Source organism: Cryptotermes secundus, unplaced genomic scaffold (genome assembly GCF_002891405.2).
Source record: "Cryptotermes secundus unplaced genomic scaffold, Csec_1.0 scaffold191, whole genome shotgun sequence".
NCBI classification, from domain to species: Eukaryota; Metazoa; Arthropoda; class Insecta; order Blattodea; family Kalotermitidae; genus Cryptotermes; species Cryptotermes secundus.
The window spans coordinates 1,155,816-1,223,613 of record NW_019718272.1 but is presented as its reverse complement, the minus strand read 5'-3'; the positions used below and the strand labels follow the sequence as shown (position 1 = coordinate 1,223,613).

Sequence of the window (67,798 nt, the reverse complement as noted above, 5' to 3'; positions counted from 1 at the left end):
ATTGCATAAAATATTGTATTTTTAATAGTTCCTGAAAATTTCATTTTTAAAAACCAATTTTTGTTGAAGTTGTTTAGAAAAAAGTAAGCACATGCATCTTAGCGACATAATGTTTAAAGGGCCTGCCAGGACAGGGGTGGGATTTAAATACCCTTCGTACCAGTCAAAGAGTTAAGATCCATTTTAATATTGTCCACCCACCTACGACTTTGTCTTCCCAGTGGGCTCTCTCCTTCTGCCTTTCCCACCAATATCCTATATGCATTCCTCTTCTCCCCCATTTGTGCTACATGCCCTGCCCACCTCATCCTCCATGACTTAATCATTCTAATTATACTTGGAGAAGAGTACAACTTATGAAGCTCCTCATTATGCATTTTTCAGCTCCTATACCATTTTTATTAATTATCCCGGTAGAGAGTAATGTCTTAATGAAAGTTGAGATACATTATGTAGAGTTAATAATGTTAATATGATATTCTTATGCTAGGTTAAATTATAAATAGTACAGTTATAGCCCAGAATTTTGTTCACAGGTTAGCAAAGGAATGTTACAGAAGTAGAAGTAGGTAAAACTATGTATTTGAGTATGTCACAAGAACAAAATTTACACTGAAGTAATAATAGGCAGTAAATATTTGTAAAAACTTAAAATTTTAAATATCTAGAAAAACAATAGGAAACACAGAGCAATTAAGAATAAATCTGAGATTTAATCAGTTCAGAAACCATTATTGGCTTTTATAATGCTAAAGGTCAAGACATGTTTAAAAAAGTAATTTTGTATTGCTGTGAAACTTTTTCTTCTACTGTTAAGGAAAATACTAAGATTATAAGTATCTGAAAACAAAATACTTAGAATGTATATGGACCTAAGAAGGATGAAGTAAGTGAACGGTTTGGAGTATTATGAAAGAAGAACTTCATGATTTATTCAGATCACCTGTTATTAGCATAATGAAAGAAGAGAGTAAATGGGCTGGGCATTTAACTGAGATGAGGAAGACAAGAAATAGACACATAAATTTGTTGGAGTTATATCTTTGAAAGCAGCCACTTGGAAAACACAGAAGTAGAGGGAGGATAATATTAAGATATATTCTACAGAAGTATATTATTAAAGTGGAAAGTAATGTGACTGAAGATTGTGTGCAGTGAGCCTTCAGATATTATTATAGGAAATTAATTTTAATGTTAGATTATGGTATATGGATCATTAGCTACCATATGAGAATGTTATAAGATGAATGGATATTTCTTGTTGTGTTTCAGATCATCCGATTTAATGATTATATTGAGGTAACTCAAGCCCATGAGTATGACCGTCGTGCTGATAAACCCTGGACAAGACTTACACCGAAGGACAAAGCAGCCATTCGTAAGGAGCTGAACGAGTTCAAGAGTTCAGAGATGGAGGTGCATGAAGACAGTCGGCACCTCACCAGGTTAGAAATGTTTGCAATATCAAGAACTATTATACAGCTCTCTGATTTAAAGGATTTGCTATGAGAAGAAAAGTGCCTAGACTGTTCTTCCATGTATTCTTCCACCTAAACTTCTCCCTTATATCCTACATATGTAATTTTATAGCCTCACTGTGGCAGAAATTACTGTGAAAGTTCTTTACATTTAGTAGTAAGGTGTATGTTCTCAAAATAATTGTTGGCCAAATAACTTTGTGTTTTAAACAATTGCTATAATAAAACATTTGTAGGATACATATAAATGTAATTGTACAGAGCTTTTATATTTCACAAAATTGTTCCTTCTCCTATTATTCATATTAAAATTCTGAACATCTTCCACAAGTAGTTACTGTAGGATTCTGACGATGGTGTATAACACACAGAGATATTGGGTTTTCGGACTTTATCCATCGTCCTGGTTTTTAAGATAACTAAGAAAAACACGACGTTTCGGAAACTGGATCTGTTTCCATCCTCAGGTGAGGGAAAACACCTATTCTGTTGGGTCCCTTAGAAAGAGCTAGCCTCAATCACTCAATCCAATGATTGAGGCTATNCATGCTCCACTTCCATTTCCCTATTTTTGACATTAGGATCTTTATAAACATCACAATTGCTTCCCAGCCTAACCCCCACCCCCAAAGAGTTCCATTTAATCTACACAGTTTTATTTATTTATTTAGTGGTGCTATAGCTCAGACTATATTTGTATAGCTTTGAATGGTAGGATGATTAGTGAATAATGAATTGGAATGGATGTCACAGGAAACAGTCATGGCCTAATTTGAAGTATTGTCCTGGCATTTGCCTGAATGGACTGATTTAAAAATCACACAAATCATGAGTCATGAGATCTGGTCTCCAGGCCTGGATTTTCTTCTGAGACCCTCCAAATATGAAGCAGGAGTGCTATGCACTCAAATGTGATCTACAGTGCACACAAAGTTGAGCATAAGTGTGGTGCATATAGCTCAGACTTCTGTCATTCTGTTCATTTAGGGCACTGTTTGAACTTCTGGGATTTATGTAGTAACAAGTGAGGTATGTTAGGGTGACAGTAAATAATGACCCATAAGCATTCCCTGTTTCAAGTATGCACATTCTTCTGTACCATACAGTTCAGGCCATTGATGATAATGCAATCCTAAGATCAATATGTGGTAGTTATACATTTTCTTCATTAGAAGTCTCTCATTCCCTCACTTTAGTAATGAATACTGTGTTTACAAATACAAATTTTGGAGTTGCCATCATGCACACAAATGTTTTTTGTTTTATTGATTCACTGATGATGGCCTGTCTGGGACAAAATATGATGTGAATTGATAAAATAAAAAATATTTGTTTGATATAAACAACCCCATTTTAATTAACAAATTTTCTATTTTTATGTTTTTTTTTTGAGGAAAGGTGTTGCTATGATTGTATACCAGCAAAAGAAGTCCATTGATATTGTAATGTGTCTTGAGTTTGAATCTTGTTGGTCACGTGTGTAAGTCCAGTCTCACTTCTGACACCAAATTGTCATGTGTTGGGTGTACAACACGACAAATAATTTCACGCTGTATTGGATATAGCGAATTTTATTTCACATTTGCTCTTACAATCTCACAGTTGACAATCTCTGACAATTACTGCCATTGACAGTATCACAAATACTCCGATGAAAGATAGACAGCTATTGACTGGTTAACTGACTCACTGTTGGCTAACTCATAACTGTAACTGCTGCCTTGAGAACTCACTTCGGCGACTGATACACTTAACTGACTCTGTAGGAAGTGTAGTGCTCTTATAAACCCTCAGCTGGACAATGGGAAAACAGTTACGTAATAGGAACCACTGTTGTCTGACGCCGTGTTTGCCGATAGCCTAGCAACACTGTAGGGAGTTGTTTACGGCTACATAGCAACTGCGGCATCCTGTGGTACGTCACTGCTGTTTACTCGCTTTGCCTAGCAACCAGCGTGCTGGGACTTGGCTCGCTTCGGCTCCGCTCAGCACATCACGGCTGGTGTTGAGGGAGGGGCGTCATCCATAGCACAACACGTCACAATATTAATATATTTCTAGCGCATTTGTGACTTTTATATTGATCTGTTTCACTTTTATATGTTAATTATGTTATACTAGTATGGCCACTTGCTATGCTGAGAGAAGAGAGTAACTAAGTATGTAAATGTTGATTGTTTCCAGATTTCATAGGCCATGACAATTGCAAAGCCTAGGGAAAGAGAAGTACTGGGCCATGGCTGGGCTGAGGCTGAACATGCGTGTAATGGTGGCGGGTGGGAGTGTTGCACTTCTGACTGTGGCAGTGATGCAGGAGTGCTTAAGCCTGCTGGGAATCAAAGGGTGTGGGTAGTGGTGTAGAGGGCTGGGTTCATGCTGCCAATGATACACCACCAAGTGTCTCAAGAAACTCGTCACAATCATGCATACTCAACTTTGCTGCAATTATGTACAGAAGTGTCTTTTTTTATTAAATCGAATCACCTCTGTTGAATACTTATTCTTTCATATAAATAGTGCAGATTTCTGTGTGTAAAAAAGCGGTAAAATTTAATATTTTCTGTGTACATAAAGCTGTTACAATGTGTCAGTACAGCCATTTTTTAAATGTGGCTGTAAATGAAGTAGTGCTTTTTTGGCACACCTATGACAGACTTTCTGTTCGTAACTTGAATCAGAAATTTATTTCTTAAGTCTTTTTCTACAAGAGAAATAAGAGTTAATGATGAAAGAAGGCACGTGTCGGACAAAACAAATTGAGGATGATGCTATCCAAATTGATTTGCCATTGAAGGTGGGAAAGCCATTGATGAACTATGGTTGTGCTATTTCTTCACACAGCTGTTAGGATTATACTGGCAACCCTCCTAATAGAAAGCCATTCTTATATCTTTTTAATTGATACATACAGTAATTATATTTTGTCATGTAAATAACTATTAAACTATACTGCAATTATGCAACTGTTGATAAAAAGCTAGGTACAGTAGACTTTACAACAGTTTTGGATGACAGACATAACTGTTCAAAGTTCAAAATGTAGAGAGACCTATACTCAAGATCTCCCAAATTCCAGAAGTTTGTATATAGTTAACTGAATTTATCAATATCAGTTAGTTGCATTCCCAGAAAAAAAAAAGAAATTTTTTATATAAAAGAAATCTATGTTGCCAAAACAAGTATTGTGTATTTTATGGGCAGTAAAATTTTTGTGAGTAATTTTTAGATCAGTTGAACGATACATACATAAATAAACTGTTTCGTTATTAATGCTATTGGTAATGACACTGTTATTACTATTAACTTCGCAATACAGTATTTGATTTTCAAACAATATGTGTAATTATTTAGTGAACCAGAACAAATCATCTTTTGCTGGAATTTCAGCTTAAAGTGCAGATCTGTTTTCATGATTAAATAAGTGAACTTTTTTCATCAGTTACGTTTATTTATATTAGAAGAGTGTTCTGTTCTATGCAAAAAATGAGTAACTGTTAAGCAATGCCCTAACCTCTTACTTTCCATCACTTTCACAAATATCATGCAGTTCTGAATATGAGAGAAAGAAATGAGGATGGTATATACAATGGAATCTCTGCCCTGATTAGCTCTGTCAGTAAACCATGATAGAAAATTCATCACAGATTGCCACGTAGATGTTCAGAAATAACATTTAAATGGTGGATCTGCTTTATGGGACACTCCCACATCCCTTATCACTTCCATTCCCACCTTGGAACTCATATATCACAGTAGGTCTCTAAAGTTGCCATAAACATACTTTCGACAGAATTTCTAGGTGTTCTTTGTGATGTTTTGTGTTTCCTCCTTTTTGTCACTGTACTTACTTGTATTAATTGGCTGGATATTTTCTAATTTAACAAATTATGATTATAGAATCTGTAACACTTCCCAACACATTATCAAAAATTGACTGTGCTCTCTTTGGCCATCATGGTAAAATCTGCTCATGCTTTATTTGATCTTCATATATCCTTTTCTCTTGCAAGCTAATAATCCAATTGAAGATTTTATATGAAGGTCAGCTGTGCTTACATTGTTATTACAGGTGCCTCTGATTTCAACTGGATCAGTGGTACACACAAACAAAAGGTTGAAATATGATTAAAGTATGCATACATAATTGCAAAATTGGTGATTCTGCCCAAAGAGATATGTGCAAACAGCTGGATAATTACTAGGATATGTAGGTAGGGGCAATAACACGAATGTGAAGTCAGTACTGCCAACATGATGACATTTAAAACATTCAGCTTTTTCCCCCCATGCTGGATGACAACTAATTAAATATTTATTGTCATGCCTGCATACTGGGATTTCACCTGTTGAGCTAGCCTTTGTACCATGAAAACAATTTTGAACAAAATACATTCAAAATGAAAATTCAAGAGAACAGTTGAAAAGCAAACAGTAATTGCTGAATAATCTGATTCTTTTGAGCTTTTATAAGCTGCACTTGAAAGCTTCTATGCATTTGAATGGCATCTGTAGGAGAAAATGACGATTATGTACATCATTACAGCAACTGGTTACTTGACCTTGACATACTGGCACGCAGTAAATTTTAACCCATCAGGTAACCAAATATGCAATTAGAGGTCAAGCTGAGAAACGTAAAGTTAAAGACTGATACAAAAAATACCAAGTAATAAACTTTCAAGTCATACAGAATATTTCCATTCCACTTCTAGGCCCCCATAATGTCAGTAATTCATTTCTTTATTAGGAAACTCCATTTTCAAAATATTTTAGAACAACAGAAACACTATTTCTTCAGTGATCATTTACATTAACTTAAGGAACTCAATGTGTTATCATTGCAGACTTCATATTGACTGTAAAAAACTCTCTTGTTGTGTGCAACAGTTTCAAATGTGAGCAAATATTAGTGTTTTCACATAAGTAAGTAAAAACAGAAGCACTAATTCGTTGTGTGAGTAGGTATTTAAAGAAAGCCTTAAAATTAGTAAATTTGAATGAACGTTCCACACTGACTTCACAATTTGTTGCTGTTTCCATGACTGCTATGGTATAGTGACATTTTCTGCCTAGTTGTCTGAATGTTTTCATGAATCAGAAAATGAATATTTTCAAAAACTCAAGTTTGTTTGATGTTCATTGTAATGAGTGTAGAAATCTTTGCATTTTCACAAAGCAGTCTATTGAATGAACGAAAGAAATCACTGCAACTTCAACCTTAGGCCACCTTTACCATGCAGTGTAGGTAAAGATTGTGTTTAGAACCTCCACATCCAAGTATTAGTGTCATACAATAAAAATTATTGAGGAATAATTATGCATAACTATTCATTGATTTTGTTAAAAGTACTGTGATGGGTGATTCTTTACCATTGTGTCAAAATTGGCTCTTGAACTTTACTTTCCCATTGGGTACCAGGTAAGCCTATCTTGGCAATCATTTTCAACTAGTCCCAAAGTAAAGAAAGCATGGTGTGGAATACTAATAAAATATTGAGACTTGAAGTTTTATCCCTTGCCCAATTTTTAGTTTAAGTAACGATTGCTAATTTGTTTGAAGATGAGAAAACCTGATAAGGCAACTTGTCTTTGACAGGTATCAGTAACACAAATTGTATATGGAATGGTAATGAAACTTCTTCATACTGAACCATAGCACAAAATAAACACAAATGGTCACTGTTTGAATATTTATTGACACTTGTAGGATCAGCCACCAAGTTTTTTAATTGCTGTAATTAGTAGTTCACACACTTTCAATGAAGTTCCAGCTTGGTAATTTTTAAAATATCCGAAAAGCTAACTACAGTAAGATATCGTCTTTGAAGTTCTAAAGGCTAGGTAATTAGAAAATTTGAATTTGTATCAGGGTGACTGTGTAGCATGTCTGTACACTACAACGGCATCTTACAGAGTCCCCTATCAAACTTGGTCTTCGAGATGTTTTGCATCTCAAATCTGCTCAAAGGAGGTAAGTTCTGCTTCGGATCCCAATTGGGCATATTCAAATTCTAGGAGGTCCTAGGTTTTTACATCTTCCAAATAACACAAAATTGCAATCAAGTCTTGCTTTTAAAGACCAACAGTGTTTTGACTGGAACTAGATTAATGTCACTGAAAGCTTCAACCTGGGCCGTCACACATTTAGTTTATGAGCGCAAAAATCTGGCATCTCTGCCATAATAAAAGTAAAGCCACATTGTTCTGGTGTCTCAAAATTCTAATTAACTCGGTGTAGCATCTTGCCTTTTGACTGAATGCAAGACTGTTACAATGTTCTTTCTTAAGCGAGGAATGGAACTACCACTTGTGTTATTTTAACAGTAATGTAGAAATCAATTAATTAATTGCTGTAAAGATCTCTATTAATTCCTGCTTAACTAAAGCAATAAAAAAGTAATTAACTCTCCTTAGATTTGAACTGCTACAATCAGTACCTAAGGACTGATTAGATGAAGGGTTGGCTACCTTTGGCACTAGTGCACTTGAATCAACTTCCACAACGCAAGATGCCTGAATAGCAGATACAAAAGAAAGACAAAAAATGAATCACATTTTTGTTTGTATCAAAATTTGAAGATGGGCCTAACAGACAGGAAGTATGGACCATGTCTGGACTGTCGGGGTTTGACCTCAGAATTAGACTGTTTTGAGAAATAGTATAACACAAACTGGTAGGCAATAACCTACCAGATTACTTTGTGTTATGACCCAAATGACTACAGTATAAAACTCACCATGGTACAAATAAAATCCTCATCTAAGGACCATGATCAGGCTGACTGGGATGTATGCCTCACTTTTAAGTTAATGTTTATTGTCTCATAAGTGAAAAAAGCAGGAATTCTGTTCCTTTGTGTTTAATAGTAGTTCCAGCTGGATATGGTGTATGTAGAAGTAACAGATAACAAAAACTTAGTCTGGTGTTAGAACTTCATTGCCCTTGTTTTTGGCTGGAATTTGGTTGATTCTTTTTGTGGTTTTGAATCTGGTCTGATTGTTGAAGTAATCATTCCATTGATGACCTAATTATTTAAATTGTTAATTAGACCATACCGAACCCCCAAATGGCATTTCTATTTTGAAATTTAAAACCTAGTAACTTTTGGTCTGTGTGCTGCGAAAAATTAGGTAATCGTTTTAATTGATGTGTAATTTAATTATCACAGAATACTGGCTTTTCAAGACTGTCAAACTTATTACAACAAAGATGTGTGTGAACATGTAAATTGCGCCCTTCCCACAAACATAGTTATCATTATTAAATAAGGTTTTATTATTCTATCATTTGCTATGAATATAACTCATTTTCTAATTCCAGAACACTGTAGTTCATACTGAAATCCGTTGCACTGTGGCATTCGTAATGCGTCCCAATTTCCAAATCAGTGTTGTATTTGGATACTTCATGTTGATCCATGGTTCAGTTACCACACTGGATCATAATGTATCGATTTATAATCTATTTTTAAAGTTTTTGCAAATATTACTCTTTTACAATATGAAATCTATATTACTTTGAGTGGTATTCTTTCTCGAAAATTCCCACCTGTAACAATATTTTCTCTGTGATTTTGAACTGCACAAAATACTAAACTCCATTTTATGATCCGTGATATAAATGTTCCTGATTGGACGACAGTGGGAGGGTTGGTATACTGGAAAAATTATGTCTGCTGGTTGTGTGTTAGTGTTGGTCTTTCAACCTTTCAGATGTTGACATAAATAGTTATATATTTCGGTTGTGACATTTATTGTTATTGGCGCTAATATGCGACTTTTATAGCAGTTTATAAAACTGGACACACAGAATGGACTACTCCATGTAAAAGGTTATAAAAAGAACAAGATAATTATGGAACTGTCAGCAGTGGTTGTGCACATGCAACGAATTTGGGTGTGATGGCAATGGAAGAAACTATATCCGAGCAACTCATTTTGCATTACGAATGCAACAAACGGTAAGGACTGTCGTAAACAAATGTAGGTTACCCGCGATGAATAATCACCGGCGCTCAGAATTATCCAAAAGAAGTTCCTAGGAACACATGGATAGGATATCAAATGTAAAGTTGTTTTCGTAGAATATTCATTCACGAAAGACGCCAAAGCAGAGTTGAATGGTGCTTCAGTGAAAGTTAACAGATTAAAATTTGGGAGTATTGTTTACAGTGCTAAATAATATTTGACAATTGCAGAAGGTTACAGAAAACAGGTGCACGTGTTTGAGAGGTTAAACTTGGCGCTGGCTCTGAATGTGGGAAGCAGAGGCGTAAAAGCTAAACTGGAGCCATCTATAGTTACACTTTACATTACCAGGGTCGGTTCTGTTATGGTATTAGAGCAGTTGATCGCAGCTGAGTGTAGAGACATGAATCTGAATCAAAAATAATCTTCAGAGCCAATTAAATGGTTACCTTTATGAGCTGAAATAAAGCATTGCGGGGGAAAGATGGTATGAGGGTAGTTGTAAATGTTCTTGTCGGTGGCTAGGTAGTGATTTGTGATGAAGGATGCGGTGCCCAGTGTTCAAACGCTGTGTAATTCGGATGAACATATCGCCGCCATCGTCAGGATGGAAGAGTAAGCCAAGCAGTAAACTAGTGGGAGCAGGGGCCAATATGCCGATGTGTTTTTTTTTTCTGAAAAATTGGTCTTTCTCTGAACTACCCGGCGTTATAACCCAAAATATCCCACTTGAGGGCCGAACATGTCAGATTTGCATGCAAAAACCAATCATGATGTAAGTTTTCGTGGTTTTCTTTAGCCATTGGTTTCAAGGAAAAGATGAGATCTTATGATGGCTGAATTCCAATCTCCCATGTTCCCCCATCAGTTTCTCCATGAGCCTTACATATTCTCTGCAGTTGACAGTGTATGATATCAACATAGAAATTATGTGCTTCAAATAGACCAATATGGTTTATGTCAGTGAAAGTAAATAAAACTTGAATTCAGCATGGTAATTGTCTAATATCTTGTAAAGCTGTTCTGCCAATTGCCTTGAACCTTAAAGTTGGGTGATTGTTCAAATATTAGTTCTGGATTTTGAAGTCTTTAGTTATATTGTAACTGTAGCATTCATAATCTTTCAGTCACACCATTATTATATTTTGGATAATTTGGATGTACTAAGTTATATGTAATATCAGAATAATACTGACAGTCTGTGTCCTGAGCAATGTTATGTTCTCAATATCATGCACATACTTTATTCTTTTCTTACTCTAAGAGGCTATCCAAGTCCCTTGTTTGAACAGATATCTCAGAACACACCATGAACACTTTCTTGATTGTCCTACCTCTATTCACAGTCACCATATTACAGCAGTTAATTTGATGTCAGTATACAATGAAAGAGCATTTAGAGACCTCTGTAAGGGAATAAGTGTATTTAAGAGGGGTTACAAACCTAGAAGTAACTTAGCAAAGGATGAGAATGATGATCTATTTATTTATTTATTAATAGATTACAGTAGTTAAGAGTTTGTATAGTTTGAGGTGGAATCCATATTAGGTCCCCTCGGCATGTCGGCTTCCATATGTCCTATTGTACCTGTACTGGTGATAATGCTTATGGAGAATTTGATGGAATGAGGATTGGCAGGGGAAACCGAAGTACTTGGGGGGAGGGAACCTGTCCCAACGCCACTTTGTCTATCACAAATCCCACTTGACTAGACCGCAGCGGTGGGAAGCCAGCGACTAACCACTTAAGCTATGGCACGGCCTTTGAGATAATATTGGTGCATTTGGTGATAGCACTGGTATAACGTTTCACTGTAGACTCTTCATTGCAACATCTCATTACATCTGTTCTCCCTTCCTGGTGCAGCTTCTTGGTATCTGCAGTCTCTGCAGAGTAGCCCATTCAGGTACATCTGCGACTGTATTATCTTGGTTGCTGGAAAAAAGAAAGGAAAACTGCGCAGTAGGAATTCCCAAAACTGATTATTCATTAATTATGTGATTATAATTGATTAGTGTTTGTCTCACACGAGAGAAACTCGTCCACTTTATAGAAACAATGATCGAGTAGGTAAGTTTTCAAAGCGTTTTTTAACTTATATGGTACCGGTATTTCTTTAATATTTCATGGCAGATGATTTAGCAATCGGAAGTCCTACATTGTTAACGTTGTTCTTGCATAGACTTGTATTACCTGGGACAGTGTGCAAGATGCTTGCAGATTCCAACAACATTTTGAATAGGTGGAAGAACTCTGTTATTGAATGTACACAGGGCCAGTGATGTGAGACAAAGAGAAATACATACATCTGAGCTGGTAGTGCCTGATCCTTATCCTTTTGAGGTTGAAATTGCTATTGCAAAGTTTAAAAGGTATAGACAGCCAGGTAGTGATCAAATTCTGGCAGAACTGATTTAAGCAGGAGGTGAAACATTACTGTCTGAGCTCCATAAGCTCATTAATTCTATTTGGAATAAGGAGGAATTGCCTGATCAGTGGAATGAGTCTTATTATTGTACCAGTTCACAAGAAGGGTGATAAAATATCACTGCTTTCAACTTGACATAAAATTTTATCCAATATTCTTCTCTGAAGGTGAAGTTTATATACAGATGGAATTATTTGGGATCATCAGTATGGGTTTTGATAACAGATCTTTTGTATTTCTCATATCCTGGGAAAAAATTGAAGTACAGTGAGACAGTACATCAACTATTTGTAGACTTGAAGAAAGCCTATGATTCAGTTAAGAGGGAAGTATTGTACCATATTCTCACGGAGTTTAGAGTACCCATGAAACTAGTTACGCTGATTAAACTGTGTTTAAACAAAATGTACAGTAAAGTCCATATAGGTAGACGGTTGTCTGATAATTTTGCTATCCATAATGGTGAAAACAAGGAGATGCTTTATCGGCACTGCTTTTCAACTTTGTTTTAGGATTGGACTGAAATTAAATGGGAGATATCAGCTGCTGGTCTGTGCTGATGATGTGACTCTACTGGGTAATAGTGTATATACCATAAAGAGAAACATACAAATTTTAATTGATGCTAGTAAACACAGGGAAATCTGAGTATATGTTGATGTCCCATCACCAGGATACAGGGTAAAATCATGACATAAAGATAGATAACTGATCCTTTGAACATCTGGCACAGTTGAAATATTTGGGAACGACTATAACAAATCAAAATCTGATTGAGGAGGAAATTAAGAGGAGATTGAATTCGGGTAATGCTTTCTACCATTCAGTCTAGAACCCTTTGTCTTTCCTTCTGCTGTCTAAAAACATAAAAATTATAATGTACAAAACTACTTGTGTAATTTTGCCTGTGGTGCTGTATGGGTGTGAAACTTGGTCTCTGACACTAAGGGAGGAACAAGACTGAGGGTGTTTGAGAATATTCAGAGCAAAGACGGATGAAATGATGGGAGGTTGGAGAAAACTGCTTAATGAGGAGCTTCATAACTTGTACGCTTTGCCAAGTATAATTGGACCGATTAAGTCAAGGAGGATGAGATGGGCAGGGCATGTAGCACAAATGGGGGTGAGGAGGAATGCATATAGGATATTAGTGGGAAGGCCAAGACATAGGTGGGTGGATAGTATCAAAATGGATCTTAGATAGGATGGAGTGGATTGATCTGGCTCAGGATAAAAACCAGTGGAAGGCTCTTGTGAACATGGAAATGAACTTTCAGGTTCCATAAATATCTGGAAAGTTCTTGAGTAGCTGCACAATTGGCAGCTTGTCAAGTGGGGCTATGGAGCTCTCCATGAAGTTAGTTACGATATTGTAAATTGTATCTCATGAGTACATAAAGTTGATGGAAGACAATGACTTGGCACTCACTGTAAATCATGGCATTTCTTGCCAGAATAATCCTTTGCAGTTGACGCAGTGTTGATATAGAAATAAACCAATTATTTTAGGGGAGCCATTATTTACCTTTTTCTAAACATTTTCATGGCAGTAATTGCTCAGACTGCAGTCCTGTAGGAGGATACCAATATTTTGGAGGAACATGCTGCCTCCATCTTCAGGGGAAAATTGAATAGGATGAAGATGCAGTTATGTTACAAAGGCAGAGTTCAAGGAACTGTTGTTTCTCTCACTCTTACTGGCTTAGGTCAGGTTCTGTTTGTTTTCCCGCTCCCATGGACCTGATGGACGACTTTCCTTATAGCATGACTACATGGCCTAACTGCATTTTCATCCTGTTCTCTTCAGTCCTCAAAATTTTCCTGCAAAATACTGGTATACACTTAGAGGACTGCATAGTGTCAACCCACAAGACCACAAAAAGTCAAGTAAAAGTAGAGCTATCCCTGTAACGGGTTGTGAGACGTTGAGGGTCGCACATTATCTAGACAGTCGGCTCAAAGATGGCGGTAAGGTTATCCGCCTTATGCGCCTGTCGCGCTTTACTCCTCAGGAAAATTATTTAATTAATTCCTGGTACTCTTATCTGTTAGAGGCTGAGATGACCCCATGGCCATAGTGTGGCTGGAAGGATTAGTTCAATTGAAAAAATCCAGTGACCTCATTGGGACTTGAACCTGCGACCTTCCGGCTTGTAGCATAGTGCCGCAACCAAAACATGGAAGAAATAAATAAATATTAACATTCAGAATTTTTTTATTTAAAAACACTTTCAAAGTACAGTATATGTAAAGCATACTATACTGGATAATATTTACATAACATACTATAAACATAACACAGGAAGAAAGAAAAAAATATGTAGAAACTGAACTTGTTTCTTTCAGTGAAACAAAATACGGATGGATGTGAATTTCTTAGAGAGTATGAAAGACGTGATTATTGAATGAAATGCCATTGTACATAATTAGGGATTCTTTCTTCTCAACTCTGCTTAGTCCGTTGTCGAAGGAGCACTATGCTATTATACAATTTTATTGCTGGTCCAAGCTTCATGTCCATGTATTGAACAAGGTCATTCTGTGCCATCATTAGTAATGCTTCTCCATCAATTTGCTGCAACAATAGAAAAAGGGAGTAAATTGAAGGTAAAGTTTCTAATCTTGGGGCTAATACAGCAGCACTTTAGCCTTTCAACAAATATAAAGGTGTATTTCAGTAAGCAGTGCAAAACTTAAGAGATATATCACTCTGAAACTTGCATGAAGAAAAGTTAGAATAAAATAATTGCTGGTGAAACATGAAACTAGCTGAACTTGTAGGAATAAAAAGATTGATTATCTTACATAAAATATTAGCTAAATGTGCAGACATAATGACTAATTCATGTATGTCTGTACAGTTCCTTAAATAATCTTAAGAAACAGTTCCTACTTAGAATACTTTTAAAAGGGATAAGAACATTGTTTCGCTTAAATGGAAGAAACCACTTAAACTAACACTCACACAGCTGCTCAGTGCTGGAAATACATTCTGCTGAACCATCAGTTCCAAAATCAATTTAATGAAGTTCAGAATGTCACAGAAAAGATTACTCTCTTCTGGGATGTGACTGTGTATTCCAGTAGATATGTACCATACTTTCAAAGGAACATGCTGCCTCTATCTATCCTGAAGGTGGAATCATCAGGTTCCTCTGAAATGTTGGCACCTATTTACTACTACATGGAATCACATCCCACAGGACAGAAAGCCTGATAGTCACCAGGACTGAAGGCTGATAAATCAGACTCCACTGGTAAATGTTGGTACTGACAGTGGTATATCATAGCAGAGCCAAAAATTCTGTTTCACTATACTGAAATTTTATTGTTAAAATAAGTAAACAACTGAACAACTGAAGTGATAGGAATCACTCACCTGTTCCTTGAAATTCTGGGCTACATGACAGCAATCTGGAATAGACCATACAAATTGAGCCACCTGCTCTACTGACCACATATTTGGATTGCCATTTTTCACTGCTTGAACATACTGGTTTAGGTAGCGTGAATGTTTGGCCCATATATTTGGACTGAGGTGGTCAGGCTTCACCTCATACCCCGGATTCATTACTGACTGTCGCATCTCTTGACATGTGGGATCTGTGTCGACACTGGGATGTACGGAAGCGACACCAACGGGGGGCTTTGCTGCAGTTGTTACCCCTTGTTCCTCTTGAGAAAGGAGTCTTCTGCAACAACAGACATCATAACATTTCTACCAACCACCTTGTTCTGAGTCATGTGCCACAGCTCTCTTTCCTTTTAATTCTGTTGCTAGACTGTGGATTCCAGTTTCTTCTCTAAAGTTCCATTTCTAATTACAAGGTCTGTTCGAATGAATCCTCTTCAGAGAATGCTCTGAGGGAAGGAGCAGAGGCTGTTAAAAGAATTCCCTGGGCTGCTATTGTAAGTACTACATCACTGCAGCCTTGATGTTTTTACCTTAACATGTGAATCAGTTTCATCCAAACAACTCTTATATATCCCTTCTTGTTCTTCCCTCAGAACTTCTCAAAAGTCATCCAATGCAAGGACTTTACTTCTCTTTCTCTCTTCCATATTGCATTGTTATAATTCCTATATATTCTCTGCATATATACAGTGAACTTATTACCTTTTCTTTCTCCGCCTTTCACTGCTGTCTTCATCATATAGCTTCCAATCAGGATCTTGAGATGCAGCCTTTGAGTCTTCAGTCAACTCAAGACGTCGCCATTTAGGTGGTCGACCAACAGGGTTCTTACCCTCAGCAGGTTTACTACAAAGGAAACGATGTTTCTTAATGGAATTAACTGGATAATAAACTAAATGAAAGAAAATTCCCTCAACAGTTGACAAGAATTCAGTTCATTCATTTATGACGGTGGTCAGTCTAGGTGTCAAGCCCCATATGGGGCCCAAGACCATTAGGTCTGGTCCCCAGTATATAGCTTAAGCAGGGACCCAACAGCGAACACTGCCTCCAACAGTTCCTCTATTGCTGAATGTGTATGTGTTGCAGCATTCACTTGCTTTAGTTGCCGTGAAAATGTGTTTACAGAGCCATCGGCTAGCAATGGATGTATTCTCTGGTTCTGCAATTCTGGCTTATGCAGAAGAAAGGTAACCTGTACAGGAATAGCACAAACTCACCTCCTTTCTCTAGATATCGTGTCTTCCTTGCTTTCACCTTGGTCTGTTTTGCTAAGTATCCTATCTGGAATAAGACCCTCCTTGTTGAGGTTCTGAGGAGAATACGGACAACTGACAGCAGTATGATGACTCACATATTTGGCACCTTTCACATGTCCAAGCCCATGACAACCAGGTGTTGGACATTCAGGTGTTTCCCCCAGTTCTTCTGGGGCTGTGGACAGAGAGGAGACCATCATACAGCTATATTAAAATACTGAACTTCTTGAGTGTTATTTCAATAGTGCAATTATACACAATACAGAGTCTTAGGTCTGCATACTTTCACTGGAAATTCATTTTTAAATGCATGTAAGTTCAGTCACATACTGTAGAGACATCTTTCACACAAAACAAATTGAAAAATAAAATTACCTTATTTACTGTAATCCCTGGTGCCTTTGAAACCAGACAAGATGATGAGCATTTGAAATGATTTATTCTTTTAATTTGATTGAGAATCAAACTTATTTTTATTTGTGGTTGATACCAGACATAGAGAAACCCCAGTTTAAGGTTTCTTTGGGGAGTAGTGGATTTGAACACTAACTGAGGAAGAATTTAAAAGAGAAAGCTGCATACACCAGGGAGAGAGCCCCCACTACCCATTGGACAGGAGGCTAGGTGGGCACCAGAGCCAGTTTGGATGCTTTGGAGAAAAGAAAAGTCTTGCCCCCTCTGGAAATCAAACCTCGGCTGTCCAGCCCATAGCCCATCACTATAACGACTGACCTATCCCTGCTCTAAATGGAGGAAATTTAACACCGAGATTATTGACTTGGGATCAATGAATTTGAAAGCTGAATGAGGGACAACCTTAAATCGGGGAATATTAAATGGGGGTTATGCTGCATTTAATCTAACATGTTTTTAAATAATTCATTGTCATTTTGTTACTGAAGTACTGATTTTGATTTTGTGACATGTTCTTAAGGTTCTTATGTACACTTATATCTAGATTCCCCCCAAAGGTGTCTCCACCATGTTGTGGTGGTGGGGCTTGCATGACTGTAACCTGGAGAGCTATGCTGGCGGTAGTTTAACTACTGGTAGGGTCACCGATGCCGGAAAGGTAAAAGGGTAGAGTCCAGACTACGAGGGGCGTTCAAGTTCTAAGGTCTCTGATTTTTTTCTCAGGACTGGGAGCAGAGAGACACATGCGGTTTAGTTTAAAATACGTGTGCACTCTTTGTGAATATGTGACAGAGATGGCAGCACTGTACGGCACACAGAACTCTAGTGGTGGTGGCGAGATGAGGAGTGTTTTTGATACCTAAAATGGCGACGTTTTTGTTACAAGAACAGCGAGTAATCATTCGTTTTCTCCACTTGCATGCTGCGACACCCATTAAAATTCATCGCCAGTTCAGTGAGACATGTGGTGATGGTGTCATGAATGTGACAAATGTGCGTTCATGGGTGCGACAGTTCAAAGAAGGCCAAACATCGTGTGACAACGAACCAAAACAATCTTGGCCTCGCACCAGCTGGTCTGACAACATGGTCGAACGAGTTGAGAAAGTTGTTTTGGAGGATCACCGATTGAGTGTGGAAAACATCGCCTCCAAAGTTGGCATTTCCATGGGATCTGTGCACACAATCCTCCACGTGGGTGCCATGATTGCTGGCGGACGACCGCAAGGCTGTGCGCATGGCAATTTGCCAGGCAATGTTGACACATGATGAAGGCATGAATGGGACTTTCTTTTCATCAATTGAGACATGGATTGAGACAGATTCACCGCCACCAAAAAAATTTTGGGTAAGCGCCAGTGCTGAAAAAATGATGGTGGCCATGTTTTGGGACACCGATGGTGTAATCCTTACTCATTGCGTTCCAAAGGGCACTACAGTGACAGGTGCATCCTACCAAGATGTTTTGAAAAACAAGCTCCTTCCAGCACTGCGAGAAAAACGGCCGGAAAAGGCTGCACGTGTGCTCTTTCACCAGGACAATGCACCAGCGCATCGGCTGTACGCGACGCAGCAGTTTCTTCATGAAAACAACCTTGAAGTGGTTTCTCATGCTCCCTACTCACCTTACCTGGCTCCTAGTGATTTTTGGCTTTTCCCAATAATGAAAGACACTCTCCATGGTCGCACATTCACCAGTCGTGCTGCTATTGCATCAGCAATTTTCCAGTGGTCAAAACAGACTCCTACAGAAGCGTTTGCAGCAGCCATGGAATCATGGCATCGACGTTGTGAAAAATGTCTACGGCTGCAGGGAGATTACGTTGAAAATTGACAGAAGTTTCAAATTTTTTGTATGATTATTGTGTGAGAAAAAAATCAGAGACCTTAGAACTTGAATGCAGATACCCTGGTCCTCCAGGTTGGGGGTTGAGTATGAGGCTGTCAATCTCATCCTGCAAAAGGAATTTTGTTCAGAAACCTAAAAACCAGCCTCAGGTCATCATGCGTGGGTCCATTCCTGTGGCAGCATGCACTGGTTGTGGAGACTGGTTGTAGAGGAGGCCAAGGCTCACCCAGGGCTGTAGTGCCAAGTGGTTGGGTAGGTATATCTAGATTAATTTATTTTCTGACTTGAAAAAATAATCAAAATACATTAAAGCACAAATGGTTCTACTGTCTGTCAGTTTGATACAAATTAGCCTTACTTAGTGGTGGTTCAAGAGGATGTCCTGTCTTCTGACACCAGCCCATAGGATGAATATCAGCACTATCATCATCTATCCAGTAGCTGTATTGGTCTGGCCAGCCATCAAACTTTATCCTGATCTGATGTTCTCCAACATCATCCACTGTTGCCACTCGAATTAGCATGGGTACTCGCTTGTCTACACACTCTAGCTTCATGCCTCGACGAAAACCACTGAGTGGATGTTGCTTAAATGCTCGTGCTGGAGCAGCTACAGACTTGGTCTCTTTGAGGTAGGTTTCCCATGAAAATGATCTGCTACTTCCACCTTTGCTGTAATCTACAATATAAAGATAAATTTGAGGTGTGGAAAAGAGGCAATTTTATATTCATGGCTGTAAGAACACATACACAATTATATAAAACTCATTAACAAGTATGTCCATAAAGAACAGAACTGTGGAAACCACAGAAGTATATTGTCCCAACAGATGGAAAGATTCTGTTTTCTAATGCATCCTTTGATAGTGGGATGGATGATGACGACACTCACTATTTGGTGGTGTAAGTGTATGTCCATGTTCCTCACACCAGCCCACTGGATGTATGTATGGTGACATTGGATCAGCCCAGTAGTCATATATATCATCCCAGCTGTCAAAATGAACTAGAATTCTGTTATCCATCAGTTCTGCTACTGTTGCTACACACACCAGTGAAGAGTTCTTCCGGTCCACAGCCTCCAGCTTCATTCCCAGACGGAAACCATTTGGACAGATTGACTGCGGAATGCACAGAACAAGAAAGATAACAGCATTGTCCTTAGAATATTTTCTTCAGACATTATCCATTATCTAAATAAAAAGATTTTGGAGGTTATATCTGTCTACATCGTTAGGTATGATTCTAATCACTAGGACATAATTTTTGTATTTTTTAAAATTTTTTCAATTTTTTCTTAAGTTCACATAGTGGGGGGTGGAGTCCAAGTGGGTCCACTCGACATGGCGACCACTGACTGGCCTATTGTAGCCTGCCCCAGGTGATTATGCTGATGGAGAATTTAGTGGAATGAAGATTGGCAGGGGAAACTGAAGTACTCGGAGAAAACCCACCCTGCAGCAGTGGGAAGCCAGCAACTAACTGCTTGAGCTATGGCGCAGCCATAATGTTGTATTTTAATGCACACTTACTGTATCATAAATAGGGGTGTTTCATCTATATCAGTGGTCCCTACATTACACTCTTATGGAACAATGATGTTGCATGAGCTGAACTGAGTAGTTCCATAACTGTTGTAATGTGTTTATGGTAGACATAGTAAGACTAATGATCACCTCTGCACTGTAATGAAATGTGCCTAAATGAAGGGAACTTCTCAGAGCAGTAATGTATATGATCTGTCCTTTGTGCTTTCATGATGACATATATTTAACTCTAAAACTTAAATATGAAATTTAATGGGTGAAGAGGCTGTATTTGACTTCGAACTTCACAGGACACGTTTCACTCTCATCATTATAAACTCTTATAAACATTTAAAAAGAACATGATATACTGAATGGAAATTATGAAGCTTAAGTTGATATATGCTTTACAAACTAAAAGTAACAAACTAGGCCTGCGTTTGGGCCCTGATATCCAGTGTTAACTTTCAGCATAGCTTAGCATTGATAATACAGTTATATGAAATCAATATTAAGAGGTGAGACAGTAGTTTGCCCAGATTAATACAATTAATGGCACTGTTTGAGGTTATGTACACTTAAAACAACATATATTGATGGTACTGGTAATCATGATTTGTCCCCTTCCATGCACAGGATATATGAATATATGCCTGCTTTAAGTAGGATGCAATTATAATTAAAAATCTATCGCTTACACTGCCAGTCTTATTGGCAAACAGATTCCGTGGGGCAGCCTGAGCTCGACAATGCTTCAAGTAGCTACTCCAGTTGAAAGTGGTAAGTGTGTAGCCTCGTGGGGGATGGAGACGATGATTATTTTTCTCACACCATCCAGCCGGAAATATGTCCATTGAGTCCGCATTCACCCAGAAGTCATAGTTGTCAGAATAACCGTCAAAATGAAGCCTTATCCTATAACCTGTCAAAAGAGGGCAACTATCAAATTTATCCACTAGTTTCTTTGCTGTTGTCTGTTATTATATGTACAGATGAGGGCAACTGTGAATATACTGAATAAGGAATACAAGATGACAAGGGGTGATCTTCCGGCATGGGGGTAACTCTTTGACTGGCACGGAGGGTATTTAAATCTCACCCCTGTCCTGGCAGGCCCTTTAAACCTTATGTCGCTAAAATGCATGTAGTTACTTTTTCCTAAACAACTTCAACAAAAATTGGTTTTTAAAAACGAAATTTTTAGGAACTAATTAAAATACAATATTTTATGCAATAAATGCTTTTCCACACCTCTTTATTTGTTTTTCTTCGTGTGATAAACATTGAAACATGAAAGTTTGCAGAGAGCCACACCACAGCCTGCACACATGATACTTGTTTCTTTTCTAACCTTGTGATTAGCACTCACGCGACACTTTCTCAGGGCACCATTCTTCTTATTGTTACTGTTAGGAACATGGACCATTTTGTGAATTTTCAAGCCACCCTCTAGACGATTTGCTGGCTCTTTCACTGGTGGTCTTTTCAAGGTCGAGGGCGGAGGCGTGACTGCACTCTAGTCTGACCCAATAGATTCGTCATCCACTTCATTCCTTGACTTTTCTCCCTCTCCACACTGTTTGTTTGGTTCAGTCATTTTTCTACACAGTCCAATATAAAATCTTTGAATCTGTAATTTCTCTTCTTGTATTTTTCGTTTGTTGTGTTCTTTTTGAATAGAATGAAACTATTCAACCGCAAAGACATGTTTTGTCCAAACCATGGGTGTGAAATAGGGGCCTAGTGGACAAATATTCTTCAATTTCAGGGCGTTTGTCGATTCCTGTCATGAACACAATTCTTAAGTATGTCCACATTTCATCTGATGTGACATAATTGTAATTGTGTTTTCGAGAGTGATGAGGTAACTCATGTGTGTTGAAGTGCTGGTGAGCATAGTGATTGGTTTCAGTTGTGATGTGATTTACCAAGTCGTCATCCAGAAAAAATTTTAATCCATGAAAAGGGATGTATTTTATGTGTTATATCAATTTTGATCCCGAAACTATTAGCAAATGGAAATATTGGGGGTACAATGTCTCCGTACGTTCATGAGAGGGGCGTGTCAGGCACCGCACTCGTGGTAGGTAAATGTTCATGATTACTGTCTTGTGGATCATTGTCTATCACTGTATTATTGTCACTATCAACGTCATCCAATTCAGGAATCATTATTTCATCGCCACTATCATCATCAGAAAAAATCTCGTTCACAACATTTTCCAGCTGGTCTGTAGGAACACGAAGACACTTGTTGCAAGAAGCTATGGTGAAACTGAATGAATGTGAAATATTTTCTGACCTTTACCTTCTCAGAGGGTTCTGACAGTAATATAGACCCCCACAAAGTTTACAAGGGTTCTCTACAAACATGCACAAAAACTATCATATATATGTCTTTGGTTGATGAGTGCCAAGAGAGCAAAGAAGGGACGAGATTGTCAAAACGTTAAAACACGCCAACGCCAGGGAACGGCTGGCATCGTCCGGGCGTTAAAACACGCCCGCGCCAGTCAAAGAGTTAAGAGTGTGCATCCTGTGGTGTGTCATAAATAAGATATACAAAAGTATATAGGGTATGTCATTTACATAACAATAATCCGTATTTAAAACAAAAAAGACAATACTGTATCAACATTTGCTTTTACTACGTTTTTACAGATGCAACATATTTCGACCCTTACACCGGGTCATCAGGCATATAGTGCTCCAGTTTGAACTGATGAATGGCAAGTAATTATCATCTAATTCTTCAAATAAGGATCCTTACTGTGTCTTGAAATGATTTAAAATACATAAATTCATATATTAAGTTTTGGTCAAAATTTTTAAAACCAAAAATCCTTAGATAATAAAATTTGGCAGCTGTAGAGTCTTACCATAAAAAAAAGAATTTTAACTTCCATGTCTTAATCTTTAGTTTCTAATTTCAATCTTTATATCTTTAATTTTAACGTGGGTTCAAGTCCCGATGAGTTCATTGAATTTTTTTCAATTGACCTAATCCTTCCAGCCACACTATGGCCCTGGGGTCGACTCAGCCTCTGACAGAAATGAGTATCAGAAATATTCTTGGGAGTAAAGGGCAGCTGGCACGTAAGGCTGACAACCTTGCCGCCATCTAGGAGCCGACTGTCTAGAAAATGTGGGAACCTCAACAACTCACAACCCTATGAGCCTCCACAGCCTGTTACAGGATACCTTTACTTTTATTATCTAAGGATTTTCAGTTTAAAAAATTTTGATCAAAATTAATATATGGATCTATGCATTTTAAATAATTTCAAGACACAATAAGGATCCCAATTTGAAGAATTAGATGATAATTAATTGCAATTCATCAGCTCAAACTGGAGCACTGTATGCCTGATGATGACCCAGTGTAAGGGTCAAAACATGCTGCATCTATAAAAACTTGATAAAAGCAAATGTTGATACAGTAGTGTATTCTTTGTTTTAAATACAGAATATTGTTGTGTAGATGGCATACCTTATATACTTTTGGAGACAGGAATGTTACACAATCTTACACAGGGCCTCATACTTGGATGGATTGTTTGGAATGACATAAGCAACCACAAATTGTAGTGACACTTTAACAGAGGATGTCAAGAGTATAGATAAGTCTCAATGGAAACGGTAACAAGAGAAATATACAAGAGTATAAGTTATAGTTAGCAGAAGTACAGAAGGCCAGATGGGATAAGGGATATTTCAAGAAGAATAGGAGGAGGTATGTGAAAGCCAAAATTAATGAGCTTCAAATAAACAGAATAAGATTATCAGATGCCTATACAGAGACATAAATAGGTTTAAGGAGAGTTACCAACCTGGAACTTGGTTGAAGGGATTCATAATTTGTACTCCTTGCCAAATATTACTAGGGTGATCAAATTAATGATGAAGAAGAAGGGCATGTAATATGCATGGGAGAGATGAGAAATGCATACAAAGTTCTAGCACAGAAATATTAACAAAACAGACCACTTGCAAGATCTAGGCATAAATGGAAGGACAAATAATAATGGAGGGTCTGGCTGGATTCATCTGGCTCAATATCGAGCCCAGTGGCATGCTTTTGTGAACATGGTAATGTACCTTGGGTTCTATAAAATACCGGATATTTCTTTACTAGGTGAGCAACTATTAGCATTTCAAGAAAGACTCTGCTCCAAGGAGTTATAGTTAATATTTATGCACAACTCACCTTGAACATCAGCCACTGTAAGAACACAGTAATAGGATGGGTGCTCGGGGTCAATCCCTTCCATTTTCATTCCAACTTTGAAGCCATTTTTTGAATATGGAAAAGGATCTTTGAACAATTTTATAGGAGCTGCTCTGGCTTTGCAATGTTCCAAGTACTTGGCCCATGAGAAACCACTCTTGCCAGTCTGCCATGGTAATCGAGGCTACAAAAAAGACGACATCAATGAAAATATTTGATCTATCACTGTGATTCACTGATCAGTAGGGACTGGATTTCAATGAAAATTCATATTTCTTTCTTGCAACCAAAAAGTATGCTCATTTAGATATATGTATGAATTACTGCATTTCTTGAATTTCAGACAAGGTTTTTTGGTGCATATAAATGCACATTTTGCCTCTTTTATGAATAAACATAATATTCTTGAAGATCTCTATTTATGCTGCATATTTTCTTTTAAAATGTTTATCATTATATATATTTTTAATTTTATGTTGAAATTGTCAATCATCGTCACGTGTATACAATTTTTCTTTTCCATATTAGGATATGCTGCATATTCAACTCGCAACATTCTGTCATACAAATAACAAGTTGATTCTGGATTCATGTTTCTGATGCAGTCCCCAGCATGGGACTCCCCAAAATGGGACTTCCCCAGTCCCTCCTCTACTCCTAACTTGCTTCATCTGCATACCATCAAACTGGCTGTGAAGGGATCAGCTGGAAGCGTAGTCACATGTAGCTGCTAACGACATAATACTATTCAACTGATTATGGATTTCATTTCTTTACTTCTGAAATTTCCATCAGGTTTGCTACACTTCTTCATTTGGAGCTGGGGGTTATTCATATTAGTCGTGACTTGTCTGTGGTTAAGTTTGTTTAGCTTTTTGTAGTCATGTCAAAGTGAAAGTAAGAAAACTAAATAACAGCTGTATCAGCGGGAGTTTGGAGGAGAGATGATAAGTACAGATAACAAAATTCTTTACTGCCAGGTATGTGAAAAACGCTTTCAAATGCTTCAGTATGAACACCAATTGACACAAAGAGTATATTAAAATTAAATCCACAAAAAGTGCTCCTGTTCAAAAAATGCTTAATGAATTTTCTAATAATAGTTTTCTATAGTTCTTTTACTTGCATGAGGCCTTTTTAGCGGCATATATTCCATTGTGGAAAGTAACCAATCCTACTCTGAGAAACTTCATAGAGAAGTACACACAGTGCAAAATGCCGGATGATCTACTATGACCAAAAATTATATGAAGAAGTGTTACTATATTACAATTGAAAATATTAAAGATAAGATTCAAGATAATTTTGTGTAAGTTTCAACTGATGAAACACAAGACTGTGAGGGACGATTTATTGCAAATATTATGGTTGAATCCCTTAATAAGAATGAACAATCTACCCGATATCTTCTTGTGGTAGAGTAATTTGAAACCACAAATAGCTCTGCATTTTCCAAATTTTTATCGATTCCATGAATGTACTATGGTCGAATGGCATTCAGTATGAGCTGTATTGCTCTTTGTGACTGATGCCAAAAGATATACAATCAAAGCCTGCACTGCTCTTAAAGTTATATTGCCGAATATAATGTGACTTGCCTTGCCCATGGGTTGCACCATGTTGCAGAAACAATCATGCAAATTTTCCACTTGTTAACAAGTTGGTGTCTTCTGTGAAGAAGGTATTTATTAAAGCACCATATAGATAAGAAGCCTTTAGAGCAGTAGTACCGAATGTTCCACTTCCTCCAGAACCAATTTTAACACAATTGGGCACGTAGCTCTGTGCAGTGAGTTATTATACCGAACACTGAGAAACAGTTAGGACTGTCATGAATACATTTGATCCCAAAAGTGCAGCATCAATTCAAATTGCACAAGAAGTACTAAAAAACACAGAACTAGAAACTAATCTTTTTTATATAACTGCTCACTTCTCCTATCTTCCATCCGCCACTTCCTCACTGGAGGTAAGCAATAACAATACTACTTTGTATCAGTTGTTAAGTGTATTCAAAACCACTGTTCCCAATTTGAGTTCAGTTCCTGAAAGAGTTGGTGAAGTAGTAAAGAAAAACAACACAGCATTCTTTCAAAAATTCAAGGATATGAACAAATTTGTAAAATTGAAGAAATTATGGCTGGTAAACGTACTGAACTGCCAAGTAAAAAAATCACTAATAATACAGCAAACAGTGGCTTTTGTACATGCGCCCTTAAATTCCTGTGAGGTAGAAAGTTTTTCATGTTATAAGGACATCATATGAGACAATATGTGGCAACTAACTATGGAAAATCTAAAACATTTTTTAAAATTAAATTCGCATAGTGGGGGCTGGGCTCCAGTTGGGTCTACTCAGCACAGTGGCCACTGATTGGCCTATTGTACCTGCCCTGGGTGATTATGATGATGGAAAATTTGGTGGAATGAAGATTGGCGGGGGAAACCGAAGTACTCGGAGAAAACCTACCCCAGCACCACTTTGTCCACCACAAATCCCACTTGAAAAACATTTAGTAAATGTGAACTGCAACAGAAGAGAAGATGAAAGCTTGGAGAGCTAAATGTGAGTACCATTGGTTTTAACTTGTAATGAAAAAATGCTGGCTTTGTTGCATAATTTGTATTTAAGTACACCTTTTCATTGCAAGTGAACCATTCAGTGACTACATGAAATTAACTTAAATACTGATTTGTTTGTCTTAGAATAATGTAAAATTGATTTTAATATTTGGTATGAACTTTTTATGTGCATATTTTGGAAGTTTTCCATGCATAAATGCGTATATATTTAAGGGAATATTCACTCACTCACTCATGGAGCTGAGCCATTCTTGAGAAGCTACCAACTGTGCAGCTACACAAGAACCTGAAGGTTCATTACTATGTTTACAAGAACACTCCATTGGTCCCTATCCCAAGCCACATCAATCCAATCCATAGCATCCCATTTTATCTCTCTAAGATATATTTTAATAGTGTCCACCCACTTATACCTTGGTCTTCCTAGTGGTCCTTTTTCCTTCTGGCCTTCCCACCAATATCCTATATGCATTCCTCTTCTCCCTATTTGTGCTACATGCTCTGCCCATCTCATCCTCCTTGACTTCATTATTCTAATTATACCCGGAGAGGAGTATAAGTTATGAAGCTCCTCATTATGCACTTTTCTCCAACCTCCTGTCACGTCATCTCTCTTGGGTCCAAATATTCTCCTCAGCACCCTGTTCTCAAACACCCTCAGTCCATGTTCCTCCCTTAATGTCAGAGACCAAGTTTCACACCTATACAGACCCACAGGCAAAATTATAGTTTTGTATATTCTAAACTTTTTATGTTTTCAGACATCAGATGAGAAGACAAAAGGCTCTGGACTGAATGGCAGCAAGGGATTATAAAAAAAAGTTGTCCCTATGCTTAAGAAATTAAGCACTACGCCATATAGGCATATGGGGGAGTGGATGTATAGATCCACATTTTCTTGACCTCGGCACTAGTTGCAGGTGAGTGGTCAGCTTCACGCCCCGGCTGCTTTATCCCTGGGGAAAGAGCCCCTGGTATCCATTGGATAGGAGGTTGGGCGGACCTCTGGACCCTACCAGGGCTTGAACTCCAACCCCCTGGTTGTCCAGCCCATAGCCTGTCGCTATACTGAATACACTATCCCGGCTCCCAACAAGGGATTATTAGGGGATAAAAATCTGGTCCCTATTGATCAGTCATATAATGTTAGTCTACTGCTTGTGGTTACTACTGATGTATCGATAATACTGTACAGACTGGCCACACAGTTAAAAATATTTCACTCCTGTGAAATACAGAATTAGCATCTGTCCACTTCAAAATCATAACTTATTGCCACACTGTTGTTTATTTTGAAGGACTTCTGTACAGACAGGCTAGAGAAACTTATAAATTGAAGTTTTAAGACTTAACCTCAGAGATATGTCTCACTGTCTTGTTTGTAATTTTTAATGAAAGACAGACATACAGTATCGTTATGTGAGCATGTCCATCCTTCTAACCACTTGATAAACTTTCATGAAACATGACATGAACATCATCCTATCAGAGCCTACTGCAAGTACATACTTTTTAATTTATTGCCGTAAATAATACCATTATGATGACTGTGCAGATGTGTGTGATGGGAATGGCGCTAATGCAAATTACTGCACAGTCCTAAAATTTTGCCTATAACAAACTCCTTGGACCAGAGACTTTCCTGAGAAGTTTATAATTACTTAGCTTGTCAAGAAATTCTCTGCCTTTATGGAACCTGAAGATTCATTATTGTGTTTAAAAGAGTTCATCACTGGGCTTCATGTTAAGCCAGATGGATCCATCACACTTACACACCCTATTTTCTCAGAAACATCTTAAGAAAATATGGAACTTTTATTAAGATATTTATTTTGTAAAAGGTAAAATAACATAACAACCATGAAAAATCCACACTTAAAGTTTCAGTTTGATGGAGAACAATGTCTGTGACATTCTTTAAGTCATACGTGTCCCCTGGGTAGTGCAAAATGAGCAACAAACCTGGCAAAGCTTCCCAAAAGAAAAACTGAAACTTCTTCAAGATGCAACAAAGAAAGAACTTGAGTGCTCTCTACTGGGAAGCAAGAAGCAAAATGGGTTAAATGATCCCAAATGCAGCCATTGGAAATCAACCAACCAATCAGTTTCAGTTTGACAGCAATGAGTAATGAATGACTGACGCTAAGCATGTGAGCTTAGTTTGGTGGTAGATAGAAACATCACTGTAAAGTATGTCGGAGCGCTTCATTAAATATCAATACTGATATCATTGCTCCAACCTCCATTTACAGATACCATATTGGTACTGGTAAAGTCAGACATTAAGGAGTTCTGGCAGGATGTCCTCCATGCATGCTCGGTATATTAAACATCACCAAGATCCAGAATTTACTGGAAGAGGACAAACATGCTCTTACCATAAACTGTATTTTCCTGACAATATAAGGTAATACCCAAGAACCAATATCTCATAAACTCTGTATATAAATATTAATTATTAAAATTTGTGGTCCTTTAGCAGTAGGAATAGGGTTACAGCCCCTTCAAGAGCATGGTAATGCCTAGGCCCTTTAGTGCTGTGTATGAAAGCATGAGTGCCATCTTCTACTAAGACTGATTCACAAAGTGTTCAGTCATTAATTTAATTTGGGGGGCCAAACATTATTCATTTTTCAGCAAATAGATACAATATGAAGCACTGTACGCTGCAGGGGAAAAATTATGAATCTATCATCACCGTAGAAGATTATGACAAGCAGTAATTCATTTTAAGACCGTAATTATGCAATATTTGTTTGAAAGAAAAATTTACCATAACAAAATACAACAAGTCCTAGATAAGTTTTCCCACATAATGTTGACATTTAACTCCAACCAATATGCTTATAAGATGTGTATTAAAGTCTCTTGCATATGAAGTACCCACCTAAAACATTTTCTTGTTCTGTAATTGCAAATAACATGTACAGGTCACTCATCACATCAATCCTGATGATGAAGACACAGACAGTCTTTTAAATAGTGGAAACAAAGTTCATCTTTACGTGACTCATTGCTTGAGAAGATCATTGCATACAGTTGCCATGAGAGCTTTGGATCATAAAATGCAGTCCTGATTCAGTTTAGATTGCAATGAAATCAGATTTAACTTATTCTTTTAATACAGTGCTCTACTAATGACTCTGAAGCATACATTAAACAATTTATATATATATATATATATATAATTTTCTTCTACTGTGTGAAATAATAATGAACAGCGAAACCTTGATACTGATTATTTATTCATTTATTATACAGTCCTTTCTTCTTGTCAGTGTCCACTAACAGTGAACAGTTGCATGTTAATTTAATGTGTGTTTACTGTAATGGAAGAGTTCACTGTAAGCTCAAAATAAGACACCCATGAAATTACAGAATACCCCTGTATGAGGAATAAACTTAAAAGATTTGACTTTGGAAAAAAAACTTAATTACAAGACCTGAACCAAATCTTAACACAATGCATATTCAGACTTCAGAGGAGTCAGACATTACAGCCCCAGTGCTGAATGGAATTGTGGCACAGAAATAAGTTCTGTAGTCAAGCTTCAGTGATATGCCAACTAGATAAGAAGGAAAGAACTGGAAAATCTGAAGATGCAGAAAGTAAACTGCTTCAATGATTCAGTAAACACAGCTGCAAATGTACCAATTAATTGTAACTTGCAGTAAGAACAGCCTGTTGTGATTGCCCATAGGCTCAATGTTGATATTTTCCATTCTATGAATGAAATCAAACAATTCAGTAAGAGAAATGGATTAAATATATTAATACATCTATTTAAGAATATGAACCTTATGATACTTTCAGTACAGATGAATGTGGTTTACTTTGTAATTATATTACCTTCAAAAAAGAGGTTTGCTATACCAGAAATATGAGCAAAGAAAGATCAGCAGTGAAAGTAACATTTTGGCCAAATATTGAAAAATGTAATAAGTTACGAATATATAATAACAGTTTGCAGCACACAAAAAATTAAAAAAAAAAAAAAAAAGGACCTAGACTATAAAACTATAGAAAATGAGTATTTTCTTCTGAAAACTGTACTATTCCATTCCATGCCACCAGAGTATGAGGATTTCTGTCTCCTTGTCTGCACTTGGTCAGTGAAATGTCATACCTTGCTTGCATCTTGGGTCCCATCATTGGACATATTTTCTTCTTCGCTAAGGGTTGGTGTCTTTGTGGAAGCAGGAACAGATGAAGATGTTACAGAAGATGCAGACAGTACAGCTGAGGTTCGAATCTTCCCATTATCCCCCTGGGGCTGTTGAATACATAAAGTTCCAGTAATTAGAACATGTCTCTATGTGGTGTATGTGTATTCTACAATGCTTTCAGTATCCAGAATATACAGCATCAAATGAATGGATGATAAATGAACTGAAAAGGATTTGGAAGGAAGTGGTCATGGACTAATTCAGGTACTACTCTGGTGTTTGCCTGGAAAGACTGAGGAAAGCCACAAAGAACATCAGGCATGATAGCTAGTGTCCTGTCTGAGAATTGAACCAAGCACCCCAAAATACAATTCTAGAGTGATACTGCTAGACCAGCCTGCTCATTACATCACATACAATGGATTCCACTCATGAATATCCAATTTAAAATGGTTTTCTGCCTAAAAAATTAAAATTAACTCAAAAGTAATACCATAAGAATCATGTATTTAAATCCCGTTTCCTGCACATAATGACATTCTGCCTACGAAGAGCAATATTAAAGGTAGAGCTATCCCTGAAATAGCCCGTGAAGGCCCACAGAGTTGTGAGATGTAGAGGCTGCCTCATTTTCTCTAGACAATTGGCTCACAGGTGGCAGTAAGGTTGTCAGCCTTATGTGCCAGCCACCCTTTACCTCCCAGGAAGATTCCTGATACTCATTTCTGTTAGAGGCTGAGTTGATCCCAGGGCCATAGTACAGCTGGAAGGATTAGGTAAATTGAAGAAATGGACTTGAACCCACAGCCTTCTAGCTTGTAGCAAAGCGCTTCAACAACCTATGCTACTCTGTACCCCAGAGCAATGTTAAAGACATGTATCAAACATCTTACCCATTTAATAATAAGTTTCTTTAAATTATATTACATATATAAAGAAATTAATAAGAAACAAAATAGAGGTTCACATAAATGAAATTCTGAGCAGTGTTCAGTAAGTGTAGAAAGTCAGCAGAATTAGTGATGGCCTTCTGACCTTCTCCATCTGTCTAGCTGGCAGTGTGGTTCTTGTGTGCTGAAGTTGCATGAAAGCTAGGTTACTTATGTCTTATATATAGGTGTATGCATGGCTAAAAACACAAACATAAACTCAATTTCTGAGAAACTGGAGATCATTAAGAAAGAATAACTCAGCATACCAGTGTTGACACAAAAAAATTTTATGGTGAACAAGAAAAAACATAGAGAATTACTGGGTTTCCGGACTTTTTCATCGTCCGGTATGCTAGAAACTCAGCAATTCTGAGTTTCTGATGCTAGCATCATCAGAATCTCTCAGAAGAAAAACATAATTCAGCAACGTGTAACTACTGAGCCAGGTAGAAACCAGTCAAGAACTTCTAAATTCAAAAAGAGCAGATCAGTGCTCCTAGAATGGTTCAGGCAAAAGCAGGCATTATAACAACAATTCAAAATCCAATGTTGAGACTAAAGAAATGGCCAAAAAAACTAAACAATGCATTCACACCTTTGAATGGGTGGCTCGCTCAATTCAGAAAATATGCAGGGTCTAGCTACTGAAGAGGATGTAGGTGCCTGGAAGATGGTGTTCTGAGTGAACACCATCAAAAGAATATATTTAATGCATTTGAGTGTTGACTGCTTTTCAGCCTACTACTGAACAAAACACATTCTTCCAAATAAGAAAGCTGCCTTGGAGGCAAGAGTAAAGACAGAAGTTGTGGATGGATCTGAGAAGATGCCACTGCTAGTAATTGGAAAGTATGAGAAGCCAAAATGCTTCAAGCATGCAAAGTCCTTGCCATATTCATACAATTCATACAGAAGAAACAACAGTCCACAGATAATATGTACACAGTTCATGCAGTTCCTAACATGTTTGGAAAGAAGAATGGGAAAATACTGCTGCTTTTAGACCAGTGTGCACCACCACTTCCTTAGTGGTATTCCTGGAGTCATGAGAAACCTCTTGGAACTGGAAAATTTTACTTCAAATCTGTTTGAAAGACAAGTAAAACAAATTATGCTAGATATGTTCTATGAGACTTAATAACATTTCAGAACAGACCACTCAACTTTGCCATGACACACAGAACATGTAGTGTGTATATGAAAACCTTTGTATTTAGTGTGGTTTGGTCATTTATTCAGTGTAAATGTTTATTCTGTTAGTTTCCTACAAAGGATATAATTAATTTTGAAAAGTTCTATCATCTGGGATATAACACTGTGTGGTCTGCTGAAAATCAGCCAGTGTTTCAGAGCAACATGTGCCTTCAAAAGTCGGTTGGCTTTCAATGGACTACATGGTGTTATATACCAGAAGACAAAAGCCAGGATATATTGAAATCAGACATGGCTTCATCTCTCCTTCACAATCAGCCAATTCTCCAATCATAATACTCTTTACTCTGTAAATGTTTTTATCCGTTTTCACTCATTCTGTATGCATGTGTTGTGCCATTACACTGACCTGCTGCTGCTGTGAGACTTGCTGTTGGTTCTGTAACTGCTGTTGCATAAGTTGAAGGAGTCTTTTCTTGCGTCGACGGAGTCTCAATTGCAACAGATCTCTTTCTTTCTTGCTCTCGGCAGCCTTCTTACTTGCAAATGAAGAAGCACATGTATGGCTGCAGAATCTAGAGCTCACAAACTCTGATGCTAGACCATAACAACCACAGCCCTCACAGCAGTAAATGTCATCAGATGTTCCAACCGGCTTTTTTGTGACATCATTCTTACTCTCTGCCAAGGAAACATAACAGACATAACATAGAGACAAGAACAAACACTAGTTGATTAATTATATGGTGGTTTACAAAGCAATGAGTCATGTGATGCTACTTTGCATGCACGAGCTCTCCCACCCCCACTCCTACATTACTTGCCTAAAATAAATGGAGGTTATTTTCGAAGTAGCCCTCATATAATATTATCAATTTTGTATGTGTTCCTCCATTCCTAACAACTATACATTGCATGAAGAAATGTTTCATGAAACTTGGAAGTACATCTAATGCAGGAAATTGTGACTAGGGCACAAATAATGTAAGCTTCAACATACACAAATTTATAATGTGATGATTAATTGATTCTCCATGTTTTATTTTCCTGTTTTGTGCTGGAAGGACTGATCGAGTGTTCTTGAGGAAGAGTTCAGAGAGGCACATGATAATGACTTATGGCTGCACTTTTGGCAGACATGAGATGATATATAAAACATGCATATTTATGTCTTCCTTCACAATACGAAGGTACACAGACACACAAACGGAATGATACAGCAATCAGAAGAGTGGACTCCTCTTCCCAACAAGTTGTGCCGGCGCAAAATAATTCGAGTACAATACAAATTTATTAGGCTGATCTTCCCTTGTTTGCTTGGGTTTATCCCTACACTGTTTTTTAATACACAGTGATCAAAAAGTCAGGCAGATCATACTATCAATTTGCTTAAACACAACTAGCATAGCTGGCAGGTGACCTAAAACCATGCAATTAACACTGTGTTGAACTGTTTCAGTTTTACTGCACACAAAATGAAGGTCCAAAAAGTAAGGTAACACAGTTACTTCTTATCAGGTGTTTTATTCAATAGTACACTTAAATACTGTATTCTAGCACCATGATGTGTGGTATTTCCAATTATATTTATTTCTGTCACCACAAATTCCATATAGCTATACTATACCAGTATATTATCTAATACGTCCTAGCCTTTTGGCCAACATCAGGTGCACCTGTTCACTGGCGGCTGCACTGCTCACCTCTTACATCAACCAGTGTTTAAAGTAGGTATATTCTGTGTTGTCAATTTTATATGCTGGATGATCTCATCTTGTTTTTTGTTTTTTAGATTTCTTTCTGGTTGTTTTCTTTTTGTCTTCTGATGCTGCATGATCTTTGTTGGTAGTGTTCTGTTGTGGGTGGTGACTATCAATCACCATGGTCCTAATATACAAGGCAGTTATGCTGAAAAATACTACAAATGTGTACCTTGATTCTTATGTAATGCTACAATGGCATAATTACAAGTCATTGCACAAAAAATGTGTGCCCTACTTTTCAGACCAGACCTCTGTTGTATATATTTGTAGAACTGTTTTGCAGGCAATCTTTTTATGCGAAAAGCAAATTGATAGTATGATTTATATGACTTTGTGCTCCATCTCTTATAGCCTGAATCTGAACAAACATAACAGTACAGCTCTTAATGTCAAGTAGTTCTAAGTTGCTGACTTGTATGTATGAATCTTTATCTCACCTGATTGATTATCAGTTCCTTCATTATTCTCATCTTTCTTTCTACCTGTATCACTTTCTGCTTTTGGAATGCCTACTAGTTCAGTGGGTTCATCTTTAACATCCTCCTCACTCTTTTTGGAAGACAGGAGTTTCTCATATTCTTCATCATCTACCATCTCCATCATCCCAAATTCATTCAGACGGAACTGAAATACAGCACCTCATCATATGATGTGAATGTTTTCTTTTTCTTAAATATTCATGCTTACAAGATAAATGAGAGGAAGTGACTGAAATTTAAAAATAAACTTCAGCTACTTTTTGGAATGCTGTCTATAATATTAATACTATAGTTATTCATACACCATGACAAATCAAAAGCACCACATTCTATGAAGCTATTTCAGTAGCATTCCTGGAAAGAGTGAAATCATCAAGTATTTCCTTTGATAATAATATGACCAAGTGAAAATGCAAAACATAAAGATTATCTTCATGAAACTAATTCAGTGGCACAAGTGATATGTATGTTTCTCTCTAAACTCATTTGCAAATACATTTCAGATTCTAAGCCATCTTCAGCTAGGAATATGGAAACTGCCATGCCCATTTTGTGGATTATGTCCGAAGCAAGAGATATGGATACATATTTAATAAAGACTAAACATAAATGAACAGTGTACTAATCAAGACCACATACTCTTTGAATGCACCTAAATAAGAGATAACTATCATTTGAGGTGAGGTACAGGACATATTACAAATCATGCAAGTGGCAGTGGTTTACAGACCATGATTTGTGAGGCAGTGAAGATGTCTGAGAAGCCGCAGTGTGTCTTCTAGTGAATTTATAAATTCATTGTTGTGATAAGTGTAGATGGTGAAATACAAGAAATATAATACATCACATGCATGAATTCAATCAAAGATAATTTTCTCTTTTATGAATATTGGATGGAATCAATGACATGTTAGGTGGGTCCCATGTCACCATGGCATGGTGTGTCCTCAGGTTGTGAATGGAGGAGAGAGCCTCCAGATATGGAGGGTAGCTGCGAATATATTGAATAAGCAGTCACAATCAGCTGATAAGAGGTGGTCCTCAAGCTTGAGGGTTGGGCATGGGGCTAACAGCTCCTTACAGTGAAAAATTAGCTTGTTATGAAAGATCACGAGAAGCCTCAGACCTGGGTGGATTTCTTTGGATAAACGACCTAAGCGAAAGAAAATGGATATCAGATTTTGTACTTGGAATGTTCGAAGTATGTATAAGGCAGGTTCGCACATGGCAGTGGAAATTTGAATATGCAAAACTGAAATTTTGTCTGTGGTTCTGTATGAATGTGAAACTTGGTCTCTGACATTAAAGGACGCATATAGACTGAAGGTGTTGAGAATATTTGGACTGAGGAGAGATGAAGAGATGGGAGGTTGGAGAAAACTGCATAATGAGGAACTTCATAACTTTTACTCTTCTCCAAGTATAATTAGAATGATCAAGTCAAGGAGGATGAGATGAGCATGGCATGCAGCACAAATGGGGAAGGAGTGCCAATAGACGATTGGTGGGAAAGCCAGAAGGAAAGAGACCACTAGGAAGACAAAGACACAGGCGGGTGAACAATATTAATATGGATCTTAGATAGCATATAATGGTATGGATTGGATTGATGTGGCCCAGTGGAGGGCTGTTCTGAACATGGTAATTAACCTTGGGGTTCTGTAATATGCTGGGAAGTTGTTGAGTCGCTGCACAATTGGTGAATTCTCCAGAAAGGCTCAGTTGCATGAATAAATGAATGGAAGAAATCAATATAAAAATCACAATAAAAATTCAAAAACAACCTAATGACAACATTGTAAGTCATTCCAGAATGGGTCGCTCAGACTTACAACAATATTCAAACTACTCTATTAGGTTTAAGCATACAATTCTTTCATGAAGCAAAATTTAATTTATATTGTTTGAGTACATGAGAATGTGTTTCCCTTTAAAAAAAAAAAACTGTGGCCTGTAGTCCGGAAGCAAACTATACCGACCGTTTGTTGGCGAAGTTACTGCTTAGCTTAGTATAATAGCTGCATTTTAAGGTATACAGATTATACAGAAACATATTACTTATACAATGCTATTTAGGAAATTCTGTTCCAAATCAAGTCTGGCCTTTTTGCTAAAATTACTGAAGAGTGAGCGGGTGTTGGGTATATTATGGACACTCACACCCACCTGACAGTGTACTTCAAAATATATTAACATAAACATTAGCATACCTTAAGATTGCTTCCAGGTAAAGTTCCAATTCCATCTTTCCATTCTAGAACTTTCATTGGATCAAAATCTTCAGCATTTGCATCACTCTGTTCAACCTTTATATCTTGTTTTACAATTTCAATCTTGACATCATCATCTGGAAGCTCCTTTGTCATTTCTTCTTTCATAGCAGACTCCTTCAACGGATTTACTTTGACTAGTGTCACCTCATCATCAGCCGAATTAATTTCATCCCGGTCATTATCGTTCATCAGGGAAGGGCTATTTGGTGAAAAGATAGCATCTACAGTTTCTTTCAGACATCTGTTCAAATCTTGATTTAGCTTCTTCTTATCATCTGCATTATTATTGTTGTTATTGTTATTATTATTATTATTATTGTTGTTGTTGTTGTTATTCACGGTGAAATTTTTCTTGATGTTGCTTTCATCACTGATGGCCAGTTTCTTTGTTATTACTGATACAGAAGTAGTAACATCCTTCACTGGGGTCAAAGTTGTAGAATCTGGCAGTAGTAACCCATTAGCTTTTATGTTGGTTGTCTTTGTACCTGAATATTTGGCAATAGGTTGTAGGGGAGGTAGCTGTCCCACGCTACCTGATAATGGCTTTGCTTCTCGGAGTACTGGAAACAATAAGCGGTTATATTAAGTGTTTTAATGTTTACATATTTCTTATGAAAAAAAAATGCCTTATTTTTCTTCTAAAATAAAGGCTACAGTCAAACAAACTGTGCATTTTGACCACAGAATCAAAACTTACCAGTAACAGATCCTTTCCCCTCAGTATGGATCTGACCATTGGAGATCTTGAGATTGATCATACCACTCTTCCCTCCTCCAACTGCAGCTGGGATTGTCATGGGTACAAGAAGACTAGCTACTTTTGGTTGTTGAGATGATGATGGTGTAGTGATGTTGCTTGCAGGAGGTGGAGCTGGTGCTAACTGGGGAAGAACTGGGACAGGAGCCAAAAGAAGCTTCTGATTACTTGCTGGAACCAATCCTGCTGTTGGAAGTACTAGTTGAGGGCTTTCACCAGGCTTGCCAACTCCCATTCCTGGCTTAATGATAGTTCCCAAGTAAGCAAATGTATGTTTACCCATTCCAGGGCCACCTACAGAAACAGGAACTATTGTAGCAGTGGATCCTCCTGATGTGCGTGGAGCCTGAATTACAAAGTGTGAAGGTGGAGATTGTTGCTGCTGGTGCTGCTGCTGTGGCTGTTGTTGCTCCAGGGTTGCAGACGCAAGTTTTGAAGAGCTGGTGGTTGTAGTAACCACTGATGCTGGAGAGATGGTTGATGGTGCAACAACAGGAGCCATAGCCAACTTTGGGGCCAAAGTAGAAATGAATTGCGCATTTGTTGTTACAAATTGTGGTTTAATGGCACTGGATACAACCTGTAATACAGTATGATTTGTATACACTTTGATAGTGCAAAGTGCATGAATTTTTAACACTTCTTTACTGTTACACATATAAAAAGAGGTACACATTTTGTCCTTCTTAAATGTCAATCAGGAACTGTTATGTTGCCACACTATCTGTTGTACAAGTATACAGTTTCTGTCTCCTGGGCACCATGGTACCACTGCAAAGACATCTATTTTCATGAAGCTCACAAGCACACAAAACACATTCATCTTTACCAAAGAAGTATCTGTTTCCAGACTGTCTATATTATCTGATTCGTTGCACATGTATAAAAGTTTTAATGTGACGTTAATGACAGTAACAGAACATAACTAAAAGCATGTACATGAATTGTGACTTCAAGCAGAAGGCCATAGCGGATCTCTTGGGAATGAATAGTATGAAAATAAAAATAACCTTTCATCTATCATATTTTGATATTTTGTGACCAAATCATGAAGAAATAACTGTATTTGTAATGGTGTGAAAAATATATGTGCATATTATACATGCAATGTTTGGGAAATATAATGAACACTCAGTTTCTCCAAACAAATGCTGGGATAGTACCTCAATTAAGCCATGACCGCTTCCTTTAAAATTCTTTCCAATTCATAATCCCATCATCTGACACTGAATTCACATTACTGACAGCTATGTTAAATAACATAAAATAAATTAATAAACAAAAAATAAACAGGAAGCCCTATTTTTGGATTGACCATCATATTAATAACAATGTCTAATTACTGATGATATCATAGCTTGGAACCTGTACTCTTTATGTATTCACAATTGCTGATATTTTAATATTTCTAAAAAAATATATGAATTTTGTTCGTTTGGTTTGGTTTAATTTATTTTGCAGTAGGAATTGGTTAGGTTCAATAAGCATAAATAAATTATGGACTTTACAGCTAGTCTCATGGTGTGGGTGTCTGCTAAAGAAATTTAAATAGGGCTAGATGATCATGGTACTGATCTCCTCACTTCTACCTTACATAGTTGTAGTAACTTCCTTATGACGATTGGTTGTTTGGATAGGTGTTACATGCACTTTTGACACTGATCAGGATTTGCTAATCCTGTTTCATATAATTTTAAAGTTATTTTCTCCTCCTTTAATAATTCCTAAAGTTTTAGACTGCAGTTTTTTGGGCTGTGAAGCCATGCAAAATGGTGGAAAGTTACCAACGCCTCAGAGGAACACACTGTCTACATCTTCAGGGTTCAGGGTTCAGTCTTATTATTCACTGCAATGAGAACTTCAAATCTCATACATTTTTAAAGCTCCTACGACCAACTCACACAGTTTTAAGCAACAACAAACTACCTTATGTAGTACTACCTTTTGATCTGGCACAGTGAGCAGTACTACCTCTCAGTATGATGCACATTCTCCACTCTTCCATATCTCCAATAACTTCTTGTTGAGATCACAATGTACACAGTGCTACAGACTCTCACAGACCAACCAGATATCTCATTCATTTTATGCAAGGGATGGTGGGAGAAAAAAAAAACATAAATAATTCCCAACTGTTATATAGATAAATAATAATAAGACATAACACTTAAGACAATTAAACCATTATAGTAAACTTTTAAAATTATATTTGGGCAGGACCTTTGCACCTCTCTGCACCTTGTTTCTCAGCAATCCTTCCTCATCTACATTCAATGAAAGCATGAATATAAATATTGAAACTGGAAGTAAGCATTCATTCGTGATATATTTTAAGACACTGCCATTATCTGCATAGGTGTAATGGGAAAAAACCACAAAGCTCTAGAGTCCAAATAGTCAATTTATGAGCCGAGAATCAAACACGGCTTCTTGAATATTAACTGAGAGTGTAAACCTGTCAGCTACATGGCTCGGTATCTCTCCAACGTTTTTCTCTGAATGAACAGTAACAAAACCTGCTGTAGTAGAACCTGCTGCATGACATACTAAAGTTTACTCAATCATCATTGCTTTAAAGGACCCCCATTCTTTTCCCTCCTTTCTCTACTATCCCATTATCACATATTACAACAATATTTATGTTTATCTTACCTGAGTTCCAGTCGAAGTAGTTGAAACTGGCATAGTCCCAGCACTGCTGGTTCCAACCCGCATTCCTGCAGGTCCCTGGATGTACAGGAGTGGAAGCATGCGAGTGCTTGCCTGCTGCTGTGCCGAAGAAGCTGCTGTAGTCAGTGGGGACTCTGATGATACGTTTGCTGCATTCTCTTGAGGTTTCAATGGAGATGTTTCACATGAAGAAGCAGGTATCTGTGGTGTTGCCATTGATGATACATTTATCCTATCACCAAAACAATTCCTCAAAAGTCATTATAGTATCTCATTCTGTTTAAAGAATATGTCTCTTACCTGCATTTGAATTTAAGTCGATTTAGTGTCTGTTTCACTTGGTTCATTTTTATGGTATCAAAATAAGATTTTCATCATTTTAATAACAAGAAGATATAAAGGATACAGCCATCTGCCAAGCTAAAAGATGTCACCTGCACATACTGCACAATTTTGTTGTTTCTACTTAAAATGAGATTTTAGTTTTAATGTCTTAAAAAGGTTTAAGGGCAGCGTGGGTATATCTGATGATAGTTAGGACTGCCCATGAGAATTACATTTTTAATTCTCTTCATTAAGTCTACTGTCAACTATTAAGTTCAGAACTTTTAGCAATCTGAACAAAAAGGTGCATAAAAATGAAAATAAAATGGGAACATTTTTATATAAATACCACTTACATGCCAAAAAAGCTATACAATGTCAAACTTGATGACAGACATGAAATCTGTTTTCCAATTACATGGAAGTCGAGTCCATTGTTCAAAAACTTTAGAACCACTGCTGTCTGTTACTGTTTGGGAGGTCAGGGCAGATTTCATCAACACCTCACTTTCCACATCCCACCTCATTAGACCTTTAAATTTGCTTCTAATTTTTTTAGAGACATTTAAGAATATTCTTATGGGCTGTCCTAGAACTGTGGGTCTCTATACTGAAACACACATAACTCTTATATTTTAAAATATTTTTTGGTGTGTGTCCAACAACACCCATGGCACATACACTTCCAGCACCAGATGGAGTCAATTAGCTAAATACTACAGCGTTTTCTCCAAAATTACTAATAAGTTAGAAAGCTTGAGGGGTTTCAAAGCCATCCTGGATAATGTGAAACAAAACAAAAATGTGACTATTGAATTTTGACAGCCCAATCCATAAGTAGAAATGTTGCATTATGAGGTATTGTGAACACATTCTATTCAATCAACACAATCAGGACAATGGTTCTTTAACACCTTGTTGATTTTCTCCTATGCAGTGCATAATTTGAGGTTCAGATCATTTTCAGCTACTTCCAAACTAGTTTGTAAGCGGATGCCATATATAGAAAGACAAAGAAAAACATTGTTCTCATATGCTGTATAATGTTTGCACACATTTAATGCAGCCAAGGGAAAAAAATATCAAGGTAATTAATCAGACATCAAATGCACTATTTTCTGGCCATATGAAAAATTCTCTTGCCCTTAAATTCTTATAGTAATGTTTTATGAGGCATCTGAAGTGGAAATACCTATTACACAAACACTATATTTCAGTGCTGATGATAATACCAATAACTTAAATATTTATTTATTTGCATGTTTCTTACAAGTATAATAATAATAATAATAATAATTGTTCATATAATTATTATTATTATTATTATTATCGTTATTATACAGTACTAATCAAGGCTCTTCCTTGCTGAAATCTGATTTGAAATCCTCATAAATTATTGGCTAAAGGGGACACTTTATATAGAAGTTTTAGATTAATAAATCAGTTACATAATAGTAGAGCTCTCAGTGAATAACATAATTATAGTAAGAACGATGCAAAATAATGCAGAGCAGTCAATTTCATGAATATGTGAAATAATTTTGTGTTTTGAAGCGTTAAATTTTCTTCAAAATTTTATTAATTTTGTAATGACAGTTGCAGACAGTTATAGAACTTCATAATATATAACAGTTATTTCGGTTTCATGCCGTATTCAACTATATTTTAAAGAAGCATATATTTTGTACATTTCTTCATGTCACTATATGCGTTTTTCGTACATACCCACGCGAACCCACTCATTTTAATGAGCCATTCCCTTAGCTTTCAAACGGCGGCGATTTATTACATTATGTAAAAATCGTTTAACATTTCTTTATTATTATTTTACTTTTTGGTTCCGGTTACACAGAACAAGCGTAAAACTTTTGCTGCGTGTCTAAAGCATTATTAAAAATTTAAATCATTTATGAATTGCAATAAAAATACTATCAACGTCTTGTTGCAATCTCTATTATTCTTAGCGTTACACCGTTTACGCTTCGGTCGCGATTTTACTTTATTAGTTTTGCCCCGAAATTACTTAACAGTGCATGGAATAAAAGTCCTAACGGAAAGACTAAATACTAAACTACTATCAAAGCTGTTACACCGCCTTTTTCCACAACTTATTTCTACGCAAACGAAATTTCAGTTTAATGGGGTGTATTATAGGATACCTGCAGCAATTCATTATCAGAGGTAGAGTCCGTCGCATAAAAAAAAGAAACTTCGCGATTAAAAATTATTAACAAAAAATTAACTGCAAAGTTGAGAAAAATTTACAATGCTTAAGAAATAATTAGAATCTGCCATTTCAAACAATTTTCTTTATAATATATTTTTTAAAAGCTGTCTTTGGTAACGAAATAAATTCTACATACCTTCATCGGATGGCGGTGCCACGGGCCTCAACTTCAACTCCAGCATGAAACAGAAGGCAGTGGATAAAGTGTAGGCCTTATTGACGTCAGTAGATTCTCCGCGCCACAGCCGTTATTCAAAACGCGCCAATATGGGTGCTCTGTAAAAATGTGAAAATATGATAGGAATAACTAATAATCATAATACTTATGACGTGTGTCACTTTTCTGAACCGACCTATGTATAGGAACCGAATATGTATAACTCTCTTTGTTTCAAGAACTATTCTAGCGCTTCCTTGCTAACCAGACTTCAATAACGTAATCAATAACAATGTCGACATATCATTTCCGCACGGAATCAGATCTAACTATAATTTATTTCGGAAGAAGTGACGAGAGTCATCTGTTGTCATTATTCAATACTCACTTTCATGACAAATGTTTTTCACAGTCTACTCCATGATATATTTCTTATTTGGTAAAAGTAAAGTGCGTAGATGAAATGTGTGTTAATAGAAAGTTGTTGGATTTGGTTGTGATGGCCTAGAACTTCGCATTAAAATTAGGGACAAGTAACAATTATTAAATTTCAGGTATAATGTAACAGAAATTAATTTAAACAACAAAATGTAGAAGTATCCACTACAGACTGTAGATATCGCCCCAAACTTATGGAGCAAGCGGATTATGCAAGCAATTATATAAAACGAAGTAGTGAAGGAGGCGGTGAATTCGTTATAATTGACGTCAGAAGGTGGTGATATTCTATACTGAAAATTCTTTTGTTTACCTAATGTTTAATATATCATCACCTTTATCCATAATTAAGAAGTATTATATGTGTAATGTACTATATATAGATTTTATATATTAACTCATGTGAATGATCTCATACAACATTTATATTATATATATATATATCATTTGTTTTTGTTTAAGAGATCAGCTGATTGACCTTGAATGAAGTTATTCGGTAGCTATGTTATAGAACACCAAGCAAATATTCTTGAAACGCACACTTTTAAACCGCATCAGAAAAATATTGATTTTACTGGTGAAGGTTATTTTCACATTTTAAGATGTACTAAGTTTTGACACTAGGAACAATCAGCTGTTTACGTTTCGTCTAAAATCAAAACAGCCATTAAGAGTTTCAGAGTACAATAACCCGTGACTAATGAGTATAAAAATCCGTATTTTCTAATGAAGGACAATAAACAAAAAATTAATTCTTGTAATTAATTTTGCTTTGCAGTTGCTGACACCTGACGCAAAAAACTCTGCTTAGCGACCAGCTCTACAGGGAAGTATTTAAAGATGGGTGGTGCTGTAAGTGCAGGAGAAGACAATGATGACCTGATTGACAATTTGCTGGAAGCGGACTACATCAAAAGTCCTGATGTTGAGCGTGTTTTTCGAGCTGTAGATCGTGCTCATTATTTTACATCAGAGTTTCGAGAAAATGCATATAAGGACTTGGCGTGGAAAAGTGGGAATCTTCATCTCTCAGCACCTTGTATTTATAGTGAAGTAATGGAGAGCCTGCAGTTATTTCCTGGACTCAGTTTTTTGAATCTGGGTTCGGGTACTGGTTACCTTAGCACAATGGCTGGTCTCATTCTAGGTAAGAATACAATCAACATTATATACATTAAATTTCTCTTTTTGACATCTATAGCTCGAATGATGTGAAATCAATTGAACTGTCTCAGAATAGGGGAAATTTTATTGTATTATCATAACGATCCTTGAGGTTCAGTAATGTCACTTAATGTTAACAATATTAAATGTAAATTGTAACACTCCTATTTCTTCGCTTTGAGAACTGAAAATTGAGTTTACTGGTATAACAGTAACTGTCTGGATTTGTATTTGGGCGGTATTTGATTCAGATCTCAGCTGGGACACAGACTATCCTGACTTAGTTTTTCATGGTTTTCCTTAGTCTGTCCAGGCAAATATCTCAATTAGACCATGACCACTTCCTACAAAATCCTTTTTCATTCATCAGTCTTCACACCATTTGAACCATTTGATCGTATATATTCCAAATACCAACACCATCATGAAATAGACCACAGAAAGAGATCTGAAAAAGACTTTATCACTATTTTCTAGTTATTTCAATTTCATTACAATTCCTTGATGATGGAGACAGTGAACATTTCCAGAATGTTGGACATATGCTTCCAATTAATGCGTCTCATTGTCTGAGAAAATCTTATCATGTTTAGACATAGTCATATCTCAGAATTTCACTTTGGTTCTCTTAGTGGAAAAGACTATTTAAATCCAAGTTAAAGTTAAGATTTAACCTTTCGCATATTCAATACACAGAAAAATGACACATGCAAATGTGGATAGTATAAGAAAATTCATGATATGTGTTTATGGAAAGTTATATTAGATACCTGGATTTACTTGGTTTTTGGACTTTGTCCAACATCTGAAATGTTGGGTTCTTTAGTTATTTAGAATACCAGATGATGGACAAAGTCAAAATCCCAGCAATTCTGATACATCATTCTGTATTTCAGCATCCTGTTGGAATTGTTTAACTTAACGTCCATGTATTTGTCATCTGTCAGTATTTCAGCACTTGTTTGTTCACCACTTAATCTTAATTTTAGTTTAATGTTTTACACTTTGACATACTATGTTTCAGCCCCAAACAGCCATCTTCAGGTGTCTTGATATGTTACAAATATTTTATTAAATTATGTTAAAACCTACACTGTATTAGTCCGTGTTAAAATCACACGCTCTAGTTCTCTTTTCAAGGTAAAACAAGATAAAATCCATTAAAATTTCTATTAAACCCCCGTTATTTTGGTGCATTCTATTTCACCTCACAAAGGGTGTCGTCCATTGTACATAAATGTATGCCTGTCCCAGGCGTTTTGTTTCGGCAGCTTGACCTTCACGTTTGTAGCCTACTTTTCAGTTATGATGGCAACATGCCCCTGGTATGCGTGTTTCCTAGTAGTTTCCTCTTAGTAGCCTAGTAAAAACAACACCACACGCTGTGGAGGAAACATACAAACCAGGGGCATGTTGCAGACACAACTGAAAAGTAGGCTATGAACGTGAAGGGCGAGCTGCTGGAACAAAACACCTNAAAAGTAGGCTATGAACGTGAAGGGCGAGCTGCTGGAACAAAACACGTGGGACAGGCATACATTCATGTACAATGGACGACACCCTTTGTGAGGTGAAATAGAATGCACCAAAATAACGGGGGTTTAATAGAAATTTTAATGGATTTTATCTTGTTTTACATTGAAAAGAGAACTAGAGCGTGTGATTTTAACACGGACTAATACAGTGTAGGTTTTAACATAATTTAATAAAATATTTGTAACATATCAAGACACCTGAAGATGGCTGTTTGGGGCTGAAACATAGTATGTCAAAGTGTAAAACATTAAACTAAAATTAAGATTAAGTGGTGAACAAACAAGTGTTGCAATATTGATGGGTGATAAATACATGGACGTTAAGCTAATACATCATCAGAACCCTTTAGAATCTACTTAGATGGTTCGTAATGTTTGAATTATAATAGTTTATTATAGGTAAGTAGAAGAAATAACATTTACAGAAAAGACTGACATTTAATGAAAAAACTTATTTCTTGACAGTTAAGGTGTGGATCCCTGTTTATTCATCTAGTACCAAGGTCAAGAATAGTTAAGCAATTTTTTCCACTCCCCTTCATGTTTTCAGGCCGTGGTGCTCAATTATTTAAGCACAGAGACACCTTTATGTTTACCCACGTTTATTTGTTAATAAGGGACCAGCCTCTTGCAGTGAATTGGACATCAGAAACCAATATCTCTGATCCAGTTTCATCATGGATGTTTTCCATCTGTATTTATTTCCTGCGATAGTATGCAATTCCTTATATGCTCTCAGAATTATGTTTAGGATAAATTGATTATTCTGATCAAAGTTCTGTCGATTCACCTTTCATACTTTTTCCTGTTGTCACCATAAGCCTACTAACATTATTCATTCATGAATAACAAAAGTTGGGAAATTAAAAACAATGGTAAGACATTTTCACTCCTTTCTTTCTTTCTTCACCTGCCAATTTCCACTCTGTTCACTATAGAGGAATCATCTCCAGCCATACTCCAACATGCTGTGTTACCAACACACTGGTTCCTCACATTACAAATGTAAGCAGAAAATTACATGAAACTACTAACACACATATTTTACAAATAAATTTGTAAGGCAAAGTTGAAGGTAGGTATAAAAGCAAAGCTATTCCTATGCTGTCCTAAGCACTGTGACAAGAAGACATATAGGGAGTTGAGGCATAGTTGCACATAGATTATTAACCTTGTCATGTGATTGACATGAATGCTCAGCTTCATGCTTACATTGCTTTATCCCTGTGGAAGAGTCCTGGTACTCATTTGATGATTGAGTGAACTACAGAGCAACATTATTTTAGCCTACTTTGCTTATTTTGAAAAAATAAAAGGATTCCTATGAGATCACCTTGTTGTCTGTGTGTCTTTGTGCCTCCCGATGCCTGAAACCAGAATAGTGGAGTCAAAAGAGATGGCCGTTGCGAGGCAAGGACTATGTAAACACATTCCCATGGGAACAGATATGCATGTAATAATAAAAGGACTGTTAAATGCAGGGTTTTCTGTGTAGTCCGTATCATATCAAATACTCAGTGTTTAGTGAAAGGAAAGTAGATGATTAGTTCTTCCAAGAACTTCTTGTTTGCTTTATTCTTTTGTAGTTTGAGTGTTTATTCCATATTGTCTAATCACCATGATGACTTATCTACCACAGCCATCACAAACTAGTAGGCCGTGTAAAGTTATATACAAACTGCATAAAATACAGCTAACCTTAAAATCTAAGAAACCAATTTTTCATGTATGAAACACTTCAGTACAAAATAAAATACATGTAGCCTAAGAAATGTAATGCACAAGAGATACATATGTCATGTATAAAGGTCAAATATTTCCAGAACAGCCCAGTTCCTTGCTTCATTCGACTCCTGCTGTTGCTGTGTGATACACATTTGTATCACTTATGTTGTATACAACTAACTCCATGGAGCTGAATCCTTCTTGAGAAGATTCCAGCTGCTCAAGAATTTCCAAACATTTTATGGGACTCAAATGTTCATTAATATTGTCACATGTATTAGTGACTTTGGATGCGGGTTTGGCTTGGTGAGTCGATTTATTGGATCTTCACCAGGCAGAACTACAATTGATTATAACACTTGAAATCTTACTGTAACTATGACCTGTTATAGCACTCTAAAGGTTACTGTAGCTACACCAGATAAAATTAAGACTTCACTTTTGACTTCTCTTCTTCTGTGCCTGACTTCTGTTTCTGAGCTTCTGAATCCACGGCTCATTTCTGGTTAGAACTGTTAGGCGGCCGTCATAGCAGACAATGCCTTGAAGGGTTCTGTTCTGCTCTTTTTAGACCATGTTGTGTCAGAAACCGTTGTTAATTCCCATGGTTACCATATCTGCAGTCGTGTATTTGTTTACAGCGTACCCTTGGAACATGTATAGCCAGTTGTTACCTAGGAATGGCTGACTTCACTGCAGGAACAATGTTTACCTAGCTGTTGACTGGCAATGGACATTTGTTTTGTCTTCAGTATTCCAGCATTTAGGTGGCACGTCACACTCTGTTGACAGGAGCCCACCACTTGTCCCTATTCTGAGCCAGATGAATGCAGTCCATACCACCCCATCCTGTTTCTCAAAGATCCGTCTTCATACTATTTTTCTGCCTATAACTGTGTCTTCCTAGTAGTTACTTTCTTTCTGGCTTTCTCACCTAAATTCTCTATGCATTCTCCTTCACTCCCATGCATGCTACATGACTTGCCCATTCATCCTTCTTGACTTGAGCATTCTAATTATATACGGTAAAGAGTACAAGTAATGAAGCTCCTCATTATGTAGTCTTCTCCCTCCAACCTCCTATTATTTCATCCCTCATTGGTCAAGATATTCCCCACAGCACCCTGACTCAAATGCATTCATTCTATGTTTTTGCTTAATGTCAGAGACCAAGTTTAGCACTCATGTAATACTACAGGCAAAATTATAGTTCTGTTTGTTTTAATTTTTACTGGTAAATGAAATTCATTCTGTGGTCAAAGCATGACCACAGAAGGCCATAAGGCTTCCATATATTGATGACACAAACTAGTGCAAACTCCACACTGTCTTAGGGACTTGGTATGGCTGTTTGATCGGTGGCTGACTATGTCTTTGAGACAATTTTAATTGGCATGGGTTAAGGAGATGCTACTTGAATTCATTGATTATTTATTTGCTTAATGCTGCAATTGGTAATGCACCATTACATGACACACTTTCTCCCCACTTATATTCAGGAGTCTTCACTGTTCATCATGCCAACATTATAACAATTGGAAATGTTGTAAAAATCATTTCAGGCACTGTTTTAAAGCTCAGAACAATTTGGGATTAAAATCATAAATAACTGCAAATATAATTCAAACATATTTTGATTGTATTTGTACGTTTCCCATCATGCAATTCCTGCGGTTTCAAAACAACATTTGAAGAGGTGTCTGTTCTATGTTATCATTTTTGCAGGTCCATATGGTACTAACCATGGTATTGAAATTCATGAAGATGTTGTAAATTATGCAAATAAAAAGCTAGAGGAATTTAGGAAGATATCTCCTGCACTGGATGAATATGAATTCTGTGAACCAAAGTTCGTGAAAGGTATGGTACTGCAAGAAGTGTAGCAGTTTTCAGAAGGAATTTCTGATTGTTCTGTTACTTTTTAATAACTTTTGATTAGAATTTTCACATGTTATTTTCTCTGTAGGAAATTGCTTGTGCTTGAACAGTGATGTACGTCAGTATGACCGAGTCTACTGTGGTGCTGCATGTCCAGAAAATCATGAGAATTATATGAAGAATCTCATAAAGGTAGAGAATAATAAATATGATCAGTTTTGTCAAGTGTCTGTTATTGTAAATCTGTAGTAATGTTATGACTAGAATTTTTATCGCATTTTGTCTCTGAATGTATGCAGTTCTCAGTTGGTAACGTAACTTACTATGGACAAGGTGGTTGAAGTTCAGTTCCAAGCAGGAGCAGGACTTATTACACACACTACCCTCTCCATACAAGCTAATTGACCCATACAGCCTCCTCAGTGGCACTGAGTGCAGTAGTTAGAGTCAAACGCAGGGTGGTCAAAAGAAAGATAACTGAACTTCCTAACTCATGCACATGGAACATGTAGTGACATGTCAGGGTTGACATGTGGAACAAATTGTAACAGCAATTAAAACAATAAGGAGATGTTCACTTCTGTTACTTTGGGGAGGGCTGACTCTATACAACCTTATACATAACGTTGGATTTGGGTTCTGACAGCAGTAACTATAGAAAGTATGATCTTCTCCTGCTTTGTTTTGCCATGTAATTTGTAAAAGTCCAGTGTTTTGGAGGAAAATACTGCCATCGATCATCAGGGTCAAAGAGTAAGCCAAGCAAGAAAAATGAACTGCACATGGAAAAATCTGGCCCGATACAGGCGAGTTGAAGTCTGAAAGGAACTAATTGAAAGTTTACCATTTTCTGTAATGGGGCTCATGTTGTACCATGTTGTAAATAGCATCAAATGGTAAGTTGTATGCACAGATGTGGCCTTCTTTCAGTCACAAACAGATTGCTAAAGATGACTTTATGTTTGCTGACTCTAAGTTGCCAATAACTTCACCGACAAGTGGAGGTTGCTCAATTGGTATAGTTTGCTTGTGGACTAAAACCACAGAGTTTTTTTTTGACTCTTAATTGGAGGATGAATGTAATAATAAGACTAGTGAGAGTTCAAGTGCAAGTCCTAGTTGTTAGCGTGATATTGAAATGGAACCATGATCAGCATCACAGCACAGGGATTGTGACAGCAGTTCTCAGCAAGCAGAGAAATAACTGATGACAGACTAGGACAGAATAGGATGCAGTACATCATTTTATGCATTTCTGCAATATTTCCCACATTTAATATCAGTCCATAGAACAAAACAAACACACATTCTTTCCACCCAGTTTCTTGCCAGAACATGTGACTTTTCTTCTCATTCTAGATTTCATTCTCAGAATGGATGCGAATTAGATGATATTCTAGCAGTGTTTGCCCTTGAAATTATAATAGGGGATGTGCACAATGAATTCTATGAAAATAGGGGCTAAATAATATACCTAATTGTCCATCAGTTATGTCATGGGACAGGTATTTTCTCCTACAATCATTTCTGTGCTTCAACAGTAATGAAGATCAGATTTATAAAGGAAATCCTGGCTATGACCTGCTCATAAAATTAGAGCTATCTTGGAAATACATCAGTACACTTACCTTGAATAATACTCTCTGGCTAAGTAACTGTCAGTAGATGAAACTGCTTTGTTTCAAGGATAGATTGTAGTTCACACAGCACATGCTTCCTAAGCCTTCTGCCAGGAGGGGTGTAAATGTTTGGTCCCTGTATGATGGTAAGACTGGATTACTCTGTAAATTTGATACTTACACAGGAAAATCTAACAAACTGGCACATAATGCTGAACTCCTGGGGGAAGGAGCGGTTCTGAAATTGTTGCATGGGATTGAGATGAAAGGACATGTTACGTATTGTGGTAAATTCTTTTACAGCCCTACCCTTTTCCATAAATTGGAAACAAAGGGCATAGTTGCCTGTGGCACTGTAAGGGCACATGGCAAAGGCCTGCCTACTGGCACAAGACCACAAGCATGTAAAATGGAAAAAAGGGGTTGAGCCAAAGTTTTAGGTGAACGCTATGAAAAACATGATTACCCATATTTGGCAAGACTCATGTGAGTGAATCTTCTCTCCACTGTTCAAAATGCCAGAACTGAATTAGTGCAGGGACAACCTAAGAAAGGAGAAAATGGATTCTGCACTCTTTAAACCAAAATTGATGGCACATTACAATAAATATATTGTCACATGTATCAGTGACTAAAGACCGTGTTTACAGAGCTGTTGCCGTTGTTCAAAGCCATTACAATATGTCTGAGGTATACAGATTTGATCAGATGTCTACCAATTACAGACATGCACATAAGAGTATAAAGTGATACCATCTTTTGTGGTGTTGTATAATGCTCGTAGAACTAGCCCCTGTAAATGGGAGATTCACCTACATCATGCCCATAAGGAAGAAACTATCTGCCAGTATGTATCACCATGCAATGATTTACACAGTGTGTCCAGGATCCGTAAGGACTCTTTCCCCCCCTGCAATGCCTTCTGTTGGCGAGTTGTGGCGTTAAGATTCTTGAAGTTTCAGCTGTGGCTGTCTATAATTTCAAAGCGCAAGCTTCGCTGCTTCATGTGTTCTGACCTTGAATGTACAGTACTGTTCTGATGCTCGTCGGGAAATGACGGTTGAACAGAGAGCCAACATCAAATTTTGTTTGAAGTTAGGCAAAACAGCCGGAGAAGTGTACGAAATGATGAAAAGTGTGTACAGTAGTGATTGTTTGAGTCGCTCGAACATTTTTCGGTGGTATGTTATATTTTGTGACTACAGGGAAGACGCTGAAGTTGCTCCATGTGCATTAAAGCCGAGAACAAGTCGCACTGAAGAAAATCAAACAGATGTGTTTCTGCAAGACTCATCAAGTAGCTTTTTGGAATACCAAAAAGTACTGTGCATCAAATTTTGACTGAGGATTTGGGCAAACGGAAGGTCTGTGCTCGGTTTGTACTGCACGTGCTGTCAGGCAATGAAAAACATGCCAGAGTGAAACACTGCAAAGACATGTTACGGTCTGCCCAAAGTGATACAGAATTTACAAAATCAATTGTTACTGGTGATGAGACATGGTGTTTTCAATGTGAGCCTCCCACGAAGTGGCAGAGTGCAGCGTGGTTGAGCCCAAAGAAGCCGAAACCAAAGAAAGTGCACATGCAAAAAGAGTCGAGTAAAGGCACTGCTAACCGTTTTCTTTGATTCCTAAGGAATCATTCACAAGGAATTTCTGCCAGAAGATCAAACTGTGAATTCTGGTTATTATCACGTCCTCAGTCGTTTGTGGGCGAGAATTCTTTGAATTCGACCTCAATATCGAGAGCAAGGTTCGTGGCTGCTCCTTCATGACAATGCCCCACCCCACAAATCGAAGATTGTGCGCGATTTTTTGGCCAGAAAATGGATCACAGTCCTTGATCATCCTCTATATTTGCCAGGTTTGGCTCCAGCAGATTTCTTGTTGTTCCCAAAAGTTAAGTTGGCGATGAAAGGAGACCATCATGAGACCATCCAAGACATCCAAAGGGAATCTACAACAGTTTTAAATGTGATTCCACAAAAGGAGTACAGTGACTGTTTTCGAAAACTTTTCAATCGATTCCAGCTATTTATTGATTCAGAAGGAGACTATTTTGAATAAAAAGAGTGAAATTTTGAAAATAATTCATGTCTTGTGTTTTAAATGAACATAGTCCTAACAACCTGAACACACTGTGTAGGGACTTGTGAAAAATTACAAGAGACCAGTGTCTGCTAAGAGGGACAGGAAGTCCCACAAACCATTACTCGTGGCTTGACTGTATGAGTGCCACTTCCTTAAAAAAATTGAAAATCTCACCATCTTCAACATTGTGTTTGCTCCATAAGACCATCTCAATGCAAATACAAGAAGAAGAAGAAGAAGAACTGTAAGATGAAGCAGAATTTGTTACCCTGTCCAGCCTCTGTGGGAGAGTCTGCACTATGTATTGTCCTTTGTAATGAGAAATAGCCCACAACCAAACACCACAGAATGGATTATAAAGTTAGGAGTGATGTACTGCAAGTGGTAATGGCATAGGAAAGCAGCTTCTAAACACAGCACATTTGAATTAAGAACACTTCTGTTTTCTCACACATTTATTTACGCAGTGAAGGCATTTTGAGTCAACAAAAATTGAACAGTGAATTAGTTAATGGGACATCTAAGTAGTCACATGCAGTGTGTGAGGTTGTTTCGTCTCTGCTCAGGTATTTGCCCTAAGTGGTCTTGTCGGTACCATATCCATAGTCTTCGGTACCTTTATATGTCTTGGAACTGTTTGTGTGCCAGACTAGTCCTTGGCTTCTTCCTCCTCCTTCACTTTTGTAAGGACATCTGACATCAGTAATTTAATTTCATGATGATGGCGATTATCAGAGTCATCACCACCACCAAGTATACTCTTTTGGGCTACTCACTCATACAAATACCCACAGTTATTTCTCTTTACAGTAAGAATGAAGACACTGAATTGAATGTAATTCATACCATTGTTTTGTTCTAATTTTCATGATATTTTTACATGAATTTTGTTGTATTTAGTAGGAAAATCGTCGTAACAAAGTGAAATCACTTCTTGACTTCAAGGTTCTCAAGGGATAGGACCACAATTTAATGTTCCCCCGTTTAAAGTTTCATCTTTAATTTAATGTTCAGTGATCTCATGTCAGTAGTTGCAGTTTTAATTTTCATCCATAAATATTTTCCCCAATTTAATATTCATATCCTCTGCCCCTCCAAGAAATGTAAAGTGGTGGTTTCTCTCTACAAGGTAGAGATGAAGTTCTGTCTGTGCCTAAGGTCATACTCTGAAGCAGATGAAAATGTTGAGGTAAAGCTCCATGCATTCTTAACATCAGTGCTAGATGAAAGTGATTAAACAGCTTCACATTCTAATCACTTTAAATTCCTGCCCCTTTGAAATACCGCATGGCTTCAGCTTAGCCAGTACTGACTGAGCTATCTAGCTTTGTTATCTGGCATGTAAATTTAGGTTATTTAATTCAATTTAATTTAATTTTATGTTAATATCACTGGTACTGGAACTGGTACCTACATATTCCTTTTCCTTTAAAAAAGAAACATGGACTGGATTCAGCTGGCTCAGGTTAGGGACAAGTGGAAAGTCATGGGATCGCAGTAGTAATGAACCTTTGGGTTCCATAAAAGGTGGGGATTTTATTTTGACTAACTGAATTGCTGTTATCCTCTCAAGTACTCCTGGGGAGTTATTTTAGTTCATTTTTGGACTTCAGTATATTCCCTTAAATCCTTGAGGGGTATGTGTGTGTGAGTGAGCATGTGTATAAAATTACATTTTACATAATGTAAGGAAATCGTCCAGTCATCCTATTTGCTTCAAGACTGAAATACAGAACTGTTTTCATATGCAGTCATGGGTGACATCCTGTGTTTGTTATGCCTGGAATTTTGCCAGAACTGTTCACTTGGAAGTTCTGTAATTGCTGATCATATAGGGTCTAGTGGTCTTCAGAGAAGCCATTGGCCTCCTGTGTCAGAGGTCTTAGTTCATGACCAATCCTATCTCATATGTATTTTTCCAAATTCTTCACTTGTGACAATGTAAAAGTATTGTAAATATAGTGAATAGCAGTCCCTCACCATCATTTGGAGCCCACATTAAGCGAAGGTCCCAGTTTCCAGTCATGACCATCATCTTCTTAATGGGAGAAGTAGGATTCTTTGGATCTCCTGTGAAGATTCCACCACCCTTGCTGAGCAGACAGAGAAATTAACAAGATCATAACTGTAATCAGTTTTTACTAACTTCTTGTATAGTATGTAATGGTTCTCTGTGATGCCGTACTTGTATATTTTTTAAATCAGTTGATCATAAACAGATCCTGTTATCAGGAAATACCTGACATTTTCTACCGAAGGTTGGGATAACAGTACATGCTTCAACATGCTGAACCATTGAAGGAAATTAAAGTATTCTGAAATAGCAAGTAACCATAATTTTGTATAATTATTTTAATCCTCTAACGCCCAGTGGTTACTATATGTGCCATGTGCTTTAACATGCTAAATCTCAGCATTCTGCCCACATAGTGTATCAGAATGTTTCATATGGTTCTCACAATAAACAGAAATTTTTTCCCTAAACAGCATTAACCAGTTGGGCTTTATAGCAGAGATGTAATGAGTTTCCTGTGAGGTACAAACTGAATTTTATATATTATTTAGAAAAAAAAAATATGTATTTAAAGCCACAGTGGCCACGCGGTCTAAGGCATGAACTGTCTTCGCCCGCTCAAACACTGGGATCTTTGGTTTGAATTCCACTTGAGGCATGGGTGTCTGTGTTTGTGCTGTCCTGTGTGCAGGTAGCAGGCTTGCGATGGGCTGACCCCCGTCCAGTGCTACACACTGTTTAAAAGACCAAGAAACCGAAAAAGTGGCCAAGGTCCAAGAAGGGGCCCTAGAGCCACAGATAGCTAGCTAGATAAATAGATAAAGGTTCTGTCATGTGCTGCCTGATATTGATATATATATCTTTCAGTGCAGAAATACAGCTTCAGATCAGTTCTATGGTAGCAAGCATTCTTTGTTACATACTGAGAAACTGAGACTTATTTTGTACAGGTAGGAGGTGTACTTGTCATGCCACTGAATGATCAATTGCTGCAAATTGTTCGAACTTCAGAAACCAGCTGGGACGTAAAATCTGTGTTGCCAGTTTCCTTTGCAACTCTGCTGTTGCCTGGAAAAACAGAGGTGAAAGATCAGATAAAGTTACGTAAGTATGTCTTTGTTTCTTGCAGTGTGCATTTTATTTCTCATCAAGGCCTGTTGTGGTATTGCGCCTGGGTATCTGCAAGTACGGAGTTCTACTGTTGAGCCATATCTTGGTCTATGTGAATCAAATCTTCATCAGTCCCATTTCTTAAAATTCTTTTAATACTATCTTTCCAACTATCCCTTCACCCTCAGACACATCATTTTCAGTACAGCAGGAATACTTGTAACACCAAAATCCTTATTTAATATTTCCTGATTATGAACACAATTGATTAAGACGTTTATTATTTGGGAATGTTGATTTTAAATCTCCCCCTTTTATGGGGTTACTGGTCAAATTTTAATTCAGGGGTGACAATTTATTATTTGGGAATATGGAATTTTAAATCTCTTGATTCTTCTGGGCAGGTGGCCGTATTTTATGTTGGGAATAATGGTATTAGCATTGAAAAAATGCAACGCATTGCCAGCTATACCATGCACAGGCTCCATTGCAGTATTGTGATGAGTGGCCTGTAAATACTGAAAAGAATAAATTTAACACTTATATTACTGACTTGTAATCACTGAAACTAAATCTTAAGTTTATAAAAATCTTAACTTCTGGGACAGTAAAATTAGGTGCTGCCTAGTACTGGGAGATACCAAGTTCAAATTTAGGTGTGAAAGCAGCTGTCCTGTTTGCTTCCTTACAGTTGTGGCAGTTTTACAGTGTTGTGTATGAATATCTTTAATAAACTGCTGAGGAAAATATGCAAATCTAATCACTTATTACGGTTTATACTCATGTACTAATGTGTTAGAATGGCTGAGTCAGGTTAGTCATGATGGTCATTACATTTGGTTCAGTTGGGAGATAAATGCAGAATTAATTTTCATAGAGAGACCTGTTGGAATACCAGTATATCCTTTATATATATATATGTAGGTGAGTCAAATGAAAACCTAAATATTTTTTTGAGTATTATTTATTGTGCACAAGTGGTACAAAGCTGTATCACTTTTCAACATAATCTCCCCCACACTCAATGCAAGTCCTCCAGCACTTACAAAGTGCATGAATTCCTTTAGAAAAAAATTCTTTTGGTAGTCTGCCCAACCACTCATGCACCACGTAGCGTACCTCGTCATCAAAACAGAACATCTTTCCTCCCATTGCTTCTTTGAGTGGTCCAAACATATGGCAGTCACTTGGGGCAAGGTCTGGTGAGTATGCCGGATGAGGAAGACATTCAAAATGCAGGTCATTGATTGTCGCAACTGTTGCACGAGCAGTATAGAGCCTTGCATTGTCATGTTGCAAAAGGATAACTGTGGACAGCAATCCACGTCGCTTTGATTTGATTGCAGGCCGAAGATGATTTTTTAGGATGTAATGCCGCGAGCAGGGGGGGGGGCGTGGAGTTAGCCCGCCTCTGCCACCGCTTACGCTGTAAGGAGTTACCACCATAATCCTAGCTCACCCTCAGCTAGGATTCTCCTGTTTCGGGGTTTCCTGCTCTTATTTAAGCTGCCACCATCTGTTATATGTCCTCTCTATTGTGGGAACTACCCCCTGGCATATAGTCATAGCTCCCTCTTGACAACGCCTCATGTAGTCTACAGGTATTAACATATTACATTATTATTATATTTTAAGGGGCGTTGGTATCAAGGCTACTAACTCTGCCTGCGTGGCAGGTGCCTCTCCCTGTCCATTCCTAGTACCTCCCCTTAAGCATTCGGCTGCTGTTGCAACTCTCATTTTGAGTAGGACCTTCTGGATGGGTCGAGGAAAGGTGATTATGGAGTGTGAATCACAATCCCGGTACGTCCTATCCTATCTATCTACTCTATCTATTTACACTCTTATATTTACATTATTAACAAGGCCGACTTTCAGTCGGGTCTACATAGGCTTCACTTCACGCTACACTAGGAACCTCCCCCTCGGGGGTGTGAAACTGGAGTCTCTCTCTCTCTCTTCGACTATAGGCACGTATTAATCGTTCCATGGGATCCTGTTTCCCTACTATTCATTAGATACGATTACACTATCCTTCGTAAAGTTCACTCTTAACATAATCTACCCTTAGTTATACATAATGAAACCCACATACTATATTTATCCTACACGCTAACCATAACCTTGACACATACACTATAAACCCTTCTTGCCTGACTAACATCCTAGGCAATTACATAATTCTCGTATCCTCCCCTAAGGGCTCGCCGGGCACACTGGAGTTGCACGTTAAAATCACTCAACAACACTTTGATCAACAAGACTATTAAACCACATGGCTGATATGAGTAAAGGAACTTACTTGTAGTACCACATGCCAGCCCACTGCCTCCGCTCGTAAGGCCCATGTTGAAGAGAGCCTTTGGCTGACAACTGAATATTATCTGTTAGATCAGAATCTCAAGTCCCTCGAAATTCAGTAATTTATAGTTTTAATTTGCTAATTCAGCTGTTGACGACAGAGGGTAGTTAACTCCTCCCTTGTGTTCTAAATTCCTAAAGTTATGTTCTAATTGGTTGTTATCGGTGGTTGTGGGAGGGCCTATGGCGTCTCATCGCTGCGTAATTAATAACATCATTACCTTCAGTGGCCGAGTGAGGCCAGCTTCTTGCTAGGGCGATTACGTATGAATGCTGATCCTCAACATTCTTACCCTAGTTGCCTGTCCAGGTGTTGACATCTTTGCTCTTTCACTGCAAAACACTTTTCGCAAGTCTCCAGACACTTAGGTAATGACTTAAATTTCCAATCCCAAATTTGAGACACTACATAGGATATCTGAGTATGATGCACTGGTGACAGTAGTCCCTCTAGGCGTGGTGTGCTCCAAGATGACACCTTTTTCATCCCAAAAGAGAGTCAGCATAACCTTCCCTGCTGATGGTTGTGTTCAAAACTTCTTCGGTTTTGGAGATGAGGAATGGCCCCATTGCTTGCTCGCTCTCTTCATTTCCGGTTGGTGGAAGTAAACCCAGGTTTCGTCCCCAGTAACGATTCTTGAAAGGAAGTCATCACCTTCTCGTTCAAAGCGCCACAGAAGTTCTTCACAAGCATCAATACGTCGGTCTTTCAGTTCAGGAGTCAGCTGCCATGGCACCCATCTTGCAGACACTTTGTGAAACTGGAGCAAATCGTGCACAATGTGGTGTGTTGAACCATGACTAATGTTTAAACTTGCTGCAATTCATTCAATGTCACTCGGCGGTTTTCCATCACTATGGCTTCAACTGCTGCACTGTTCTCTGGAGTCACAACTCGATCTGCCTGACCCGGACGAGGAGCATCTTCCACTGAAGTCACACCATTTGCAAACTTCCTACTCCATTCATACACTTGCTGCTGTGACAAACATGCATCACCATACTGAAACTTCATTCTTTGATAAATTTCAATAGGTTTCACACGTTCACTACACAAAAACTGAATAACAGAATGCTGTTCTTCCCTGCTGGAAGTCTGAAGTGGGGCAGCCATCTTATACTGGTGCTGTGACGGTGTTCATGCATCTGCACTATGCTGAAACCTACAGGCCATTCTGCATGCTGCNTATTTTGTAATCAACAAGTGTGTAACCCCGGTCAAAGTTTGACACTTCTCGGGCCATTATCTCCGTAACCGTTCAACTTTGGACATAGGTGTTTTGGGTTATATCGGCATACTTTAACATAAGGAACACCCTCCCGAAGTTTGGCACATTCCTCCTGGGACACCCTGTATATATATATATATGGTACACAACAACTGACACTGTCATCTGGTTCCCAAAGGCTGCTAATACCTGTTGGTCCACTGTCAGTTTTGCAGTTGTCTAGTCCTCATTGCTGTCTACCGCATGCCAATTTCTTCTTCGTCTTTCATTTCTTACTCTTTCCGTAGGTACCCGATTCATTTTTATTTTTATGTTTTATATCATTTGCTAGACATGATCATACCACCATAAACCACCATAATAATTTATTTTATATAGTATTTATAATTTTTGGCTTATCCTCTACTGTCATAATTTCACTTATTTTATGTTCCAAACTGTTCCCATCCAGTGTATACCAGACATTCTCCATAGAATATCCATTTCAGTAACCAGCTGTTTATTCATATCTTCCAATGGTATCGAAACACCTTCAGCCCAGTACTCCAAATCAATGGCTTGTTTATATTAATTTTCCGATTTTTCCTACATTTCTACATTAAATTCAGATTAAAAGAGATTAAACAGCAATAAAATCGATTTTAATTAAATGGTTTGGATATAATTTGATTAGGTTATACTGGCTTGAGATTTGGTTCCTTGATAAATCTTGTGATTATAGTGTGGAACCTTTTTGTTTTGATAGCAGAACATGGTCCTTGTTCACAGACAAATTGCAGGCATATGAACACAGTTTTTACTCAGCAGTCAGGAAGGTCCATTAAATCCACCCAGAGAATTATTGTGTGATTTCTGTATATGATATTTGAAGGTAATTATTGTATCGTTTTCTTTTTAGTGTGATTAATCTGTTTCATGATTATTTTGCAGCTGAAAGTGAGCCATTGTCACTGCAGGATGTCTGTAGATCATCAATTCGCACTATTTTACGCCGTAACGTGGAGGCAGAGCACCCTGATCTTAAGACTAGGCTACGAAGACATCCAAAGAAGAAGAGCATGAAGAAGAAACCTTCACGTCAGTTGGTCATCCCTATTTTTGAAGAGTCAGATAATGATGAGTTTGGTACAGGAGCTACAGATGATGATGATGGAGGAGCAAGAGATCTTGGAAGAGCTAGTGTGATCTATGATGTCCAGCGCCAGCGTGCTGGCCACATCACCGCAGTGATTGAACTGGCACGGAGTTTGGCCGGTCATAGACGCTCGGTCAGGGTGCAGCAACAGCAACAACAAAATGAGAACAGCAACAGTGATGCTCAAAAGAAAGAGGATGAAAGGATGGAAGTGACTGTAGATGCACTTCCTGATCAGGAAATTGAGACTGGAAATATTGAGTCCAGTGAAGCTGAACAAGTTTCTGTTGATAAAGCTGTTACTTCTGAGGAATCGCAAGAAGAAGCATCAGTAAGCACAACAGCCATAGCAGAACAAAGGAGGAAGATCCCGAAGCGAGAAAAATTTGATAGTGGCATTGGTGATGAAATTGAAAATGGGAAAGGTTTGAGTTCTGACTCTGATCGAGATGAAGATGGAGGAGCATTTATGGAAGTGGACTCAGATTCAGACTTTTCAGACCCACTTCCTTCTGCTGGGAAGAGGAGTCATAGATCACAAAATGGTGAGAAGACCTCTTCTCAAGTGGAAGAGTCCCCTTTTCACCCGACTGAGGTAACTCGCAAGTCTTCTGCAGAACGCCGGGCTAGGGGCAGAAATGTGGCCAGAGAGGCTGTGATCTGGAAGAGACTTGCGTTTGCAGCTGATGAGGAGAGTGATGAGAGATCTGAAGAAGAGACACAGAATGGTCCTGCCAGTAATATTATGGAGGCCCGTGATACACCTGGTGTTCAGACTGATTCCTATACCATTTATATGAGAAGTAAAATTCAGGCCCTCCCACTCCCTCCAAGTCTAAAGGCGTATATCAACTTATACCGGGAGTTTTGAGTTCTTTATATGGTGAAGAAGATTGAAGACTCTGATGCTTGAAAATAATGCTGTAAAACCAAAATTACTACCATAGTTATCAAGCTATACAAACCTAATTGAGATTTTATCTTATATACATATATACATATAGCCATATCGGTTGGTAAGATTCCTTTAAATTCTAGCCTTTAGTAGATTGTAGCATCTGGTAAAGTGTTAGGGTTGTTTAACTTGACTGGAATGTCAGAAAAATGTTTAATGTATATGACTGTTACATGTTAGAATTACTGTGTAAGATGCTGAAGAACACTGTGATTGTTAGTGAAATGATATATACCATGTAAATAGGAATTTCATCATAAGAAGCTTCAGTTTACAGGGTGGGGTTTGGTTTACAACTGTACCTTTCCACAGACAAGGATTTAAGTCTGTTTTCATGGTGTGATTAATATTTCTATACTAGAAGGTGAGGAAGTATATTCTTTTGTGGTTGTTAATACTTACTGCCATGCATTTTAACTAGTCCATTTAGGTTGATTTAAAAATGTTCTCCAGGTTGGAGTGGGTTCTCCCGTGTGTCACCATACTGTATATGAATTGCTTCAGGTTCTGCAAAATATGGAAGTTGATATATCAAGCATTCATAGCAGCTGATTTCATTAGTTTTTAAATTGTTAACAAGCTTAAAAAATCCCGGAGTATTAATTTAGGTATTTCCATTCCCATCTTTTTGACCATTGAAGCTCAGGAGTGGAATCAAACTTTTGGTCTGTAATATATTTTGGGTAATGTATACTGTTTATTAGGCACGTGGAAGTCTTGAATTTTCAAAATCGAATTGATTGATTCAAACAATAATTTTTAATCTTGAACATTCTGAGCAAATACCCATGAAGCAGAAAGAAAATACAGAGTCTCTTGGGGTGAACATCTGAAGGTGGAAACGGAAACAGGAAATTATGCCGAGAATTATCTGTACCATAAACATCAGGCAGTGAAAAGCTGTGGGTAGCTATGCTCTTGGTAGAGTTGGCAGACAGCGTGCGATTACCACTGTATCCATACTGAATCAGAAAACTCTGCCAGAAGCACAATGTCTATGGGACTGGTAATCAGCTGTCATACTGAGAGATGGATGAATAAATGAGCTGATGGGAGACTGCTTACAAGTTGTTTTTGACATGAGACCAAGCATATTGTTGAGAAAATCAGGAACGTTTATGTAGGATGCATTTGGTACTAAATGTCAGATCTGTGAGTCATGCAATGATTGCACACTCTTTGGTCATACTTGAGGTATGAGCTGCTTAAGAATGGTTTGAGTCAGTTGTATTCTGAATGGCAAATTGTAGTGGACCATATTCTAGTATGAACCAGGGCAATGAAACCGTGTCAGGGGAGCAGGACCATTGCAATGGTTTTCTCGAGAAAAGACAGTCAGAGGATGTTAAATTGCTGTATACCTTATGTTGTAGTAGGAACGGAGAGTGGGGAAGAAGTTGGGAATGAGAGCAGTGAATATGAGGCAAGATAGGATTTATGAAGAAATTGAACTTGAGAAAGTTAGTAGGAGTGGTGAACAGAATGAGACCAGTGCAGCTGAATAAAGACTAGTGACTTCAGGGAGGAAACTGACTCATTAAATGTTATGTGTAACATGTTTTTCTTTCACATGTCTGTAGTAAGAGAATGCTTTCTCTGTGCACACGTTTCCTAGCGTGACGTGGTACAGTAGGAATTATCTTCCATGTTAGTAGATAAAGTAGCACACTGAAAAAAACGACTTGTGTTATGAAGTGAAAATTCTGGTATATAGAGCCTGATTCTCTAAATTTTTCCAAATTATTGTTTCGAACTTGAAAAGTCATTCTCACACGTGCCTTCTGTTTATACCTTATCTTGAACAGAATTGGTGGTTTGGTTAGTATACTAATAGTAAAGAAATATTGTAAGAGAAACATATGTAAATAACTTTATAATGGGAACAACATCTTTAAGATCATTTTGAAGACAAAGGCCTTATTTTCTAAAATAAAATGGACTAAGTGTAGGGTAGCCACGTTGACTTAATGCCAGAAATGTCTTCATTTGCTTTCAGCATTATGTTTTCCACTAATTTAAGTTCTTTAAATTCTGTTCGTTATTTTATTTCAGAATTTATTTTTACATGAAACTAAGCTGGTTAAAAATCTATGCTATGGAAAGGAAAAGAGGTGGTGAGATTAAAGTGCATTATGGTAGAACACGTACAGTGTAAAGGTCCCTTTGATATATGCTTGAAGGATTGGTACTGAATGTTTTATTTGTGTATAGAAGTTTTTGGCATTGTGTGCCAGTGGAGTTACAGTTACAAGCGTTTTATTCTTTCTTCCTGTTTTACTTAACACAGTATGTTTGAGGTCATTTGGTGCATTATACTGTTTAAGTGTTTATCTGTGTTTAGATTTATTTTCCACTATGAGGTGTCTTTTTGTTTGGTTTGGGTCTCCTGTTTACTTACTGTATTGCATTTTGTTATTATATTGCACAGTTCTTAAATTTGTACTGAATAAAGATGTAACATGAATATTAATGAAGATTTTCTTAGTGACATAATGGTATGAATTTCTATGAACAGGACAGAGCAATAATACTGAGGATAAATCATTTCCTGAAATATCAGACTCATATGTGAAAGACAAGAAAACTAAGTGCTAGGCCACATTTATGCAATCTTTGCACAAAGGGGTTAAAAGGAATACATAATTGTGATACTTTGTTTGTTTGTCCCTGTGTTTCATCTCCAAAACTACTGAATGGATTTTTATGAAATTTGGTATTTGAGATTTGCACTTGTCAGAACAATTTAATGTAATTTGTATCAGACAAGTATAATGTCTACTTTACAGGAAGACTGAATTTTATTTTTCAAAAATTGTCTCCACGTTCAGAAATTGGTGGTAGTAGTGCCATATAAATCTCATTAAGATCTACTACCTGTAGAGTCTTCCCTTAAATGGCTGAATCAAGTTTTCCTGACCAAGAAAACATACAGGCAGTAGCTGACCATGCTGTACGCTCCTAATGAATTAGCAGAGAGACTGTCAGCGTCGTTGGCAATTTGCCTGTTATCATTTATCTTTTACAACTATTACTACACATGCAAATGAATTGCTTATATATATTGGTTCTCTTTGTGCTTCTGTTCTCATGACATCATTTTTCATGATCTTCAAATCTTGTCTCATGTTGTCATTTAAAGTACTGACCTGATATGGTGAAATATATGTTTGAACAGCAGATTTTTCTGTATGGTATTTATGTGAAAAATTATCATATAAAATTTCACCACAAGAGTTCCAGCTTGATCAGAAATTTTAGAATTAGTGAGCAGAGTGCTTTCGAGTGGGTCTTTCTTAGGCAAGAAATACGCTATACAGAATGCTATGCCAATTGAGGAAAAGCATGATGAAATCAGAGCCAGATTTGAATGTTGCCTTGCAAATACCTGGAACAGTTAGCTGAACAGTCAGAGATTTCAGTGACAACAACATGAAGAGGGACTAAGAAGTTATGCCTACTGCCACATAAAATTAGTCACATTAAGTAACTGAAGAAGGTGATTTCAAGAGAAGATCACATTTTTGTAACAGATTCTTGCAGGTGATATATGCTAGTGTTTTTTTACCCAGAACTTAAAAATATTTACTGCTGAAGTTTCGTTGCACCTGAGTGGGTATATCAGTGCTCAGATTAGCAGGTATTGGAGCAATATGAATCCAAGGCAGAGTTTTTAAGTACCCCTTTACGATCAGAAGAGTGGTGTGTGGTGTGCCATTACTACTACACGAATAGCGTGGTAAAGTTGTCCTTGTGCTTAACTAATTAAGCACTATGCTATGAGTCGTGTGGAGTAGTGGACGTATATATCCACATTTTCTTAATCTCGACACTAGTTTGAGGTGAGTGCTCAGCTTCACGCTCTTGCCACTTTACCCCCGGGGAAATTGCCACCCAGTACCCATTGGATAGGAGGGTTAGTGGGCCCCAGACCCAGTCTGGACAATGTGGAGGAACGACATATGGTTATTTTATGCAGTATGGTGCTACACCACATAGTTCTCATTATTCAATTAATATTACAAATGAGATGTCTGAAAAGAGACTGTTAAGTTGCAGATTTGCTTGCAAGGTCTTAACACATAAGTCGCAATTCATTTATATGCAGGGAAGCATAAAGGACAAAGTGTATTCAAATAATCCAAACATATTGGATGAACTTAACGCACAGCATTTGTGAAATATTTACGTGTATTAAATATTCTGAGAGCAGGATGAATGCATTCTAAACTTTTCAAATAAATTAGCCAGTGTTTATATGTCTGACAGCTTACGTCAGTTTCGGCACGTGATATGAAAGGGATGTCACTGAGGTAGTGTGAGATTAATTCGTGATATTTAACTGCCACGCAAGGCACTGGGACGCTTTGTGCGCAGTGGATGTCATATGCACTGCGAATTTTGCTGGTCGCTAATGTAGCGACGTTTCAGGGGACTCGGATGCCACTTTAAAATTTAGGTCCCCTTACATGAGTAAACCTCATTCCAGCCAAC

The 67,798-nt window shown here is 37.5% G+C and overlaps 3 protein-coding genes across 16 annotated transcripts in view; 2 read left to right on the top strand and 1 right to left on the bottom strand.

Annotated features, from left to right (window-relative positions):
* The window catches only part of LOC111872804 (phosphatase and actin regulator 2), a 371,253-nt gene extending 366,337 nt beyond the window's left edge, over positions 1 to 4,916 (top strand). For all 8 annotated transcript variants that reach the window (XM_023867360.2, XM_023867197.2, XM_023867034.2 and 5 more), the window contains 2 exons: positions 1,273 to 1,445; positions 3,663 to 4,916. In XM_023867360.2, the coding sequence (XP_023723128.1) occupies positions 1,273 to 1,445; positions 3,663 to 3,678 (189 nt within the window). In that variant the 3' untranslated portion in view covers positions 3,679 to 4,916. The remainder of the gene's footprint in view (positions 1 to 1,272; positions 1,446 to 3,662) is intronic.
* Positions 4,917 to 14,099: 9,183 nt separating this feature from the next.
* On the bottom strand, positions 14,100 to 44,163 carry LOC111873528 (lethal(3)malignant brain tumor-like protein 3). Of its 2 annotated transcripts, none has more exons than XM_023868429.2 (15): positions 44,033 to 44,163; positions 41,328 to 41,577; positions 38,616 to 39,255; positions 37,853 to 38,478; positions 35,601 to 35,787; positions 33,810 to 34,081; positions 31,277 to 31,423; positions 24,546 to 24,750; positions 21,037 to 21,260; positions 19,705 to 19,933; positions 19,171 to 19,491; positions 16,511 to 16,724; positions 15,993 to 16,136; positions 15,255 to 15,564; positions 14,100 to 14,450 (listed from the first exon to the last, which is right to left on the bottom strand). In XM_023868429.2, the coding sequence occupies exons 2-15, from the start codon at positions 41,559 to 41,561 to the stop codon at positions 14,319 to 14,321; spliced, it is 3,885 nt and encodes a 1,294-aa protein (XP_023724197.1). In that variant the 5' UTR covers positions 41,562 to 41,577; positions 44,033 to 44,163; the 3' UTR covers positions 14,100 to 14,318. The 2 variants fall into 2 exon arrangements, with proteins under 2 accessions (XP_023724197.1, XP_023724112.1); XM_023868344.2 differs by having other exon boundaries at positions 14,101 to 14,450; positions 15,255 to 15,567; positions 44,033 to 44,162.
* Positions 44,164 to 44,544: 381 nt separating this feature from the next.
* LOC111873184 (protein-L-isoaspartate O-methyltransferase domain-containing protein 2) lies at positions 44,545 to 65,777 on the top strand. Of its 6 annotated transcripts, none has more exons than XM_023868144.2 (6): positions 44,545 to 44,607; positions 45,270 to 45,638; positions 50,641 to 50,775; positions 50,882 to 50,985; positions 57,468 to 57,621; positions 62,148 to 65,777. In XM_023868144.2, exons 2-6 carry the CDS (start codon positions 45,332 to 45,334, stop codon positions 63,221 to 63,223), a joined length of 1,776 nt encoding a protein of 591 aa, XP_023723912.1. In that variant the 5' UTR covers positions 44,545 to 44,607; positions 45,270 to 45,331; the 3' UTR covers positions 63,224 to 65,777. The 6 variants fall into 6 exon arrangements, with proteins under 6 accessions (XP_023723912.1, XP_023723496.1, XP_023723577.1 ...); XM_023867728.2 differs by lacking the exon at positions 44,545 to 44,607 and adding an exon at positions 44,698 to 44,768; XM_023867809.2 differs by lacking the exon at positions 44,545 to 44,607 and adding an exon at positions 44,768 to 44,856.
* Positions 65,778 to 67,798: the final 2,021 nt, after the last annotated feature.

Excerpts from the sequence above, each read along its gene's own strand:
- LOC111873528 (XM_023868344.2), bottom strand. The coding sequence starts at position 41,561 with ATGGCAACACCACAGATACCTGCTTCTTCATGTGAAACATCTCCATTG. Across the intron at positions 34,082-35,600 it reads AGGAACTGATAATCAATCAG|AGAGTAAGAATGATGTCACA; the intron begins GTGAGATAAAGA and ends TTTCCTTGGCAG. Across the intron at positions 16,725-19,170 it reads TCCTCTTGAACCACCACTAA|CCCCAGAAGAACTGGGGGAA; the intron begins GTAAGGCTAATT and ends CTCTGTCCACAG.
- LOC111873184 (XM_023868144.2), top strand. The coding sequence starts at position 45,332 with ATGGGTGGTGCTGTAAGTGCAGGAGAAGACAATGATGACCTGATTGAC. Across the intron at positions 50,986-57,467 it reads ATATGAAGAATCTCATAAAG|GTAGGAGGTGTACTTGTCAT; the intron begins GTAGAGAATAAT and ends TATTTTGTACAG. Across the intron at positions 57,622-62,147 it reads GAAAGATCAGATAAAGTTAC|CTGAAAGTGAGCCATTGTCA; the intron begins GTAAGTATGTCT and ends ATTATTTTGCAG.